The sequence below is a fragment of the Phacochoerus africanus genome, chromosome 2 (assembly GCF_016906955.1).
Source record: "Phacochoerus africanus isolate WHEZ1 chromosome 2, ROS_Pafr_v1, whole genome shotgun sequence".
NCBI classification, from domain to species: domain Eukaryota; kingdom Metazoa; phylum Chordata; class Mammalia; order Artiodactyla; family Suidae; genus Phacochoerus; species Phacochoerus africanus.
In genome coordinates this window covers 221,122,429-221,194,517 of record NC_062545.1, presented here as the reverse complement: position 1 = coordinate 221,194,517, position 72,089 = coordinate 221,122,429, and the positions used below count along the sequence as shown (strand labels likewise).

General features: G+C 39.1%; 1 protein-coding gene across 1 annotated transcript; it reads right to left on the bottom strand.

Annotated features, from left to right (window-relative positions):
• Positions 1-21,851: 21,851 nt before the first annotated feature.
• PUM3 (pumilio RNA binding family member 3) lies at positions 21,852-66,103 on the bottom strand. Its single transcript, XM_047767705.1, has 18 exons — positions 66,028-66,103; positions 59,468-59,559; positions 57,958-58,176; positions 54,806-54,941; positions 54,134-54,209; positions 51,138-51,231; positions 50,596-50,662; positions 49,332-49,506; positions 48,272-48,375; positions 47,162-47,240; positions 43,708-43,806; positions 42,531-42,584; positions 39,210-39,290; positions 31,923-32,065; positions 30,994-31,216; positions 28,987-29,074; positions 26,348-26,438; positions 21,852-23,529 (listed from the first exon to the last, which is right to left on the bottom strand). The coding sequence occupies exons 2-18, from the start codon at positions 59,550-59,552 to the stop codon at positions 23,397-23,399; spliced, it is 1,947 nt and encodes a 648-aa protein (XP_047623661.1). The 5' UTR covers positions 59,553-59,559; positions 66,028-66,103; the 3' UTR covers positions 21,852-23,396.
• Positions 66,104-72,089: the final 5,986 nt, after the last annotated feature.

Sequence of the window (72,089 nt, the reverse complement as noted above, 5' to 3'; positions counted from 1 at the left end):
GCTTCTTATCAAAAAGGCTACAGCAAACATTATCACAGATTTCAAAAACAAACTACAGTTACCAAAGGGGAAACGTGGGTGGGGGTGGGGATGAATTACAAGTTTGGGATTAACATATACACACATATATATGAAATAGATCACCAACAAGGACCTACTGTACAGCACAGGGGACGCTAGTCAATATTCTGTAATAACCCATATGGGAAAAGTATCTGGAAAAGAATGAATATAGCTGTAGGTATAACTGAATAACTTTGCTGTACATCTGAAGCTAACACAACTTTGTAAAGCAACTAAAAAATAAAAACAATTATTAAGAGAGACACAAATGTCAAGATTGAAGAAGCGATTAGAAAAGAACTCTAGTTTCTCAACATAAGGCAGGCCTCTAGACCCCTAAGAAATTGCAGCTCTGTTGGAGGCAAAATAGATGTTGGCAAAATTACAACAATAAAAATGAAAAAGGTTAAATTCTGACTCCAATCATTTCTACTTTCTCCCATGGCACATACCCAAAATAATCTCAGAGTGAAGAAAGATTGGACACAGACCTTGTTCAAGTTTTCCAAGTGGAGAGGACAGATTCCAGAAACAATTGTCAAGCAATAAATATCCTTGCCTGGTGTATTTAGCAGGTGGTTTTCCATTTAGAATGGAAGGAAGGGTCTTTAGGAGGTAGCATGTCAAGCAAATCGTGACAGGGTAACTTCATTTCCCACAGTGACTGGACTAACTGAGAAGAGAGATGCAAGGATGTAGAGGGCTTGCCACTAGCAAAATGTCTGATATTTTCTCATGATATAGGACAAAGTAGAAACATGGGCTGGATGTTAGTAAAAAGAGTTGACTTTGTAGCTTGTTGGGCTTGCCCAAAGAGTGTTGATTGATGTATCCATGACAACTTAGACAACGGAGGAGAGGTCTTTACTTGGCTTCTGAGTCTGATACTTGGCTTGCTTTTTTTGTTGCTTTTTTTCTGCTTTTTATCATTGTACCCACAGCACACGGAAGTTCCCAGGCTAGGGGTTGAATTGCAACTGCAACTGCAGGGCCTACACCACTGCAACACAGGATCCAAGCCATGTCTGTGACCTACACCATAACTCACAGCAATGGTGAGATCCTTAACCCACCGAGTGAGGCCAGGCCAGGAATTAAACCCTCGTCCTCGTGACAGTTCATTACCGCTAAGGAACAGCCTTGGCTTGGTTTTGATCAAAGTTTTTGTTAATAACTTGAGTAAAGACATAGGAACAGTAGTCTGCTGAAGCTGGCTTTGAGAGCAGATCATTAAATTTTTAGAAAACCTGTGAGAAGGTTGACATATTGGCTTTCAGTTGGTCATGGTGGGGTATTTAGATGGCAGAAATTAGCAAGCGCTATAAATCAGGGCCTTTCCTTTCCCCTCACAGCAAGAATTGGTTGTTAAACACTTACTACCACATCACTGAATAGAAAACTGGCCTGTTGGTTAAGACTCACTTGACTAAAGCTAAAGTTGACTTGAGCAAACAAACAAAAAACCCAGCAATTTCAAGTAATTGCAAAGTCCAGGTTAAAGGTTTAGGCAGAGTTGGATGCTGGCTCAAATGATGTCACAAAGACTCAGTATCACTCCCTCTACTGCTCTCCCTCTAGGTTAGCTTTATTCAGTAGGAACTCAAGGCTTTTATCATATCAGTATTACAATGCCAGTGGAAAGAGAGCCCCTCTTCCTCAGTAATTTAAACACAAGATCCAATCACTTTGATAAAGGGAATAGAATGCTTTGATTGTTCAGTTCTGGGTTATATTCCTATCTCTGGGTATAGAGACTGAGAATGAGGAAGTAAGCAGCCAAATCATAATGCAGTTATCAGGAGAATGGGTGATGGATGCTGTGCTTCCAAGGAAACATGTGACCACTAAGTGCATTTACTTGATCTCTGAAAAAGACCCAGGAATTATAATTCAGCTTAAAAAAGGATAATCTCAAGATGGCTGAAATCAATGGGTACAGAATGTCAAAATAGGAAATTTAAGTACTATTCTATAATTACTGAAGTACTTTTGGAGGATTATATTCAGTTCTTGGCACTGTACTTGGCAAGGGACATTAAATGTTCACAAGCCATGTATGTAGACAAATGCATGAAAAATGGCTGAAGAAACCAAAGAACATTTGTTTGCTTTGGAGAAAAGACGACTTACAGAGCATACGGGATCTCTGTCTTCAAGTATTAAAAGTCCTCTTCTAACAGGGGTTGTTGTCTGTGTGACTTTAGAGGGTAGAGTCGCAGGACCAGGGGACAGATTTGGTTCAGCATAACAAATTACTGTCTGACCCTGAAGGCTACCCAGCAACTGGGTGGGTTGACTCAAATCAGGGAGTTCTTTGGCACTAGAAATGCTCAAGCAGGATTTGGACGACCAAACTTCTGGAAAAGTGCACAAGAGTCTGCTTGGGACACTGCATAATGGAACAGCATTTTACATAGAGGTTAGGCTCAAAAGTCAGTAAAGCAAAAAGTCACCTGTAGCTAAAATTACCCTGAAAATTACCTATAAAAAATGGTTTATATAGGTCATGGGTTTGTGCATATGATATATATGTATAAATAATGTATTCAATCATGTGCTATATAAAGAGAGAACAATCTTTTAAACACTGGCATCACAAAACCATGTGAGAAGCTTGTGGGGACCAAATAAAGCAACCACTGATTCATGTCTCCTATTTCACATTCACTTTGGGGCAACTACTGATTGTGTGTGACAGTGGGTGCATTGTTAACTGCACCTCGCTCCACCCCCACCCCCACTATAAGAACATTTAGTTGAATCACTCTATTGTGTAACAAAAATTTTGACTGGCTTTTGTCTCTGGTTCCTGGGGAAAAGACTCTAAATACTTAGAATTTCCCAAGTAATAGGAACATCTTTTTATTCATGAGCCTCTTGGATCACATCTGAGTTTATGCTAAGAGATGAAATGAGTCAGGGTGGGGGATGGTTACCAGAAAGACTTGAAACTGGCCCAACCTCCAGAGAAGCAAGGGGGACTGGAGATTAAATGCAACACCAAAGCCAATGAATCCGTCAATCATGCCCACATAATGAAACTTCCTGATTAGGGAACACAGTGATGTACTGAGAGGGTGATATGTTCTACCAGGAGAGAGCATGGAAGACCCGAATTTGACCCCTCCCACACCTCGCCCTGCATCTCTTCATTTGGCTAGTCCTGATCTGTATCTTTATAATAAAACTCTAGTCACGGCATGGAAATTTCTTGAGTTGCGAGTCTCCTAGTGAATTATGAAATCTGAGGGGATACGAAAACCTCTGAATTTGTAGCCAGTGGTCAGAAGTGTGAGTGGCCTGGGGCTCCCAAAGTGTGGTTGGCATCTGAAGAAAAGGCAGTCTTGATAAGGACTATGCCCTTAAGTCTATGGATGTGACACTAACTCTGGGTGATTGGTGTCAAAAGCCTACACAGTGAGCCAGGAGATGTGAGAGCTACTGTAACTTAAGCATGGGGTGTGAATGTACAGTGCTTCAAACAATAAATCTTTCCTAAGTCCAAAAATCCTACTTTTTAAATGACAGGCTTAACAAAATTCTTCCTTTTTTTTTTTTTTTTTTTTTTTGCTTTTTAGGGCCAAACCCTTGGCATATAGAGATTCCTAGGCTAAGGGGTCTAATCGGAGCTACAGCTGCTGGCTTACACCACAGCAATACCAGAATCAAGCTGCGTCTGTGACCTATATCGCAGCTCAAGGCAACGCCAGATCCTTAACCCACTGAGTAAGGCCAGGGATCAAACCAGCAATCTCATGGTTCCTAGTTGGATTCGTTTCCCTTGTGCCACAACAGGAACTCCCAAAATTCATACTTTTATCTTGGCCCATAAAAAAGCCATTAGATAATAGTCTTGTACTAATTCACTTTATGAAATTTATTTTTAAAAGATACGAGAAAGACCGAACCAAGAAAAAATAGAAAATACAAATAGACCAATCACAAGTACTGAAATTGAAATTGTGATGAAAAAAACTCCAAAAAACAAAACTCCAGAATCTGATGGCTTTAAAGGTGAATTCTACCAAACAAAGAAGAGTTAACACTTATTATTTTGAAACTATTCTAAAAAATAGCAGAGGAAGAAACATTCCCAAGCTCATTCCATGAGGCTACCATCACCCTGACACCAAAACCAGACAAAGATAGCACGAAAAAAAGAAAACTATAGACAAATATAACTGATGAATATAGATGCAAAAATACTCAACAAAATACTAGGAAACTGAATCCAACAAATATATAAAAAGGATCATACACCATGAGCAAGTGGGATTTATCCCAGCAATGCAAGGCTTTTTCAGTTTCTACAAATCAATCAGTGTGATACACATCAACAAACAGAAGAATAAAAAAGTATATGATCTATTTCAATAAATGCAGAAAAAGCTTTCAACAAAATTAAACACCCATTTTTGATTAAAACAAAAAAAAAACAAAAAAAAAGAAAGTGGGCATAGAGGGAATCCACCTCAATATTATAAAGGCCGTATGTGACAAACCCGCAGCTAATATCATTATCAATGGTGAAAAACTTCTAAGATCAGGAACAAGACAAGAATATCTACCCTCACCAAATTTATTCAACATAGTTTTAGAAATCCTAGCCATGGCAATCAGAGAAGAAAAAGACATGAAAAGAATCAAAATTTGAAAAGAAGTAGTAAGGAAGTTCCTATTGTGGCACAGTGGAATCCACTATGTATCCATGAGGATGTGGGTTTGATCTTTGGCCTCGCTCAATGGGTTAAGGATCCAGCCTGGGAACCTTCATATGCTACCGGTGTAGCCCTAAAAAAAAAGAAAAAAAGAAAAAAAGGCAGAAAAGAAGAAAAACTGTCACTGTTTGCAGAAGACATGATACTATACATGAGAAATCCTAAATGCTACCAGAAAACTGTTAGAGCTCACCAACGCATTTGGTAAAGTTGCAGGATACAAAACTAATACACAGAAATCTACTGCATTTCTATATACTAACAATGAAAGAGAAATTAAGGAAACAATCCCCCTTACTATTACATCAAAAAGAATAAAATATCTAGGAATAAATTTACTGAAAGAGACCTAGGACCCATACTCTGAAAACTTAAAGATTCCCATGAAAGAATCAAAGATGACACAGAGGGAAAGATATGCCATACTCTTGGGTTGGAAAAATCAATATCATCAAAATGATTATAGTATTCAAGGCAATCTACAGATTCAATGCAATCCCTATCAAGTTATCAATGACACTGTTCACAGAACTAGGACAAATATTTTAAAGTTTTTATGGAAACACAAAGTCCCTGAATAGCCAAAGCAATCTTGAAAAGGAAAAATGGAACTGGAGGAGTCAGCCTCCCTAAATTCAGACTATACTACAAAGCTATAGTCATCAAAACAGAACGGCACTGGCACACACACGCACACACACACACAAAAACAGCAATGTAAATCAGAAAAACAGAATAGACAGCCCAGAAATAAACCCATGGTCAACTAATCTATGACAAAGGAGGAAAGAACATACAATAGAGGAAAGACAGTGCTGGGAAAACTGGATAGCTACATGTAAAAGAATGAAATTAGAACATTCTCTAATACCATACACATAAATAACTCAAAATGGGTTAAGGACCTAAACCTAAGGCCAGATACCACAAAACATCTAGAGGAAAACATAGATAGAATACTCTTTAACATAAATCGTAGCAATGTCTTCTCAAGTCCACCTCCTAGAGTAATGGAAATAAAAACAAAAATAAACAAGTGGGACTTCATTAAACTTAAAAGCTTTTGCACATGAAAGGAACCCATACAAAAAAAGAAAACTCACAGAATGGGAGAAAATCTTTGAAAACAAAGCAACCAACAAGAGATTAATCTCCAAATTATACAGATATTTCATGCAGCTTTACATAAAAAAAATACAACTTAATCAAAAAGTGGGCATAAGATCTAAATAGACCTTTCTCCAAAGAAGACAGACACATGGCCAAAAAACACATGAAAAGACACTCAACATCACAAATTATTAGAGAAATGCAAATTGAAATTACCAAGCGGCACCACCTTATCAGACTGATGACCAGTCAGATGGCTATCCTCAAAAAGTCAACAAACTACAAATGCTAGAGAGGGTCTAGAGAAAGGAGAATACTCCTACACTGTTGGTGGGAATGTAAATTGGTGCAACTGCTATGGAAAACAGTATGGAAGTTCCTTAATAAACTAAATATAGCACTACCATATTGTCCAACAACCCCATTAAGGGGCATATAACTGTAAAAGACAAAAACTATAATTCCAAAAGATACATGCACCTCTATGTTCATAGCAGCACTATGTACAATAGCCAATACACAGAAGCAAGCTAAATGTCCATCAGAGGAATAGACAAAGACAAAAATGGTACATACATACAATGGAAAAATCACTCAGTCATAAAAAAGAATAAAATGCCATTTGTAGCAACATGGATATACCTAGAGATTATCATACTGGGTGAAGTTAGAGAAAGTCAAATACCATGTATCACTTATAGATGGAATCTAATTTTAAAAAAATGATAACAAAAAACTTATTTATAAAAAAACAAACTCACAGATTTCAAAACTAATCTTAGAGTTACCATAGGGGAAACTATGGTGATGGGGAGGAATTAGGAGGCTGAGAATAACATATACACACCACCGTATAAACTAGATAACAAGAACCTACTGTAGAGCACAAGAGTTTGTAATAACCTATGCGGGAAAAAGTGGATATATGAATAACTGATTCACTCTGAACACAAACTAATACAAAATTGTAAGTCAACCATATGCCAATAAAATTTTAAACAGCAAGAAAAACTGGATTAAAAAAAAAGGTACAAGAAAACTGAAACCAGAGAGCCTTTGGCTCATGCAATTTCATGTTACTGATTCATGTTAGCATAGAGCATCTCAGGTCTAGTGATGGAATAGCTTGTCCACAGTGAGGTGGGGCCAGTTAGGACAGGAAAACAGAGACCCTCTTTCTAAATCAGAATAGGACCCAGGAGACACCAGCATTGTGATAATAAGATCAGCAGTCTCAGGCCTAAAGCCTGGCAAGATTTTTCTTTCAGAGAAATATGAATCCAAAATCCCCACTGCCAATTTCACAGAAATTTGGGGGGTGGGGTGGGCAGAGGAATCCCCTCTCAAGCCCTTTTAGGTTGGGAAGGCCTCCGAGTTCCTTCCCCAGCCCCTTTGGTCAGAGGCCAACAGTGGCAGTATTCATCTCAAAGACAACATTCTTTCAAATCCCTTAGGATGCCTCCAGAGGTGCTGCCCTGTGCCCAGGCAGTGAAGTGAATGGAGTGAATTCCCAGAGATCAGGGTTGCGATCAAGGAGGAAAGGTACAGGGAAACCCCCTCAGCTGAGCAGGAGGATTTTCTCAGTGGAGGGGCCTTCTCAGGAGATAGGGAATGAACTCCTTGGTACCAGCAAGTCTATAGCCACCTCCTGCGGACAAGTGGACAAGAAGATGTGCGCATCTGCTAAGGGACAAGGACATCAAACGACATTTCCACCCAGCCATTCTGACAGCTTCCAATTCTAACCAACTCTATTCAATGTAAAACCAGGGAAAATAATCCCATGGAAGGAGAATCATCGGTTGTGTTCTTACCACAGATATTTCTCAACAATAAGTCCCACCAGCATACCTCCTGCATGACATTATTTAGGGCAGTTAAGGGAGATTTTGGAATTACTGCAATGCTGTTTAAATTCATTATTTAATGCTAATTAAAATGATCTGTTTTGCTGTCACCAAGGAAAACCTTGTTAGGGAAACTGATGAGCCGCAGAGAGCTCTCTATCACTGTGCGGGGAGCAGAAGTCTGCTTACAGCACCATACATCCTGTCATCAACAACTCAAGGCGAGGGAGAATTAACCTGGCTGTGTGTGTGTGCCTGGCCTCAGGCAGGTTTTGAGGGCCAGCTGGGCACCTGAGGAGCACTCAGCTGGGTAGCAAGAGATCTTCTACCTCTGACCTGCCATTCCATCTTGGGGAAGTCCCCTAATCTCTCCAAGTTGGTTGACATCATCAGCCTTTTCAATGTAGGATGCCCATTAGAATCACTCAGGGGACTTTCAATAATTCAGTACCCAAGCTCCACCCCCAGACCAATTAAATTAGAATCCCTGGAGATGGGGCCCCAAGGTATTTTAAAGCTCCTCAGGTTATTCCAAGTGCAGGTGAGGTTAATGACCACTTCCTTAGATGGTCTGTAAGGACCCTTCCCTCCAGCCCTGTGCCCCTCCCCTTTTCCAGACTGAGTGATGGGAAATCCTTGGCTCAGTTCATCTCTCTCTTGCAGACACTGGCTATAATGAATCTAATTCAACTGAATGCTACATCAGTATCAGCTAGGCGGTGACTGCTGTTAATCATGGCCACGGCTTAGTTATTGTTGTATATGCCTAGCATATACTAGGTACTCAGTACTCATTTGACAGATGAATAAGATGCAGTGGCCAAAAAATTCCATTTGCAATTCACCCCATCTGTCTGCTTCACTTTGAGTGGCATTTTAATCATGTTGCTGCTGCTTTATCACTTAGCAGAGCAAGAAGAGTTAAATAATGCATTAGACTCATCTTTGATGACAGAATAGCCAAAAATGGTGGCTTAAAAAAAATAAAAGTTTTCAGCAGAAATTGGCACGTTGTTGGAGTTCTCGTTGTGGCTCAGGGGAAACGAATCCGACTACCATCCATGAGGACGCAGGTTTGCTCCCTAGCCTCGATCAGTGGGTTAAGGATCTGGAGTTGCCATGAGCTGTGGTGTAGGTCTCAGAGGTGACTTGGATCCTGCATTGCTGTGGATCTGGCGTAGGCCAGCAGCTACGAGAGCTCTGATTTGACCCCTAGACTGGGAACCTCCATGTGCCATGGGCAGGGGCCTAAAAATCAAATGAAAGAAATTGACACATTGTAAACCAACTACACTTCAATAAAAAAAAAATTTTTTTAAGAAAAAACTTTATTTCCCTAAACACACAAAAAACTTGGCTTTCAAAAAATGGTCCTGGAAACAGCATGATTCATATCACTTGGGAACTTATAAAAATGCAGAGTCTTGGGCTCCAAGCCATTATCTACTGAATCAGAGACTTTTAGGAGTAGGGCCTAGAAATCTGTTTTGTTTGTTTGTTTTGTTTTCCCTTTTTTGGGGCCATACTTGGGACATATGGAAGTGCCCAGGCCAGGGATTGAATCTGAGCCACAGCTGTGACCTATGTCATAGCTGCTGGAATGCTGGATCTTAAACCACTGAGCCAGGCTGAGGAATCAAACCTACACCACTGCAGAGACAATGCCAGATGCTTAACAGGCTGCACCACAGTGGAAACTCCTAGAAATCTGTTTTAATAAGCTATCTGGGTATTTGAGAACCCTGCCTTTATAGAAGAATTTGAAAGCAGGCAGTGCAAGGCTAGTAAAGCAAATCCATGAAGTTGTCAGGGACCCAGGCTCCCTTCAACTCACATGCCTTTATTCCTAGGGTAAAAACCTTGTCCATGTGATTCGACATGGCTGCTAGAGTTCCAGCTATCACATGTAAGTTCAAAGGAGTAAGATAAAGCAAAAGGCACTCACTCTCCTTTAACATGACTTACTGAATGAGTATGACATTTACTCTTATACCTCATTGACTAAAATATTTTCTGTGAAGAAGTAAGGAAATATTTGAGTTGGGCACAGGCCACCTAGCCAAAAAATGGGGTTCTGTTTCTGAGGTGTTGAGATAGGAAACCAGTTGTTTCTGTCTCAACTAATCACTTGATGATAATAAGGAACATTAAAACTTATGAGTATTTTATGTCCAAGCACTGTAAAATAGTTGACAGTATTCTATGAGGAATTGTTATAGAGCATGTGTTCTTAGCCTCAAAGCTATATGACTCTGATCAACGTGTTTGTGGAGGAAACGAAAGAAAAGGAATAATAACTGATCTTTTATATCCATTTGTCACTAGCAGGAATAATGTAACACTGGTTTTGCCATCACTTACTAAGGTTGAGCTTGCAAAGCAACCCCCACCCCATTCCAAAAGGCTGGTTTGTTCTAAGGTTACGTTTTCAGTTCACTAGGACAGGTCTGCAGTGATGTTTGTACACTAAGGAGCTTGAGTCTAATGCAAGGGAGGATTCAGGATTTGTGGAGTCTAAAGCTTATACAATTTAGGATATCCTCTTAAGAAAAAAAAATTGAATTATGAATACAAAATTAGGCTTTGAAATGCCCAGCAAGCAAGGGGCCCTGATGCTTAAGCCTCGTAGGCTTCATGGGAAATCTGCTTCCAGCCTAGGGCTTCCCTCTTGGCCCTGCTTGCTGATTGCATGTGGCATGAAGGATACAGTATAGGTAAGCACAGTCAGGCAATCGTGGACTGGTTTATCTAGAAGGACATGGAGAGGATGCTGATCAGTGGTTTTCTAGCTTTGTTTTTAACAGCAGAACCCTGTTGCAGAAAGAAACCTAACTCCCAAGTCTGAACACATTAAACAGGTATAAGTGGGGCTGCTCTGGGGGAAGCCCAGGTGGTTGGTCAAGAGCCCCATCTGCTCTGCCCTGACTTCCCACATTGCTGCTCCCTAGGCATCTCAGGGCAATTGGGACTTTGAAGGTCCCACCTAAAAACCACCTGATCTACTGGTGGTTGAGGGGTTAGAACCCATATCTGTCCAAAGATCTCTTCATTCTACCATAATAATCCTTTGATTCCTAGGCCAGCCCTATGAAGCCTTTGTGGAGCTGTCTCTCACCTTGTCCCATTTGCAGGAGTTGTTGTACTACAGAATCAAAACACAAGGCATTACCTGCCTCTAAGGTGAGTCGGAGAATCCCTGTCCCACTGCAACCCTGGTTGGGGAAGGCTGGGTGTGCCTTCCACTTAAGTCACTGAAGGCTATTTCCTCAACTGCTGGTCCTCTTTCTCCCCTCATTTACCCTGCACCTCTGGGCAAGTCCCTGGCATACCCAGGGGAAGGCCAGAGGCAGAGGATGGAACCAGTGGGTAGCACATGTGCCACTGAAAGACTGCAAAACCCTGGGGTCATGAGAACATGAAGTACATTTATAAACTGCACATAGATAGAAGCTATCTTAATAGTATAAAAAAAAAAAGAACAGATTTTTAAAGGCTCTTACATATAGCACAATAGAATTTCGTCACCAACTCTGATTTTTATAGCTGACTGAAGAAAAATCCTCTCCATTTGCTGGAATTGCATGTCCTTCTGACTGTGCTTCCAGTCTTGGCAGAACTTTGCCATAATAAACTTCTCTAGAAAGACATTTTAACTCAAAGTAGTTCATTTAAGTATTGCTGTACCTTTTGCCCATCTAAGTCTTGTGATAAACTTTATATCATGTTGCCCTTTCCCAGCTTTTTTTATTCAAACAATTCTCAAGAAAACTTACATATGGGAAGTATTACCTTGATCTGATCCTGATCAGTACTCAGGGAAATTCTTCCATCAGACCCCTACTTTCCTCAGTTATGGAACCTCCCTTAAAATCCTAACTGGTGAGTTTAGATCTTTCAGTAACTGAAACTGTAAATCTCCAAGGCGTTCTTTAAAATAAATGTAACTTAAAATGCAATCTAAATATAACAGAATAGCTTTCCACAGAACAGTCGCATCATGACTGCAGTTGACAACAACATGGTGGAAATAGTTTGCCAGCATCGGCTGGGTGGCACCTTTGAGAAAATGAGGGAATTGATTTTTGAGGGTTTGTTGAACCAAAAGGTGGTAAATAAGAACTACATCTAACGTGCAATATGGAAACAAAATGCTACTTTATAATGTCAAAATGTCTTCAGAACATTAAAAACATGATTCTCATGCAAATATATAACATGTTTAAGAGTGACAGAATTCATTAGCGAGAAAACAAGCTGAGCAGTGATATTGATGGGATTCAGGACATATTATAGCACCTTGTATGTTTACATTGAAGGAATTCAACAAGAGACAGGTTCAGGACTCTCTGATCTTCCTTCCCCTAATGCAGATCTGGAGACCCTCACTTGAGGGTCTAAACCTCCCTATATCTGAGAGAAAAGCAGCATCCTTATTTGTGAAGATGGAGGGACACTGAGAGGATCTTGAACCAACAGGCCGTGCTCCTTCTTAGTTTATACACTTAGCTCTTACCCTTTTTGTCCCTATCACATTCCCCATGACTTCACACTCTTCATCAAACCTAGCACTGAAATGCGTAGGTTTAACTCATCCTACGGGTTCTCATATCCTTATAAAGGTCCCCATGTCATGCAGAATTTAAATACATTTGTGTGCTTTTCTCTCATTAATCAGTCATATATATGTATTTTTTTCTCATTCAGTTGTTCAATGAAAGAAAAACTACTAGCCAGACTGCAAGGTTAGAGCAACACTGGTTCATGTTATACCAGACGATACTCTCATCTTTGGAGTTATCTCTCCTTTAGAAAGAAATTGTTTGCAACTTATTTGATATCTACACATTATGATCCACTTTTTCAGCGTCTGGACCTTAATTAATAGAATAGTATGTCAAGCAAAGCTACATCCCCTAGAAAAGTCAACCAGCCTTGTGTTTTTGCAGACAATGCTCTAGTACGTCTTTGAATGGGGCAAATCTTTTTGCTTATCTTTTAGGCATCGGATAACTATATTACTAGTAGTAGAGTTTTTGGGGGTGTGTGTTTGTTTTTGTTTTTTATCTTTACACTGCAATTCTGTAACCTGGGAACCAACAAAGCAAGTAATATCCAATCTATCTGAGGAATCACAAACACCTATAAAGTTTAACCTGGCACCTTCACATATACAACGTCACTTCATTCTGACGTCACCCCTTTATTTTTACAAACAAAAAAACAAGTTTCTAAAGACTGTGACTTACCTACATTCCTGGTCAGATCCTGGGCCAAGCCTCAAAGCCTGATCTTCTGAAAACAAACTCCAAGTGCTCTTCTCTGTGGTCCTGCTTGCTCTCAAAGACCCCTCACAGTTGCAGCAAATCTTCTTGCTTAAAAGTCTTTATTAATTATGGGGAACATGAGGTAAGTAGCTTATGTGATAGATGAAGTAACTTAGGATGGAGATCACATGCCTAACAAGTGGAGGAACCCACAGGGGCCACATTTGTCAAATAAATCCAAACCGTTTCCTCTACAAAACAATCACCTGGGTGCTAATTCTCACTTGCAAGACTACTACCCAAACTGAAACTCTGCACTTCTCTGGGGTACCTAGGCTTATTGGCTCAGGTGAGTGACCTAAAAGTACCCCTTCCAAAGGAAACAAACTCCTTTTCCAACCTGTCTAGCTCTCAGCATTTTACCTAAACAAGTTGACAGACTTTGAAGGAAGGTGTTAATCACAAGCTAGAGCTAAAGGCGCTGTTCCTAGCAGGGTTATCTGCATTTGAAAGGGAGCCAATTTGGGCTCAAGTGCTTTCACCCCAGCTTCTTAACCTGTGGGCTGAAGAGACTGCAGGGGGCTGCAAAGCCTATCTAGCCCTAAGTACCAGCTACAAAGGGGAGAGATGGCTTTTCAAAGGTACATAGCTGTTTTAAATTGTAAAATATTTACGTAAAAGTGGTAATGAAATCACGGAAGATTCTATGTGATTTCTTAGCCACTTCATACTCAAAAGTACTAGTGTACAAGCATTTGGGGGCAAGGGTTACTGAAATGTTTGATGCCAAATAACTCAAAGATGGGAACTTTATCTGACTTCCAACTCATGGCTTTGTGACGACAGCAACCTTTCCAGCAATCTCTTGTGCTTCTCTCTGCCCACGTGGGAGCCCAACCCTAGGACTGGGCCCAGCCTCTGTGTTCAGGCTCAGTTCTAGGTATTTTTCTTATATAAACTCATTTAATCCTCATAGTGACCAAGGAAAGTGTGCATCTTTTTATAAATGAAGAAACTGGAGTTCCTGTTGTAGCACAGCGGAAATGAATCCAACTACTATCCATGAGGATCCTGGTTGGATCCCTGGCTTCGCTCAGTGGGTCAGGGATCTGGCATTGCTGTGAGCTGTGGTGTAAGCTGAAGACGCAGCTCGGATCCCGAGTTACTGTGGTTGTGCTGTAGGCCAGTAGCTGTAGCTGGGATTCGACCCCTAGCCTGATATGCTGCAGGTACAGCCCTAAAAAGCAAAATAAAATTAAAAAAATGAAGAAACTCAAGTAGAGACGTTATGAAACTTGCCCAAGGATGCCCTGTTAACAGCCAGGCCTCAAATCACAATGTGGTTCTGGACCAGCACTCCGAGCCACTATCCTATACTGCATCTAATTTTACCTGATTTTATTTTCCAAAGAGGTGTAAGTGGAGTGTAAGTATATAGTGGAACACACCTGGGAATCCAGCAGCAGAGAAATTCTGAGAGAAAAAGCTACTACAGAAAAGCAAAGCAGGCTTACATAAAGAGATGGAATACTACAGTTTACCAACTGTAACAAGCCTTGACCCTAAGACCCACCATTATTTTATGTATCACTGAGAAAAAGTGATTAACATGACTAGGCTAAGATGTGATGCCATTGGCTATAAGGTGTATCCTTTCAGATTTGTTAAAATGGGGGGAGATGGGGGGGTGCATTTTTAGAATTGATGAAAGGTAATACTAGCCTATTGCCTGGTGCTGCCTGCTGGATAAGGAGCTTGGGACTCACAGGAAGGGAGACAACCTCTCATGACTTCTCACAGAAGTCCCAGAACTCTAAGTGGTATGGTTTTGCTCCCATGCCAGACTCTGATTTTATTTATTTATTTATTTTTGCTTTTCAGGGCCCCATCCCATGGCATATGGAGGTTCCCAGGATAGGGGCCTAATTGGAGCTACAGCTGCCGGCCTTCCCCACAGCCACAGCAACTTGGGATCCAAGCCGCCTCTACCACCTACACCACAGCTCACATTAACGCTGGATCCTTAACCCACTGAGGCCAGGGATTGAACATGCATCCTCATGGATATTAGATTCATTTTCACTGAGCCACGACAGGAACTCCCTTGATAGTACTTATTAATGAGTATTTCACCATTAACAAATAATCATGGCCAATGAATGGTGTGATTTGGGTCACACACCTGGTCTTGTGCACCCAGCGAAAAAAGGTCAGGATAGGTTAGCCCTACACGAACAGGACGACTGTGAAATGTGGGAGGGGAACCCCCAAAGAGGTGCCAGCCAGACCAGAACATATGTCCAAGAGGTTGTATTATAAGCAGATACAATGGTTTCCACACAGATCTGTATTTAGAACCAGACTTCAGTATTAGGCAATACAGATGGGGCAGAATAGTTTATGTGACAGGAAAAATAAAACCCAAGTCTTGTCCATTTCCTCAAAAGCACTTTCTGGTTGTTACACAGGTCTTTAGAAATCACATTTATTCTATCTCTGCCTATTGTTGAATGTAATAGCAGCAAGTCAAAGTCTTTACTGACAGGTATATCAAAAAAACCGTGAGTTTATTTCTATCTAAAAGGAAAGGCTGTTTTCAAGCATCTGGAAGTCATTTAAAAATCTAAATTATTCATATGCTTAATTAGAGTCATCAAGAGCACAAAGTCAGATGATTCTCATAACCTTACCAGATTCCTATCACCTTCCACTTAAGTACTTGTCACACATCAGGCACAATGAAGAACTATCATTTTCTCCTAAGATAGAATTAATTCCCCTAAGCACAAGAGAGCATGGACTAAAATTTCTCATTATCACATTTTTACAGCTCTCTTGGTCTGCTTACATTCAGCAATAGGCATGAACCCATGTTCAAACACTAGAAAGAATTTTGATGAAAGATTCCAAACACCACTCCTTTACAGGGATGGGAGTGGAAACACTGATGCTATCTTCCAAGGCACTATTTTGAGTACAAACATGCACAGAGCAATCAGTGTCTGTTTGCACACTTCGGAATGCAGAGCAGAGCAGGCCTTTAGTTACTGTTCATAAAAGACATCCAATCCAAAGAACATACTACATCACCTGGTTAAGACTGTCTGTTAAACCCTTAAGAATTCAACTAGGAAAGAGGTTAGGGAATCTGGGAGCACTGTGGTAGTGATGGTTTTAAATTTAGGATGGGAAGGATGGTGTATTAGTTTTCTAGGGTTGCCTAATAAACATCACACACTGGGAGGCTTAAACAACAGAAATTTATCTCTGCAGTTTCTGGAAGCTAGGAGTCCAAGGTGAAGGTGTCAGCAGAGTTTGTTCCACTTGGGGTCCTCTTTTCCCGGCTTGTAGATGGCTATCTTCTCTCACTGGTCTTCTCATGATTTTCTCTTTACATGTGTCCTGATCGCTTTTCACAAGAACAGCAGTCACAGAGTACAGTCTACTCATGTGACCTCATTTTACCTTAGTCACCTCTTTAAAGACCCTAACTCCCAGAAGAGAATGGATGTGTACATGTATAACTGAATTGCTGTGTTGTACAGCAGAAATTACCACAATGTTGTAGATCAACTATACTTCAATAAAACTTTAATAAATTAAAAAAAAGGAGACTATCTCCAAATATATAGTCACATGCTGAGGTGTAGGGGGGTGGGGCTTGGGGTGGAGGCGAGGCTTTCCACCGACAAACTTGAACAGAATACAATTAATTCAGCCCATAACAGATGGAGATGATTATGAACTTACTTTCCTTGGGATAAACAATTTCAGAGGTGAGAAAATGAGTTCAAGTTGCAGATTTTTATGTTTATTTAAGTTCATCAGTTTTAGTATAGAAATAGATTAGTGGCTCAGTATTAACTGTTGCTTTTTTTGAGAACTTGTCCTCTCTTAACCATGAGTCTAAAAATACACACAAACTCTTGTCTTTGCAAGACATACTCTTAAAAGTGACTAATCTGCTATAATTAAGATGTAACCTTTTCAAAATTTCATTGCAAATAGCAACAGAAGTGTCATCTCATATTTTAAAGAGGCAGCCTTTTGTGTTCAGGCATGCAGGAAGCCTTATACCATTTAGGTAAACACACATGACCCCAAGCTTAAAGGGGAACAGATTCTCCCTCCTTCTAGGCAACATCTGATTCCTGGGAAAAGCATGGGGTTGGTGCAACCTGAAAACTACAACAGCTAAATTTTCAAATTAAAGACATTCTCAAATTCAGTTAGGTTTTTCATGGAAAATATATCCTCCATTCAGCCAGGTAGGTTGTTCTCAATTTGGTAAAAATCTATGAATTTCTGCTAAGAATGAAAATGGTATAGGAGTTCCCCCTATGGTACAGTGGGTTAGGAATACGATTGCAGTAGTTCAGGTAGCTGCAGAGGCAAGGGTTCAATCCCCTGCCCAGCACAGTGGATTAAGGATCTGGCATTGCTGAAGCCATGGCATAGGTCACAGCTGCAGCTTGGATTCAATCCCTGGCCCAGGAACTTCCACATGCCATGGGTGCAGCCATTAAAAAAATATATACATACAGTCAAAACAACAAAGGAAACAGACGAGAAGCCATCAGTGAGTGAACAACAGCAACAAATATCTGGAAGACAAAGTCATAGAGAAAGCTGAATACCACATACATGCACAGGAGTAAGTTCATTATCACTATGATTTACAGGAAATCTCAGCAATTAGAGATGCTAAGTACTGGGGAAAGCTGGAGTGAGGGCTGGGATGGAAAACAGGGAAACTGGCTAAAACTGGTCAACAACCACTTCACACACTGGTAGAAGGCTGAGAGTTTATTTTACAGACTCACGATGGTTCCATTTCTTCAGACTAGGGTCCCCAGGTACAAGACAGAATGAGGGAGAGGCACTGAACTCAGAGCTAGTGGATTAATTAAAAGCTGCACACCAACTACTGAGCAACCAGAATACTGGCTGCCAGGTGGACTTTCCTCTGGAGGCACTGAATGGCTGAGACAAAAGGCCTATAGATCCTGACATCTGGAGGACTCCAGTTAAAAAGCAGCATCCACACCTGTTTCATACTAGAATTCTATACCCAGAATGAGGAAATCAAAAAGGAAATTAAAAAAATACCTCGAGACAAATGATAATGAAGATACAACCACTCAAAATCTATGGGATGCCACAAAAGCAGTTCTCAGAGGGGAATTCATAGCAGTACAGGCCTTCCTCGACAAAGAAGAAAAATCTCAAATCGACAACTTAACCTACCACCTAAATGAATTAGAAAAAGAACAACAAACAAAACCTAAAGTCAGCAGAAGGAAGGAAATCAGAAATCATAAAGATCAAAGAGGAAATCAATAAAATAGAGATTCAAAAAACAACAGAAGAAATCAATAAAACCAAGAGCTGATTCTTTGAAAAGGTAAACAAAATTAACAAACCTCTGGCTAGTCTCACCAAGAGGAGGAAAGAAAAACCCCAAATAAACAAAATAAGAAATGAAAAAGAAGTCATACCAGATACTACAGAAATTCAAAAAGCCACGAGAGAATACTATGAACAACTATATGCTAACAAATGTAACAACCTAGAAGAAATGGACAACCTTCTAGGGACTTACAGTCTGCCAGAACTGAATCAAGAAGAAAGAGATCAACTGAACAGGCCAATCACTAGAAATTAAATTGAATATGTCATAAAAACACTCCCTACTAATAAAAGTCCGGGACCAGATGGCTTCAAAGGTGAAATTCTACCAAACACGCAAAGAGGAACTTATACCCACCCTTTTTAAACTTTTTCAAAAGGTTGAAGAAGGAGGAACACTCCCAAAAACATTCTATGACGCCATCATCACCCTAATTCCAAAACCAAAGATACCACCAAAAAGAAAACTATAGGCCAATATCTTTGATGAATATAGACACAAAAATTCACAGCACAACTTTAGCTAACCGAATCCAACAGCATATAAAAAGGATTATACACCACGACTAGGTAGGATTCATCCCAAGTGCACAAGAATGGTTCAACATACGTAAATCAATCAACATCACATACCACATTCAAAAAAGAAAAGTCAAAAAGCTCTGATCATCTCAATAGATGCAGAAAAAGCATTTGACAAAATCCAACATTGCGTCATGATAAAAACTCTTACCAAAGTGGGTATAGAGGGAACATACCTTCACATAATTACAGCCATTTATGACAACCCACAGCAAATATAATACTCAATGCAGAAAAGCTGAAAGCCTTCCCACTAAAATCTGGAACAAGACAAGGATGCCCACTCTCACCACTGTTATTCAAGATAGTACTGGAAGTCCTAGCCACAGCAATCAAAAAGAGATAAAATGCATCCGAATAGTAAGAGGTAAAATTGTCACTGTATGCAAATGACATGATACTATAATACAGAAAACCATAAGGACTCAAGCCAAAAACTACTTGAACTGATCAACAAATTCAACTAAGTAGCAGCATATAAGATTAACATTCAGAAATCAGTCGCATTTCTGTATACTAACAATGAAATACTAGAAAAGGAATAGAAAAATATGATACCTTTTAAAATTACACCCCCAAAAATAAAATACTTGGGAATACAACAGAAATAAAAGCAAAAATAAACCAATGGGACCTCACCAAACTGACAAGCTTCTGCAGCAAAGGAAACCAAAAAGAAAACAAAAGACAACTTACAGAATGAGAAAAAATAGTTTCAAATGATACAACTGACAAGGGCTTAATCTCTGGAATATACAAGCAATTTATACAACTCAACAGCAAAAATGCCAAGAACCCAATGGAAAAATGGGCAAAAGACCTGAATAGACATTTCTCCAAGGAAGATATACAGATGGCCAACAAGCACATGAAAAAATGCTCAACATCACTGATTATTAGAGAAATGCACATCAAAACTACCACAAGACACCACCTCACACCAGTCAGAATGGCCATCATTAATAAGCCCATAAATAACAAATGCTGGAGAGGATGTGGAGAAAAGGGAACCCTTCTGCGCTGTTGCTGGGAATGAAACTGGTACAACCACTATGGAGAACAGCATGGAGGTACCTTAGAAAACTATACATAAAACTACCACAGGACCCAGCAATCCCACTCGTGGGCATATATCTGGACAAAACTTTCCTTGAAAAAGGCACATGCACCCGTATGTTCATTGCAGCACTATTCACAATACCCAAGACATGGAAACAACCCAAATGTCCATTGACAGATGATTGGATTAGGAAGATGTGGTCTATATACACAATGGAATACTACTCAGTCATTAAAAAGAACACAATAATGCCATTTGCAGCAACATGGATGGAACTAGAGACTCTCATATTGAGTGAAGTAAGTCGGAAAGAGAAAGACAAATACCATATGATATCACTTATATCAGGAATCTAATATACGGCACAAAGGAACCTTTACACAGAAAAGAAAATCATGGACTTGGAGAATAGACTTGTGGTTGCCAAGGAGGAGGGGGAGGGAGTGAAGTGGATTGGGAGCTTGGGGATAATAGATGCAGACTATTGCCTCTGGAATGGATTAGCAATGAGATCCTGCTGTGTAGCACTGGGAACTATGTCTAGTCACTTATGACAGAGCCTGATAATGTGAGAAAAACGAATGTATACATGTATGTGTAACTGGGTCACCATACTGTACAGTAGAAAATTGACAGAACACTGTAAACCAGCTATAATGGGAAAAAATAAAAATCATTATATTAAAAAAAAAAAAAAGACATTCAGGAGTTCCAGCTGTGGCTCAGTGGTAATGAACCTAATAACCACAAGAATGCAGGTTCGCTCTCTGGCCTCACTCAGTGGGTCAAGAATCTGGTGTTGCCATGAGCTGTGGTGTAGGTTGCAGAGATAGCTCAGATCCCGAGTTGCTGTGGCTGAGGTGTAGGCCAGCAGCTAGCTGCAGCTCTGATTTAAACCCTAGCTTGGGAACTTCCTTGTGCCACATGTGCAGCCCTAAAAAGCAAAAAAATAAATAAATAAAATAAAATAAAAAAGAAGACATTCAGACTTTAAAATTTTACCTCATATGCTTTCTTACTCAGGAAGCTACCGGAGATTGTGCCCTACTCAAAACAGGATGCTAAGCAACAAAATGAAATGCATGGGATCCTAGAAATGGGCTTTTCATAAGAGTATAATGAATAGCCCGGGATGATGAAGGTGGTTGTGCCACAGTTATTAGGACATCCAGAAAGCCAGCTGGCTCCAGGAGGAGGGCCTGCCATTTGACATGACGCATTGGAAAGTGTGGAAATTGGTATTCAGGGATAAGTTAGCCACAATTTGGGCTGCAAGTTTCTAAAGATTCAGTAACAGGAAGTTCAGGAGCAGGGCAGCTCCTAGAGTTGATTAAGAGCTCAACACCAAAGTTCCAGGTTCTTTCAACCTTTTGCTCAGCCATGCTCAGTGTGCTTTCTGCACATTCTAAAGTCAGCCATCAGGAAAGGGACTCTGTTCCATGAATGTCTGTGACCCAAGGAACCTTTCCCAGGAATACACTTTTCTTTTGAGGTTCATTGGCCAGGCTCCTTTCTAAAAGGGCCCCTAGGATTAGTTCATACAGTGCTCTTTTGTAGAAGACACACAAGGGAAATGTCTGTATGGCTTGCTGGAGTATTGAATGAGGCTGTTAAAATCTAAGCACATCTATGACCCACTGGAGTCACACTGGATGGGAGATACGGGAGCCATGGGGAAGGGTTGGACACAATAACATGAGAGTGTCATCAGGCTGAGAAAAAGAGAAATATGGTGCCTGCTAAGCAATTCTGATGGACAGTTTGAGAAAAATTAATAATGGGAGTGTAGAAGAATAAATAAATTTGGCAATTTATTAATTCTGGGAAAAATGAAATAGTATAGGAAATTTAAGACAGTTCACTACTTCCTTCAGTATTTAACAATTTACATCAGCATAATCATATCAATTGAACACCAATCTATCAAAAAGTATTCAATATTAGGAAGAAAAGAAGTAAGGGAATAGTGGTGGTGAAACGTCTCAGTCCGTATTTTCCCATTATAGGAATTTAAAAGAAAATGCCTAAAACTGATGGATTTAAAAACAACCCCCCCACCACCAAACTCTCAAATAGCAGGTTTTTGTCCTCTTCTCTTTCGAAATGAATCCTTTATATGGAAAACAAACTCACAATATATTAGTCAAACAAAAGCAAGCTCTGATGTTGTCTCCTGCCTATTATCTCCTCACCCCCCTCCCATCCCCACCAACTGTCCCTCCAACCTTAGACCTGGCTGGGGGCGGAGAGGTGGTGGCAGGGAAAGAATCTACACCAAAAGAGAATTACAGGTGTGTGCTCTTTTGTTCCTCCAGCGGTCAATGCACCCAGCAGGAGGGGGCAGGAGGTGATGTACTGGTAACTCCTGCGATGGGAGCAGTCCTGCAACCTTGCAGTCTGGTCAGGAAAGGCACAGCCATTCTCCTCAGGTGTGACTGCAGTGACAGACCCAATGGCTTTCCTGTTATAGCAGGCTACTGAGAGAAAGCGCCAAGGCTTCAGAAGCAGTCAGGTGTTCACAGGCAGGGCTACATAAGCCTGACTCTGACTCCTTCCAAGGTCTACCAATAGTCATCAACAAATTTACACTTAAATTCAAACTTCTATAGTATTAACAAATTTGCATCTCCTTCCTTCTAACTCAAAGCCTGTAGGCCTCAGCTACTTTAGGGACAGTCCAGAGAGAGAATCTCATTACAAGGAGCTGTTTACTTGGAAGACGCAGGTCCAAAGACAACATTCTCAGGTGACCTTGGCCTTAACACTGCTACCCACTGTGATCCCCTAATTCATCTAGCACATTTCCCCCCATGAATCTTAACTTACTGGACTGGCTTGTTTCAAACAAAATCTAACACAGAACCTGATCCATAAGGCAGCTGGGGAACACAGCCCTGTTCCTGTTCCCATCAAGCCCTAAGACTTCCTGAAGCTCAGTTCAAAACCAGTAACCCCCACCTCACTGCTCCCACCAAAGACCCCTGTGGCTCTTCTTTACCACATGCTGCCTTCCTCTGAAGCCCTCACAGACTACTGTTCCATGAAGATGGTGTCTCCCCGAATCAATGCATGCAACTACTTTATATACATTTGGTTGGTCCCACTGTATGTGACTGTTAAACCTTTCACGTTGTGATCTGCTTATTCAATATGAAAAAAAGGAGAAGGCTGAGATTTTTTTCTTAAAAAGGGTATTTTTAGAAACCATTTCATAAATAGATTCTTATACAAAGAAGAAACACATATACAGAGCACCCAAATTCCTAGTAAGATGGCCCTTCTTTCCTGTGCTGGGAAAACAGAAGAGGAAAAATGATTCCAACTTGTTCTTAACTGTTTCCACTTAGGCAGTCAGTTTTTCAAGTAGCATTTCTATTCCTTTGCTGGTGTTTTTGTTTTTTTCCAATGTAGGAATCAGGCTTTTCAGTCCAGCTTTGACTTCATTAGCAACTTCTTGATCAGAACTCTGGAGAAGGCTGTAGAGAGAAGACAAAAAATAAAGAAAAACTGAAATTTCATAATTTCAATTTCCCTAGATCATCTCCAGATACTACCCTCACACACAGCATAAAAAAATTCACAGACTTGTGAGACAAGTTTTGTAACTATACATTTTTTTTTTCATCAGATAATTGATGGAGGCTAGTAACTTATATTCTAAAACCATGTAATTGGCCCTTTCACTTTGTATTAGGATGAACACCCTGCCTTAAAATTGTTTACTACATTTATTCTTCCTTTCCTTCTCCACCTAGGTAAGCTCAAGAAGACGGAGCCTGTGTTTTATATATTTCATAGGCCCACATGTACAGAGTGTTTCCTGAAATGCTGAGTGGCTAAATTAACAGGCGTGACAAGGTGTACAGGGAAGAAAGGAGGGGGCGTGAAACATTAGCAGTTAATGGCCTCCTTAGTGAGCTCTACTGCTAAAATAATGAGTGAAGGTGTGAGGAGCTCTACGTTGGAGCTTAACTGCCCAAATCTGAAACATGCCTCTCACCCAATAACTCTACAACCTACAGCATGCGATTCAAATTCTCAAAGACTCAGTTTCCTGGCCTGTAGAATGGGATTAACAAAAGAATCTACCTTTTATCTCACAGGGTTGGTTTTTTTGAGGCTCACATGATCCAAAGCACCTAGCCAGAGCCGGATGCTAGTTAAGCACTTGACCAAGGTGAGTCATTAAAGAAAAAAAAAAAAAAAATCAGCTCTGCTCTCTGACTTTTTGCTGGACTACCCTATCACACCCTGCAGGCTGGCAACAAGCTGGCCGCTTTCTCTAAATAGGAGCCAGGTCACAGGCATGCCATTGCCAAACAGTGGCCAAATTTCCTGTTCTCCCTCGACTTCTTAGTGACCACATTTAATTGCTGACCAATGAAACACATCCTAGAAAGAAATCACTTGGCAATTTTGAAAGACCTGGTCCCAATAATTTCCATCATGTCCCCAAGGAGAAGTCAGCAGCCTCCTGGTCGTGGGAGACAAGCAACAAGTACTGCTTGCCACCTGCAAAGCTGAAAAGTACCTTTTCAATAGACTATATGACTCGCTTGGTATTTTTATTTTATATACCTTGGCTAAATACATGGTCATAAAATGCATTAACAGTAATACAAGTTAATATTTATTGAACATGCGCATTAGAATGCTAAGCATTATATGGGTATCATCTTAGTTTTCACAACCTTAGATTATTATTAATTTGATTTTACATCCAAGAAAATTAAGGTCCAGAAAAAGCTGAGTAATTTGCCCAGGGCCATACAGTGAGCTAGGACTGGAATTCAGGCAGTCTGTATAGAGCCCATGTTTTTAAACACTAGAGTATTGTGCTTCCCTGAGTTATTTTTCAGACTGCATACAAGGCAGATTTTTTTTCACCCAAAATGCTTTTCACTTACTATAAAAAAGATATAGAAAAACACACACATACACTGCATTAGTTTAAAGAAAAATGTAAACAAGCAGAGAATTTTGCCAAACAAATGTCATGTGCTTATGACAATATTCTAAAACCAAATAAAAATGATTATTCATCAATTAATAGTTTACCGATAGTTCTACTTCCCTTTAAACTTCAGATATTTCATATTCTAATTTTAAGGAGTGTTCCATAATAAACCTATAGTATCCTTCTCATGTTTGAAATTCACCTAAGGGAAGCTCTGATTGATAAGCAATCTTTAAAAATTAATTTTACAGCATTGCTGGAATTTTTAGTAAATTGAATCTAATGAAAAAAAAAAAAAACGTGTCAGTAGGTGTTAACACTCCACATGCCTGGTAAAGAAATTCACATCAAAAAAATTTCAGCTAATAGACTCTGGCTTTTCAACATCAACTGGAAAATTAGCTAATGTTAATGAGAAATGAACTAATGATCTATATCACCCATATACTTGGAGATACTGATATATTCAAAGAAATGAATGCCTATTTGGGATGTGTGTATTTATGAGAACATGTGTACCAAGTCAAAATATATATATTGAAGAAATACCTGTAACATTTATAAACAATACAAATTAAATTGCATATATCTGTATGTGAAATACTGTGGGAAATTCAAGCTGAGACTGGTAACTCTTTCCAAATCTCGCTAACACAGCAGGGGGAGAAAATCAACAGTGACTGCTTCAAAACAACACACAAACCATTTTAAAATGAATATCCTACATAGAAGGCTTTTACCTGGGACTAGAATACATGGAAATTTCAATGACCTGTAAATTATAAACTCAACTATGCTCAGAGAACAATACTGAAGTTAATTAAGCACGTCTCAATTTACAAATTGAGATAGTTTTCTACCATTTTAATAAGAAATAAAGATTAGCAAGCAGACTTTAGTAGCAAATACTTCTCACATCCTTTTAGAATAGTTGAAAACAATGGAAGAATTATAATGTAAAGTCAGTCATGATTTAAAAAACAACTGTCAGTTTTCATGGGAACAAAACTGATCATTCATTAAAAAGACCACAATTACACTTTGGTCAAAAACATAAACATGGTGAAACAATTAAATGATGCATGATGAATGCCATAATTTTATAATCCTTGACATCTGAAAGAGGGCAAATAAAAAGAAACTGGAAGGACTGATGGAAAGCCTAACATTTCCTCTATGATATTTAGTATATTTGCCTGGACCAAAAGTGACTGAGGAATCCTGGACTACTGGAAATAGACATGAGAACTGATAAATAAACGTAAAGGAAGCATGTTTTGACGGAACTGGCTTGAAGTTGAGGACCCTAAGCAGAGGAAGGCACACCCTATACATACCTAGAAAGAATAATGGCTCCCCGATTGACACTGGCCCAGGACTTCAGGTTCTTCATACCAACATGCTCTACAAGTGTTTTTGCAAAACAACCTGTAAAATAAACTGAAACTTCATGAACAGCATAAACCAAGATTTTAAACCCCCAATCTTCCTCTCTACTACCCTTAAACCTGGAAACATGTTTTGATAAGAAAACTAATCAAAAGAGTTCTCACCCAGTGTCTCTCAGCACAGCCATCTCTTTCAACTCTGACCCAAATCTTCAGCTACGTCCAGCAGTAATTACTCAAGAGAAACAATGAATTCTTATAAAATGCTCACTTGGCCTTGTTTGCAATTCTTTGTTCTATTTAATGATTTAACCCTGACCTGAAAGTTATTTAGGAAGTAAATGTTTGACAGCAGCACCTCGTGTTTGGTTAAAGTCAAGTTTTCCCTCATGGAAACTGCTCACTCTGAAAGTGCCATAAACACAATGGTCAAATGACTCTTCTGGCTTACATCTGACAATTTCTAAACACTAAACATTTGTTCACCCATCAAAAATACCATTCATCTTTTGTTACTACAGCACATCTGATCCCCAAGGAGTATGTTATCTTATTCACTGTGCCAACTCAGTCTAACTAATTTTTGGACAAAGGAGAAATTCTCAAGACTAGGTAGGATTTGGTGCAGATGGAGGTAGGGCCAACCTATCTTAAAGGCAACCATCTTGGGTATGTAGCACGTACAATTTATGTAAAGATACCTGCATGTGAAGGGCCTTTAAAAGCCAAGAGGCCTGGGAGTTCCTGTCATGGTGCAGCGGAAACCCGACTAGGAACCATGAGGTCTCAGGTGCGATCCCTAGCCTCGATCAGTGGGTTAAGGATCTGTTGTTGCTGTGAGCTGTGGTGTAGGTCACAGATGTGGATCGGGTTTGATGTTGCTGTGGCTGGCAGCTGTAGCTGATTGGACCCCTAGCCTGGGAACCTTCATATGCAGTAGGTGCAGCCCTAAAGAGAGGGAAAAAAAAAAAAAAAAAGCCAAGAGGCCTATGGCTTTTTTACTCTTCATGGCATGTGCCAAAGAGGGACAGAAATCCCTCTGGAAACAGCTGGTGAGGCCAACAATGTTTTCCAAAGCTGACCACGGTAACTGTCTCTCATGAGTTCTTGCATACTCTTCTAGAATACTGCCACTGCTCCACAGCAAGGTGGAACTAATATCTTCTTTCAAACTGTGGGCCTTGTGACTGACTTAACTGAGAGAGTATGGTACAAGTGACTTTAAATAACCTCTGAGGCTAAATCATGCACCTCCTTTGTTCTCTTAAAGCTCAGGCCCCATATTTTGAGGAACCTCAACAGCTAGGGAGAGGAACTGAGGCTGCTGACCGTAGCCACTGCCAGCCATTGTGAAAGTGGATCCTCCAACCCCAAGCTGAGGAGCCCCAGATGACTCAGAATAAAGCTCCACCAAACCCTGAGCAAATGACTGTTGTTTGTAAGCTCTAAGTTTTGAGGTGGCCTGCTAAGCAGCAATAGATAGCCAAGACAGCTAGCCATTCACTTGATACTATATGAAAATGACAAATACATCAGGTCTAAACAGATGTGTTTTCAGGTTGCCAGCACAACTTAAGTGAAGGAGAAAAGTCACTAGAAAATTCTTCAGATTTTAAAGGTAAGCCAGACAACTTTTCTGACACACAGCTCAACTATGCACTGACTTTTTAATAATGAAAAAGATGATTCAATACATCATTTTTTCTTCAAAATTTATTTTAAGAAGCTTACTCTTAAATGTAGTGTGAGAAACAGGCCCAAGCCTCTATTGTTAAAGGTAGAGTGAGAAGTGACAGCTCTACTGCTACACTGACTGCCTCACTAGCCTTTAGAGCTGCAACTTGTCTCAAGACATAAATTCATGATCTGTCACTTTTTTCAGACACAGTAATAGAAAGCCCAAACTGTTTCAACTCAGTGGGAGGGAAATCTCCTTAGTGGCTAAAAATCCAGATGGAGTTTCAATTTAGAAAGAGAAGGTCTGGTCAAAGACAGGACTAAGAGGGGAATGATAGGCAACTTCTCACTGAGATAAAAGAGGCTGTCCTCTTCCTGAGAGCTGAGTTTCTTTTTACAAAGCAGCTGTAAGGATATATATATATATATATAAACCCAGAAAGTGCCAAGGACTGGCTTGCTCTTTGGAACCATGTATTTCAACGCCAGATAGGCACCAGCTCAAAATTTTCAGGTGAGGATGATTTTCTTTTGCTTATCCTTTCCTCAAAACTAGATAGAAATATCAGGCTTTTCCATTGGGATGACGATGCAAACTCATCTTCCTATTCTGCTCTCACCATTTTCAAGGGATAGAATGGCATTTTAAAGCACTGATCAAGCCTCAAGTAGCAGAGGAGGGAGGATGGAAGAGGGAAAGGGAAAAAAAAATTAAAGGATTCTAGAAGATAAATTTCCAGGGGAAAAAGCATTACTGGCAAGCACTAAATCATGTCTTATTCACAGACAGCATTTCTAAATATTCAACAAACCTTCATTTGAACTTAAATGACAGGCATAAAGTTCAGGGATGCCAGACATTACTGAAATTCCACACACAATACCAGAAAAGGTCAGGTTGCACAGCCTACCTTCTCTTCCACTTTCTTTCATCTTTTTATCTTGCTCTATTAACCACTTCAGAACTAGATGTCCTGCAGGATGTTCTGCAATGTGAAGCTGTGAGGGGTCAAGAACACGTTAATTTAAAAAGCTCTTTTCAGAAAGAGATTCACAGATAATAGAGAACAGGCCCCTGGTTGCCAAGGGGGTGGGTTTGGGGAAGGAAGGATTGGGAGTTTGTGGCTAGCAGATGCAAACTATTACAAGTGGGATAAATAAACAAGGTCCTACTGCCTAGCACAGGGAACTAGATTCACTATCCTATGATAAACCATAAGAACATGAAAAAGAACATCTATGTACAACTGAGTCACTTTGCTATAGAGCAGAAATTAATGGAATGTTGTAAATCAACAATACTTCAATAAAATTTTTAAAAAATTAAAAAAATAAAAAGCTGTTTTCATCCATTCTGTATCACTGTATACAGATAAGGACTCAGGCAAATACAGAGGTCCACAAGGCTTAAGACATCTTTATTTAGACTGACCACTACACATGGAGGGACGAGAGATCTACTCCAACCCCAGACTCGAAGTAAAGATGGTTATTCAGAACTCCACCACTGAGGCAGTTCGGACTCGGCCTCAAGAATACTCGTTTGAATAGCTTTACCACCATGCTCATCTGACGATCTTGCTAAACAACCATCTTCCAGATCGTCATATACATTTCTGAGGAACAAAGAAACCTATGAGACAGAACACCACAGCAGAAATATTAAACCTACTGCTGATGATGTTGAAATACAGGGGACTACACAAGGAGAGCTACCCGAAGAGCAGGCCAAGAAAGCACCTTTTTGGCTTAATCTGACTCCTTTTCAAGGGCTACACCAATTGTACTAGGTCTCTCCTTGTCCAGCGTGGGACACAGTGGGCTCCTCCTCTCATTAAGCACACATCGTCCCAATTTGTTAATACAGTCTGCTCTATGAGAGCAGGAGCTGGGGCGCCTCTCAGATCCACGGCTCATCTCTTGACCCATCTCCCATGTCAGAAAACAGCAGGCTCCCCACACGTGTCTGTCCAACAGAAGCTTACAACCCAGTGTGGGCGGAGGGCCTGGCATGAGCTGGCTTCCATCTTTCTCTTCCCTCCGCTCACCCACTTCCAACTCCCTTCCAATCCTCTGTTCACAAACACGCCCACCTCCTTCCTTCCTCCAGGCTACCGCATAAGCTCTTCTCTGCGTAGATTCTTTTTTCTTCACTCAGCTCTCAATCCTGGGGGTCTCAGCTTAAACTTTCACTGCCTCAGGAAATCTCCCAAGGACAGCCTAGGATACATACATCCCATAGAACCTATAGTTTTCCTTCACAGCACTTATCTCTATGCTGAATTAAACACTTAGGGACATATTTATTTCAATAGTGTGTTCCCCTAATTGGTGTGCTTTCTTTTGGGGGGGAGGGGGAGCAGCGTGGCCTCTAGCACATATCAGGTGCATGAATCAATAAAACTAAGATTCAAGGCAGAATAACAAAGGCCCAAATAAGGCAGGCAAGAGCTATGTGAGAAAGCACAGAGAGGGAATCAAGGAAAACTTCTTGGAGCAGGACTCCCAGGACCTGGGAGGACAAATAAGGCTTTCCACAGGAAGAGCACAGGAAAATGGAAACACTGACTGCCAGCACCTGAAATTGAGGAAAGAAGTACATACAAAGGAGAGAAGTGCAGAAGTCCGCTGCAAATTCAAAACAGAATTAAGAACACAGAATACGCAAAAAGGCAGCCTGGGTTACTCATGGACTCAAGAGGCTTTTGTTTTTACTCTGCAGGTAATGCGGAGTCTTCAAAAGTCTGAGAAAGACAGTGAGAGTAAGGGCACTGTGTTTTGAATTCACGATTTCCAAAGCTACTGTTGGTATGTGGCCAGTTAACTATAATTAAAGTTCTCTTTAGGGCAATGTTCTCAGTGATTGGAATCTTTGCAGCCACTGAAGTTTTCTCGCCTGTCTAATGACAGCATATTACCTCTCCATCCTTGCCACCGGGATGTAGTTCTGCTGCTGCCAAGCTGGCGATGGCATTCATGGCGGGCTGCACATCCCCTGTGGCGGCGCCCAGGATGTCAGACACCAGCACACATGCGGACTTATCAAGCATCACCTCTTGGGCATGTCCTTGCAGGTAGCTTAACAAAGCTGGAGAAATGGATTCTAAGAGCTCTCGTCGGCGGATCTCTGTATCTTTCTTACTGTGGGAACATGTTGAATGAAGAATTAAAGTAAGACAAATGGCAAAGGAAATATAGGGGCTTTATTATCACAGAAAATTCTTAGGGCTTATAACAGTTTGTGTCACACTCTATTGTATTTATCTAATAGTTTCTGTTGTGTATATAGATAAACAATTTGAGGGCAGAGTATCTGTCTTTCAGCTTTGTGTCCCCAGGATCTAAACAGTGCCTGGCACAGAACCTGCACTTAATAAGTGAAGCTTGCCTTATGCAACACACACAAAAAAACAAAACAAATCAAACAAACAACGAAAAACCCCAAACAAAACACAACACCACCACCAAAATAGAAACATCTTAAAGGCAACATATGTATAGACCACTTTATGGATTCTACTCTCTAGAGTACTTGCTTAAGTGGTACCAGTTGCTTTAAACATAAAGCAAAACCAAGACGAACCACATACATTGAGCACCTACTATGTGCCAGGCCTCAGAGGTGTTCTTCTGGCATGATGCTTTTATTTCATTTTTAAGATAAAAATTTTAAGACTCTGCCAAAACTAGAGGCTTAAAAATGGAATGTACCTTTTGAGTTTCAGAGAGGGAGGGAGCATGAGAGGAGTACATGTGTGAGTGGATTTCTGGAAGCATGTGCCACTCAAAATGAATAAACAATCAGAGCAGAGGAATAAAGGGCTCAAGCCATTCTACTGACCCATACCTGTGTGCATTACCATCTCCTTTCTGCAGAACTTCAATGATCTCTCGGACAGTGTGTGCAGGATCTCTGGGGCTTAGTAAATACAACAGGACCTTCCTTCCATATTTGTCATTTACTATGTTAGGCAAGGAATTAATAATTTCCTGTAAAATTAGAGAAATGAAAAGTGAACCTTATACGCTTAAAATAAACTATACTTGGAATCTGAACAGTAAAGGATACATAACTATTTTCCCCAAAGTACTTAATCAAAAAACGTGAAGCTAGTTCTGAAATCGGTCTCATTAAAGCATGAAGAGATTTGCACTTGAAACACAGAACTGCCTCTCTACTGGGACTAGCATTACTGAACGATCCATTTATATTTAACCGACCAAGCTCAAGGACTTAAAAAAATATTTAGAGGAGTTATCTTCATTCACTGTAGCCAATATTTCTTAGACCACTATTACTAGGGACATTGCTTGCTGGGGCCAGTGAGCAGATACAGTTAATTTGCAGCTGCACTTAAATGTAGCATCAGCATTGATGAAGACCACTCTTATTAGAATTTCCCCACTGAGATGTATGCAAAGGGAGATAAAGAAACTCTGTTAAATACAACAAGTGGATAAAGGCTTTTAAAGTTAGGTTACTTATTCATGGCAAACGAGGGCTGTTTAAGTATTGCACTGGAAACAAAATAGAGGGGGAAGGGAAATAAATGCAGAAAGACTCCATGGAGCATTTACAAATAATTGCATTCTATGACGTTTCCAATCAACTTACCAAGAACAGTAACCTCCTTTTCTAGTTGTCTGCATTTAAGGAACAAAGGCAATGTCATCCCCACCCCCTAAGCTCCTGTTTCGATTTGGTGATGTTTGCAAAAACAGAAAAGTCACTGTTTAAAAGTTCCTTTATTCTTAATAGAAAATATACAACAGAAAAAGCATTCATTTTTCCCTGTCTACTATTCCCATTTTTATAACAAACCTAATAAATATCCAAAGCCATGTGTATTTAAACACAGAGATTTTTCTACAACTGGCTGGGGCCTGAGAAAGAATTCAGTCCAACCACCCAGGTTTACAGATGAGGAACCCAGAAATGGGAGAGGCGATCTGCAGGAAGACATGAGGGTGTCAGTGACAGGGTTCTGACTCCTGGACTCTAACTCCAGTCTCCTTCAAAGAAAACATACAGCCCCTCTTTTAATGAAAGAAATTCTCAGCAAGATGATATACTCAGATTTGCTATTCTCTTAAGTGCTTCCTGATACAACAAGATTAGTAATTTTAACACACACACACACACACACACACACACACACAAAAGCTAAAAAAAACAGGTGCAATAGATCTAACCACCTCAAAATGAATGAGTTTCAACCACCCAGAGAAAAATGAACAAAAAATTTCCATAATATAGCGGAAGACAGAAAAAAAATTGTACCAAACTTATTACAGGGATAGGAGCTCTTCGCCATTTCAAGGTAAACGTGCCCCAAAGCAGATTCAGTATGTGCTTTTTTTTATAAAGAAGCATTTAGCATCACAAATATGGGCTACCTTTAGTGTGGCTTTTTCTATTTGTTTAACTGATGCATACCTTAATTTGTTGAAAGAAGAGTGAGAATGATATATAGCTTAGGCCAATTTCTATAATCATTAAAAAACCTCCACAACTTTGCTGTCCTCAAAATACTCTCCGGGTTTTAAAACACTTGCTTTTCTGTGGGGTTTAAAAAAAAAAAAAAAAAAGCAGAGCTGGAGGAACAGTATACAGTGAACAATAAATGGCTGCTATTTATTTTTAATTAACTTCCCCCCCCCCCAGTACAAGGAAGAAATGGGGTGGCGTGAAGCCAGCAATGTATTCCTCAGTATACCTGACTTCCTCTGTGAGTTCTACACTTAAGGACTAGTGCGATGCATCTGGCTTGGGCAGAAATAGTTTCACCTTAACACCAGATACACACGAAATCCAAAATCCATAAAAAAGTACTACTCAAGGACTAGTTCTCAAATTCATTGAGCTTTTACTGCCTTTCAGTTTGTAACTAAGGGATTTAGAATCTAAATTTATCTTGGTCTAATGTTCTTAAAAAGAGTACAATGTTTATAAACTAATGATGGTATGAAACTAAGAACTGTCTACTTAAAAATGTGCTATCATTTAATTCTGCCTCAACTCACCCAGCTTCCTGTTCTATCAAAAAAATTCATCTTAGAAATAATAAAAGGAAACTATGAGTAATTCCATAGTGTAGAGTACTAATTCATTTCTCTTTAACCTGGTTTACACACAAAGAGGAAATGTCTAGATGACTACCTGGAGAACATGAGTGTCGTAACAAGTAGAGACAGAAAAGAGGCAGGTACAGCGCAGCTGATTTTGTGCTGCATTTGGTCTTTGGGTTTAAGCTGGGTAGCCTTTGGCAAGTCCTTTAATAGCTCCACATACTCATCCCTTTATGTGTAAAAGGAAATGATACACCTGCCTGACCTATGAGCCACTACCAGGAGAAAATCAGAAAATTCACATTGCAAGGAGTCCTTGTTGTGACTCAGTGGGTTAAGAACCTAATATGGTGTCCAGGAGGATGCACGTTCGATCCCTGGCTTCGCCCAGTGGGTTAAGGATTCAGCACTGCTGCAAGCTATGCTGTAGGTAGATAGCAGCTGTGGCTCAGACCCAGCATTGCTGTGGCTATGGCGTAGGCCAGCAATTGTAGTCTGTTTTGAACCCTAGGCCTGTAGCTGAGGAACTGCCATACGTAGCAGGTATGGGTGTTTTTTGTTTTTTTTTAAAAAAAAAAAAGAAAGAAAAGAAAAAACACACATTGCAAAGTGATATAAAGTAATGATTTTCATACGAAAAACACTTCTCAATATACAGCATCTTTAGGTATGGAGAGTAAATGAAGCTGATGGAGTCAAGAGTTGGACATCCTTGAAAGAGGGAGAACCCCAACAATGAAGGTTCAAATGGAAACATTTTCAATTTACTTTCCTTCTTATAAGAATTAGAGAAAATCACAACAAGGGCCATTTGCTGTAATTTCTTCCTCTTAGGCTTTACTGTAAAGCAGGTATGTAAACAGAGGAAGAAAAGTGCAGGAAGAACAGAAGACCTTCCTTGTGAAGACATGTGTGGACATTCTGACCTTGTGTTGAACCCTTGTCAGATTCTTTGGCATTCTTATTTTTACTAAAAGGAAAGGTAAGAATCAGAGGTGCACACCGGAAGTGGGGTGAGAGACCAAATGCATTTTCAGGGGAAGAAAATCAACAGAACACAACATACATCACTGAGAAACACGCCCATCCATGGAGCACAGACCTTTATGCAGGGTGTGTGGGATCAGAAAGAAATGCGGGCTGGCCTTAACTTTAGAGCTCAAATCGAGTTAAAGAGGGAAGAGAAACTTAACAAAAAGTTCAAAATAAAAGTGAGAGATTTAGTGGATAAAAAAAGTGTAAAAAGGTAAAACCACTGGCAGCGACCGCAGCTCTTCTTAGTGCTTTGTTTTAAATATATTGGTGATTTTATCCAAAAGTCCAACATTTTGGCTGCACTCAAAAAACTGGGAGGTGGTTATTATTAAACATACAGAGTTCTGGTTTTGCAGGATGAAAAAGTTCTGAAGACTGGCAGACTGGCTGCACAACAATGTGAATATATTTAGTGCTAACTACTAAACTGCATCCTTAGAAATGGTTAAGACAGTAAATTTTGTTTTTTAGAGCCGCACCTGAGGCACATGGAAGTTCCCAGGTTAAATTGGAGCTGTAGCCACCCACATACAACACAGCTACAGCAATGCAAGATCTGAGCAGCGTCTGTGACCTACACCACAGCTCACAGCAATGCCAGACCCTTAACCTACTGAGCAAGACCAGGGATGGAACCCAAGTCCTCATGGATCCTAGTCAGATTCGTTTCCACTGCACTACAATGGGAAGTCCCTAAGATAGTAAATTTTATCACAATTAAAAAGAAAAAACAACAACTGCAAGATCTATCACCACAGGGCTCATCTTCCCAGAGGCTAGAGCCAAGGGTGGCTCCCACCCTGGACCAGACACATGCTCTCCCCAAAGCCCACCCCCCGCACCTCTCTGCCTCACTCATCTACCTACCTGGTCTGTTAATGTTTCTGAATTTGTAAGCCCTGGGCCAGATCATAATTAACCACTAGATGAACAGACAGAAAAGATAAAAACTACAGGAGTTAAGATGGGGAGAATAGGTCTGAATGGGAGACCAGAGAACACTCTGGAGACTGAACTGAACCTTGGTGTCACAAGAAAAAAGGAGGAGTGTCTGTTAGGCTATGATTTCAACCTGACATTTCAGGAAATCCAGTTACTCTGAATAGAATGAAACACTAAGGTTTCTTGGCTATTTTTAAAAGCACTGCATAATGCAACAGGTTTTGTAGTGGCTGGGCGGGAAGCACAGACACATGACTCTATACAAACATATGTTCAGGGTATTTGGCAACCCCTAATTCTGCTAAGTAAATGCCTTAGAGAAATGAGGAGACATATAGGAATGCTTACAGAATTACTTGCAAACGCAAAAAATAGTAAGAATCTTTAAAGTTTTAAACACTGTCAACAACCTAGGTGTCCATCAACAGAAAGATGGAAAAACCAACTATGGTACAGTCTCATAGTCTAAAAAAACGATGTGGCATAGAAAAAATGAATGATTTAGAATAGTGGTGGGCAAACCACGGTTTGAGCGTCAAATCTAACCTGCAGCATGTTTCTACACATACTATGAGCTAAGATTATTTGTTTGTTTTACATTTTAAAGTGTTGTTAAAAAAACAAAAGAAAAAACAAGAATATGTGATAGAGGCCATATATGGCCTGCAAATCCTAAAATAATTACTATCTGGCCCTTTATTAAAAAAAGTTTGCCAATCCCTGATGATAAATCTCAAAAATGTAATGCCAAAAAAAAAGCAACTTGCAGGGGAAAACACACAAGACATCGCTTATAGAGAATTTGTAAAGATGCAAAATAATAGCATAAACATCTACAAATAGCAAAAGGATAAGGGCATGTGTGCAAATAATAAGTACCAATAGGGGTAGGGGGTAAAGGACAAAAAAAAAAAAAAAAAGCATAGAAGGGGATTGAACTTTACCTGTATTTGTCAAGTTTTACTTCTTTTGTCAGATCAGGTGGGAGGCTGCATATTCACTGTTATTATTCTTTAGACCTTTCTGTAGAGTACTTTACCAATATCACATTTTAGGATACACATCAACATTTATTCTCTCTTAAAGAGCAATTAGCCAGTGTACTTATTCCTTTTTAGGGGATCAGTGCTGTCAAAGAAGCTGCATCCTACCAACAATCCCAGGTTTGGATTTTATAAGTGTGTTTACTTTGGAAAGTAAACAGGGAAACCGTGTGTATCAATTTTGAAAGGTGAGGGCTCAGCTGACCAGGCTGTAATTTCAACCTGACATTTTAGAAGTCTGATAACTCTGTACAGGATGCTTAGCAATACTAAGCTTTCTGGGGTTATTTTTAAAAAGCACTACATACTACAACAGGTTTTGTGGTGGATGGGTGGGGAAAAATGCAAGAGCAAGTAGCATTCCAGAATTTTATCACTAGCTGCATAGTTTAATGATACACAGAAACTGTTGAGCATTTGTCAGAGGCAAGACATCAGCAAATGAGGCCATTCTCAGGGAAAGCTGCCCTAAGTATGAGAAAGTCACTGGGAATGTGGGTTAAATAGTTGTGGGAATCAAACTGATAAGCACAAGGAATTAAAACTGTTTCAACAGTGACTTTAAGTGGGATAAATCTTTGGAACAAATTAATCTAGCAAACAATTGGGACAAATCCTGAAGGAAGTTTGGGTTTCTCTTAAAATCCATTTGGAACAGTTATGCAAATTTTGGTTGTCAAGAAAATATTAAACAAAAGCAAGCTTTCAATAGCCCAGTCTGTTTCCATTTTCATGAAACAACTTTATTCATTAGCCAGTCTATGGCCTCACATCTCTGTCACTGGAATGAAAAACAATCATTATTGATTGGAGTCAAAAGGGTAATAAAGTCACAAGGACCATGTCAAAACAGTCAGTCTGTGATATGAAAAGTCCTGCCAACTTGTTTCTTCCCACAATCCTATCCCAAAGAAAGTCACCACAATCTTAAAATAGTCAAGGGGAAAGCTAGAAAATGACAGCAAGGGCATGAGAAATTCACACACACTGGGACCTACAGCTGGAACCTAAGAAAAACACATCTCCTACCCTCTACTAGCTGGGACATTTTCTCTACACTCTATGATTCTCCCTGCAGATGTGTGGAAGTAATTTTTGACACCAAGACTTCCACAAGGGTCCTGTCCATGTGCTTCACCTTTCAGATGAATAAACTCTGTCTATACAGATTACGTAGTTTTTAAAATATTTCCAGGTTTGGTCACTGCTACCAATGTTGCAATTTCTTACCTCTACCCCTGAAATCTCTATCACATACCCAACACCACTTGCACACATAAAGAAAGGAAAAATTAAAGATCACAGAATTGGAAGTAGGAAAAAGGGGTAGTCACTGAAGAATGAAGTAAATTATTTTTCAATGCAGTTTTAAACTTTGGAGTACTTTTTCTAAGAGAACAGCTTCATTTTTCTGAAGGCAAATTTAGGGTTAAGTAAACTGCATTCAATTATTACCACTTTATGGTCTTTATACCAGGCTAAAAATCTGAAATGCAAAAAGGAAGCTAGTATTTTAATTTGACTACAAATTTTTAATCTAACTCTATACAAGCTTTCATGAAAGCCCTAATAAGTATCACAATTGAATTTCAGTTTTTCTTTTCTAGTTCAATTCGAAACAGGTGTGTTGATAAGGTGGCAGAGGTATATTCTCCAAAGTGGGAGAGAAAAAGGTCAGGGATATCTTTTGCCTGGATGGTATGCGTTAAGTAATTGAAGAATTACTATGTAAATACTTCCAATCAAATCTAAACACTGCATTGCTAATTTTTCATTTACTATGTCACATGTCTAATAAGTACTCTTATCCTAATTCTAACCAGTCTTTTACAAATTTAAAGCAATATTAATTATTAATATCAAGTCAGAAGATTATGGTTTATACAGGAATAAAGCAACTTCCCAAAAAAGGCCTAATTAAGGCAACTAAAAAATAACAAATACTGGCAAAAAGCACACTTCAGAATCTTTACACATCTATGTGTGAAATCAAACTTACAGACACACAAATGATATATTAATTCAAGACAACCTGAATTACTTACTGATATGATTATCTGCTTCACAAGCTTAGTATCATCAATACAGTCAAATGCCGCCAGTAAAACCAAGTGGGAGTATTGGCCCTGTAGAAATCAGAAGCCAGTACAAGTTAAAAAAAAAACACACAAATTCTCCTTCTTCTTCCACCCAGGGAGTTACTTTATAAAAGTTACCAACCTGACAACTTATCCAGCATAACACAGATGAGATGGCAAAAAGCCATTTAAAAAAATGTCCTCTCATATCAGGACCTAGTTAATTATATTGTAGGTTGAGTAAGGAAAAGACGCTTCTTCAAAATTAAAGAAAATTAAAGTGACAAGTGAAAAAAAAAGAATATAAAGTAACATGTAAAACTAAATAGAGTATTCTAATCATGAAAAAGAGAATATATAAACTTAGGTGTAATTATATATACAAAATACACACAATACACATACACAGAAAATCCTGGAAGGAAAAATACTGTAATATAAGTCATCTTTGGGTTGAAGGACTACAAACGATTTTTCATCTTCTTCTGTATATTGTCCAATTTAAGCTAATCCTATATAATTAAAATAAAATACTAAAAAAAAAAGAGTATCCTTACATACTGAATATGAAAATAAGATGAAAAAAATTACTTTAAAAAAATATAGCAGGACGAGATCATACAAACATACATTAGGACTTTCACAATGGTTATTCTTGAAATAAAATAATTATTTCTGTGATATTCCAAAGATTTTAAAGAATTCCCACTTTATATTAAAAAATTTTTTTTTTCAGAGCTTGTGTCATATTCCTTTTGCATCCCAAAAGATATAAATCTTTTTTTTTATTTTGAAAGGGATCTGAGTTTTGATAACAGCCAACACTCATTCAGAGCCAGATTTAATGAATATGGTAGTAGTAACAGTTTAACTAGAAACAAACTGGAGAAAAATAACAAAGGTCTAACATCTTTACTATATATAAGACCAACACTCAGCTAAAAATGAGCTAAGCACATGAATAGTCAGTTTACAGATAAAGAGAAGTACTAATGGCTTTAAGCATATGAAATAATGCTCATTAATTAAGGTCAATAATTAAAACAATGAAATACTATTTCCCACCTACCCTATACAGAAAAGTGAAAGCTTTTGATAACATACTAATTTGGCAAAGGTTTAGGGGAAACAGACATACTTTTATGTCGCTGGTGAGAATGTAAAGTGTAAAGTATTCAAACTCTTTAAGAATAACTGACAACAATACAAATTTAAAATGCATGTACCTTCTGATCCAGCAATTCTAGTTTTAGGAAGGTTACCCACAGACATACTTCCACATATAAACAAACGATATGCCCTCAAATAGTATTTTAAATAAACTAAAAACTACCCAAGTGTCCAGTAGTAGCAACTGGTTGAATGAAATATGGAAATCATATAATTAAATATCATAGCCATTAACAAAAGTGAGGTAGACAAATGTATATACTGAAATAAGACGACCCCCTGAGAATGAAATAAAGTATTGAACACAGTGCAGATAACTATATAACCACTGGTTTCTGGGGTTTTTTTTTCCTTTTTTTAGGGCAGCACCTAAAAAAAAAGCATATAGAAGTTCCCAGGCTAGGGGCCAAATTGGAGCCACAGCTGCCGGCCTATGCCATAGCCACAGCAATGTGAGATCCAAGCTGCATCTGCGACCTACACCACAGCTCACGGCAATGTCGGACCCTTAACCCACTGAGTGAGGCTAGGGATCGAACCAAGTCCTCCTCATGCATCCTAGTCGGGTTCGTTAACCACTGAACCTAGGAGGGAACTCCTGCTTTCTGGTTTTTTAAGTTCCACACACAGAAGCATGTTTAAGCACAAAATATCTCTGGCTGAAGACAGAAGCTGGAACAGAACTTAAATGAGAAATAGACAATTCTACAATTAGAGCAGAAGGTTTTAATATACTTCCTCACCAACTGCTAGAATTAGATAATAATAAATAATAGTAAAAATATGATCTGAAAACACTATCAACCACTTGATCTAATTGACACTGATAGAGTACTACACTCTATAACTCCACACCACACATTCTTTCCAAGAATTTTGAGAGACAACATGCTGGGCCATAAAGTAAGTCATTATAAACTTTAAAAGACTGAAATAATAGAGTATGTCAAGAAATCCCTAATATTTGGAAATTAAGCATGTCTGAATAGCCTATAGACTAAAAGCCACGGTTGTACTAGTTAATCCAGCCCCTTTAGAAGCAACTCCTTGAGATAAAAAATAGAAGGCACTGAATTGTGTCATGATGCCTTCCTGGGATTAGGTTCTCAAAAACAAAAATTATTGTTGATAGAGCCAAATTGTAAAATTAAAACAATCTAATTTTATTACAGAAGAGTGTCTTATACCTTTTAGAACTTTCTTTTAACATTCTATTTTTACTCACTTCTAACAAAATATTCAAATTAAAATGTTTACAAAAGATTTACTTAATGATGAATTATGAATTACATATTTTTATCACACCTTAAAAACAACTCACTAGAGAATCTCTTATTTGCCTTTTGTTAAAAGGCAGCTAATTGCCTTCTACGTGGTTTTATACTCTCTTCCTAGTCTTAAACCCTAGAGAAGACAACAGGTATACAAACACACAGCACCAATTTTCCTGAGTTTAAATTAACATTTATCATAACAAATATTCACTAGATGCCAGTGGTTCTTATTGGATTTTCCACAGGAAGAAGTTATTGATATCACTAATTTTAGCTCACTTTAAATTGAATTAAATGAGAATTTATAAAAATAATATACAAAATAAGTCAAAAATTGAAAACTAATGCTTACTACCACATATATTTTAGAAGTTAAATACATGGAAATACCACTGTTTAAGGCAATTATTCCCTCAGAAAAAATACTTTTTGTATCCTCTAATTTCATCATGAAAGCTGTTAACAGCATCTCCAAAAAGATTCCAAGATTCCAAAGAACTAAAGTTAGAATTTTCTTGGACATTACAAATTCAATTGAAGAAAAAAAGGAAAAATTTCACTTTCTCTTATGTTTCTGGTGGTAATGAAAATTGGTAACAAGTTTTAGAAGGCAATTTACCTAGAGACTAAACATCAGGTCTTCAAAAAAATATCAAATAAAAATGGGGAATTGCCAAAGTACAATGTTAAATGAAAAAAAGAAGAAATCCCATTTTGTATAAATTTAATAACAAAAATAAATGCATATGCATAAAAATAAATTCTGAATTTTTCTAATTTCTATAATAGGCAAATTAATTTTATTATTAAAAATAATTAAAATATATAGTTTTATTATACTTACATTAGCCACCTTTTCAACATAAGTCTTCATTGTTTTCACAATCACTTTCCTGTCCTTAAAAAAAAAAAAAATCATTTCAATGCACATATATTTAGTTATAGATTAAGGTATTTGATTTCTTTTTTCTTTTTTTAGGGCTGCACCTGCGCCATTTGGAAGTTCCCAGACTAGGCAATGAATCAGAGCTGTAGCTGCAGGGCTACACCACAGCCACAGCAAAGTGGGATCTGAGCCACATCTGCAACCTATGCCACAGCCTGCACTGCACTCAGTGTGCCGGATCCCTAACACACTGAGTAAGGCCAGGAATCGAGCCTGCATCTTCACGGAGACCATGTCAGGTCCTTAACCCACTGAGCCACAAGAATTCCACATACTTTTCATCAATGAAAATAGTTATTCAGACAAAACAAAACAAACGCAATATCCTATAAGAAGTCTTCTCAGAACTATTATATTCTTACACTTATTTGCGACAATACATTGAGACATAGATACAGAACCACAAAATTATCTGCAGCAAGGCAACCCCAGTGAAACCACCTCCTTTTACAGTGAGTACTGAGATCCCTCTTCCAATGTCTAAACCATCCTCAAATGCATAAAAGTCTAGTATACAGATGGTATTCACATTATTTGCTGAAGAGAAATTAAATTTTCATTAATTTAAAAAATGGACAAAGTACAACTGTCTTTTAGAGGCAGAATTATACCAATCAAAGAAATGATCATTTCTATTAAACTTCTGTAATTAATACAGATCTTTACCTTTTGCCTCAAAGTACTTAAGACAACACACACACCCAAGGAAATGGGTGGTTGTTCATTATCTTCTCCTTCCTCTCTCTCCCCCCGCAATAAGATCATTAAACGAGAAATCAAAGAGCTTGTCATGTACAAAAACTTCTATAAACTTAAGCCTGACATAAATACTGTGTTTACTTGCTTGACAGACGCCTTCCCATACAATGACAACTCAAGGTTTACACACTTTAAGAAAACTCTAGGAGAAAAGAAACACAAGGTAAAAAGAGGAGTAAATGTCTGTGAGGCCTTGACGTGCACAAAGACGATGCTGTAAAGATGATAATGTTGTGCAAAGAGGATGTTGTACACAAACGCGCAAAACCCAAAGAGACTGAAAGTTCAGGCAAGTCAAGACCTGACTGGCACTCACCTTGGATGTGCCATGCCACAGGCAGTGCATGGCCACTCTGGCACCATCGTGTGTGTGTGCCAGGTATATCACTGCTTCTCGGATAGCTTCAATCATTTCCTGTGGAATAAACATGCACGAGCTTTGGTTACTGTTTCTTCCTGCTTCTGCAAAATCTGTCTACTAGGGAGCAGTTATGCACAGAGAATGAAAGGCAGAACTTATTGGTAGAAAATAACTTAATTTTTAGTTGTGTAAACAGGCACACAGACATCTGACTTCTAGAAACATTCTTTTTTTTTTTGCTTTTTAGGGCTGCACTGCGGCATATGGAGGTTCCCAGGCTAGGGGTCAAATTGGAGCTACAGCTGCTGGCCTATGCCACAGCCACAGCAATGTGGGATCCAAGCCATGTCTGTGACCTACACCATAGCTCATGACAATGCCCATTCTTAATCTACTGAGCGAGGCCAGGGATCAAACCCACATCCTCATGGATCCTAAATTGGATGAGCCACAAAGGGAACTCTCTCTAGAAACATTCTTTTCCACCAAGAGCAACAAGTACTGCTGGCAGGCAACTTCTATTAAGATACTCGAGTTTTACCAACGTCTATTCAAAAAAGTATTTACACTGGAACTAACCTAAATGAACGTCAACAGGTAAATGGATTAAGAACTTGTGGTACATATATACAATGGGATATTAGACAAAAAAAAAAAAGAGAACTAAGTAATGCCATTTGCAGCAAAATGGATATAACTAGAGATTATCAAATTAAGTGAAGTAAATTAGACAGAGAGAGACATATACCACGTGGTATCACTTATATATGGAAACTAAATATGGCACAAATGTACCTACCAATGACACAGAGACAGACCCACAGACTTGTGGTTGCTAAAGAGGAGAGGGGAGAGAGAAGGAAGGACTGGGAGTTTGGGGTTAGTAGATGCAAACTATTATATTTAGAATGGATAAGCAATGAGATCCCTGTATAGCATAGGGAACTATATCCAATCTCTTAAGATAAACCATAATGGAAAGGAATATATAAAAAAGAATGTATGTATGTATAACTAAGTCACTTTGCTATACAGCAGAAATTAGCATAACATTGTAAGTCAACAATACTTCAATAAAATAAAAAATGTTTATTAATAACAAACAGTTAATAACAAAACAAAGTAGGTACAGTTGTTGAATGCAATTTGAACTGGGTGGGTCTACTTACACTTGGGATTTTTTCAGTAAATATGTACTATAGCACCACACGATTTGTAGTTGAGTAAATCTGCAGTCAGAACTGCTAATAGGGAGGGCTGATAATACACAGATTTTTGACTAGAGGGGATAGAGGCATTGTTCAAGGGTCAACTGGAAATGTGTAGAATATTTTAAATGATTTTTCAAGAGGTGGCTGTGGTAAGAGAGAGTTTTTAATTAAAACAAAGATAAAAGTAAATAAAATGTTCTTCCCTAAAAGTCATATACAAAACAAGCAGGAAAACCAAAACATTAATTTTGGCTGAAAAAGTTTTTCTTTTTTAGTTTATCACTGGGTTACCTTTGGAAATCATATTAATAATTTGCCATAAAGACACTTAAATAACACTTTTCTAAGAAAAATTCATCTCTATTAACATTTAGATTAGGCCTTCACTTTTTAATGATTTTTTTTGGGGGGGAAAAACTCAATCATTAATTTATTATGAGATAATTTTAGCTTAATTTTAATCTTTATTTTCAACATATATGATTTCATAATTATATTTGGAAGTCTAGCATATAGGACACAAATGAGTTCTGCCTGCCAATACCAATAGGACCAGTTCAGTACATACCCAATTATGAAATTTATATTAAATAAATACACAGGCTCCCACCAGGAAGGAAAAAGGTGTGCCTATTTTTATCCATAAGAAACAAGCAATCTCACCCTTAACTGTCTTACAATCTTTTCCCGGGATGAATCTCAAGAACACAGCTTTCAGCTTACATACCTAAATTTACGAATCACTTCAAAGCTATCCAGTCAGAGAGTTACATATATGTTCTAATTATGCTTATCTCCAAAGTTTTTTTTTTTTTTTAAAGTTCTCTTTTGAAAATGCTCCCAAGGGCCAGAAAGATTTGTCTGATTACTTTATATTCACACTAAGTTCCCAATGATTTTTGCTATTACTAAAATAGATTCAACACTGAAAAGACAAAGACTTTACACTACAGAATATATTTAAGTGATCATTTTCTCTGTTCTGAAAATCAAGTCCTGCCTCAGTAAATCTAGACCTGTGAGATACCTTGCTCTGCAAGAACAGGAGGTAAATGTTCCAGAGAGAAGCAGCAGCTGCTGTGGTCACTGAACCACAAGCTTAGATAGGTGGGTACTCTTGGAAAACAATTTTGCATGTCAATTTTGAAAGGGTAAAAACTCCTATAAATGTTTAACCTGTCCTATTTGCTAAAAAGATGTGGGTCTCATGATTTGGTTATTGCTTATGATTAGAATGAGAACAAATGGACAAGGAGTTCACAGACTGATGAGGCAAGCACAATTCAGAGGACTAAATGCATTCTCATCTATATTCCCATCACTGACTTAAAGTGCAGTGCAATTTACCTTCACTCTGATATAAGGTCCAGTTTTTCATGGGCCATTTAGTTTTACCTAAGTGTCCTCCTCTAACCTTTTTTTTTTTTTTTTTTGGTCTTTTTACCATTTCTTCAGCTGCTCCCGCAGCATATGGAGGTTCCCAGGCTAGGGGTCTAATCAGAGCTGCTGCAGCCTACGCCAGAGCCACAGCAATGCAGGATCCAAGCCCGAGTCTGCAACCTACACCACAGCTCATGGCAACGCCGGATCCTTAACCCACTGAGCATAGGCCAGGATCGAACTGAAACCTCATGGTTCCTGGTCGGATTCATTAACCACCAAGCCACAACGGGAACTCCTTCTCCCCTAACCTTTAAATGCCAATATATATATATTTTTTTTTTGTATCAACACAGGTGAATTTCAAACTCCCTGAACACTGAATATTCTTCTATGTGTTAGTTCATTCTCTGATTAAGTTAAGCTAGAGAATGGATTACAATTAAAATACAGAAATTCAGACTTCCCGTGTGGTTTGCAGCATAACTACTTGGCATTGCTTCTACAGTGGCTGTGGCTCAACCCCTGGCTCAGTAACTTCCATATGCTGCAGGAAAATAAATAAATAAATAAATTAATTAATTAAAAAAATACAGAAAGTCAATGAAATTGATAAAACTATGGTCAATTCTATGGTCTTCCGGCAAAAATCTAGACAGAATTAGCAGACTTTTTAAAGGAAGTTTAGCACATTATCTATTCTAAATTAGAAAATAATTCTTTAAAATTTTCAAAAGCCAACATACATCAAAGTAGTATTTCACATTTTCAAACAGCTCTCCTATGATTCAGTTTAAAAACTCAAACCAAGAACTTACTGATCTCAGTTTTGGGGGTGCATGAGTAAAAAAGTCCAGGAATACTTTATGTACCAGTGAGTGCTTAATCACAGCTTCTCTGAAAACCAAAAGAACAGAAAATATGTCAGATATGGCACTACAATAATATGGAGATAGGCAATCTTAGTTGTCCAAAAATAATCAAAACAAGTGAAATAGTTTTAGAAAATGTAATCTGTCACAAGAAAGGTCATATCTTAAGCAATACTGAGACTTAAAAAAAAAAGCCCTTTAACTATAAAAATATTTAATGCCATCTACAACCAAGACCAGGGTACAAATTTCTAGTATCTAATCTGCAAATATGAAATTATTTAAAATACACTGTACTTTCCACAGAAATTGACGGAACGTTGTAAATCAACTGTAATAATTTTTTTTTTAAATACACTCTACTTTCTTAAATAAGGACAGCTATATTCTTTTACCCAACAATGGACACATTATTAGAAATACGCATGTAGACTATTTTTTAATGGCTATTTTCTTTCTATCAAGCCTCCTTTAAAATGCATCAGTTTCACAATATAATTTTAGCAGATTTTGACGTGAACAGATCAAAATCATATCAGCAACTGCAACACATCGAATTGGGGAAACACCGAACTGACCCAAGCCCCCTAGTGTGTCACTTGGTGAATTCAGGTCTATAAGTGGAGGCTGATGATCAGGCAAACTTCAAGTTACATGAGGTATTCAAGTAGATGACAAAAGCATGCTGTTTTTAATGGCAAAGCACTGTTCTGAGTGTTTTGGAAAACTATTAACCCACTTAGTCTTCACAAAACTCTAAGAAATATGTATTATTATTATCCCAATTTTATATATATGGAAACTGAGGCACGGAGAGGTTAAGCTGCCCAACGTCACTCAGTCAGTAACTTAGGGAGGCACCAGGATTCACACCCAGGATGCCTGGTCCCAGAGGCTACACCCTAACAACCCATATTGACTTTGGTTCAATTCACATTCCAATTTAAATAAGAGACTACACTGGGGAAACGACCCATCTTTTCAATGCAAAGCCTATATAAAACTGTCCTCCTTCAAATGCCATTTGTTAAGAAAAAACAAAAACAGCTTTCTTACTTTTGGGCCATTGGAGTTAAAATCTGTTTCATTTCATCCATGATAAGCTCTAGTTTTTCTGGCTGTACCTCTAATACTTTGTCCAGAGTTGGGCAATCTGCTGACTGCAACAGAAGAAAAATCAAACCTCTTTAAGTTTAATCAAGTTTCTCCAACTTCAGAACAAGGAAAATCAATTACAGTCATTTTACATAAACTTAAAATAACTCTGATTTTCCATATTTACACAGCAAAAGTTCTGTTGTAGATACACTCAGAGTAATTCTTGATTATCTAATTCTCATTCTATACACCCACCAACGTACAGAGCCAAGCCAAATAACCAACCAACTCAACCAACTAGTACATACTTGCTAGGCACCTAGCATGTGGCTAATCATAAGATCAAGTAGTCAGTTAACAAATTCTTGCCACCACGTGTTTGGTAATTAACTGTATATTCCTACAGTGACAATTACAAAAGAAACAGAGCACTAAGTTCAAACCAGGAGCTAAATCTGACTAGCAGAGGGAACCCAGGAATCAATCCATCTACCATGAGATAAATTTGTGTATTTGTGTCCTAAACTCTGAAACAGACCCTTTAACTGTCCTAGTCTCATTACTAGTCTTGTACTAAATCCGAGGTTGGGTCTCTCCACTCTGCTTCTTCTATGCATACAACGTGGAGAAGGATAATCCACAAACATGAGGCAACAAGGGAGAAGGCAGCAACAGGGAGCTCGATGCCCTTCAATCAGAGCTGGCTATTAAGAAGTTTTTTTTTTTTTTTTGGTCTCTCTGACTATAGAATAAGCATTACACAGAGGACTTGGGAAGGAGTAACAAAAGTATTTTAATTTATAGGGGATTTAAATATCATGCCCTGTGAGAAAAACGTAAGTATGATCAGTTGCTCATTATACCAGAGACAAAATAATCCAAGAGAATAAAGCGTATGAGAGAGTCTCTTAAAGGACCAGCCGAAGTAAAAATACATTCTGAAAACACGGCACTGGGAGGTTAAGGACTAGAACACAGAAAAAGTGAAAACTCTAGAGAAAACGTCTTGAAGTGTCACCTTGTAAAGCTGAAATGTGTTCCCATAGAGCTCTTCCGTCAGCATGTTCCTTTGCTCCAAGATGGCCTTGTCATTGTAGGCGTACTCCACGATGGCTGAGGCTTCTGCGTGTCGCAGCATCTTCCTTACATGGCCCTTAAAACTTCTCATTATCTCTGCAATCTGTGCTTTATTCCTAAAGCCAACATGACCAGGGGAAAAGACAAGGGACAGAAGGAGAAAGCTGAGTGGCAACAAAACGTAATACATTTCTGAAATGAACTCATCATTTTGGGTGTGTGTGTGTGGGGGGGTGCCTATCTACTACAGAGAAATGCTATGAGAAGGAATAATTGCCTTGTATTTCTACCTCAAGCTTTCTGAATGACTCAGGGTGCCAGCCTGCCTTGCTTTGAAATCTGGCTCTGCTTACAGCTGGAAGACCCTGGGAAAGTTATTTAACAACTCTGTGCCCCAGCCTCTTCAGTCATAAAATAAATAGGATGATGTGAGGATAAATGAGTTAAGAGGCACTGAGAGCTATAACCAGTACATAGTAAGTGCTCAATAAATGTCAGTTCCCATTACTAAACTGTTCAGCTTGAAAAAAAGGCTAGGGAGAACGAGAAAAGGAGACAGTAAGAGTCAAAGATGTAGGAAAATATGAATAAAACATATTCTGGATTCTCTTTTAAAACAGGACTTAATCCCAAGTATTTATATTCCATCCTAAAATAATCAAGCAGCTGATAGTTCTAGTAAGGAATACAGTTTTTGAAAATTTGTCAGCTGTAAATATATTAGCATATTTTGGCACATTATTATACTCAAAAAGGCAAGACAAGCATCAATTCCGCCTAATTTAAGAAATCCACCTATCCTGACATTTCCTAACCTGCTGATCCTGCCTCTGAGTCTACTCACCTGCCCCTCCCAACACTCCATCCTCTAAATAACTGGTGACTAATCACAAGTTCATTATAACCATTTCTCATCTTGCAGGGCTTCAAGATATACTTGCAAGAACGATGAAGACAGTACCACCATTTCATGTTAATTTCAAAAAAAAAAAATTGTTTTTAAGACCACCCTCCCTGGAAAGGTTATAAGCATCTGCTGAAGGCTACTATTATGATCACACACTTCTTTTTTAAATTAAAGTATAGTTGGTTTACATTGTTGTGCCTGATCACAGACTTTTAAGTAACATTTATATGCACACAATCGGTATCCACACCTTTAAAAAGAGTTAAGAAAAATGTATTTTATAAACAAAACAACTTACCCATACATGAGAAACTTCTTAACAATATTTCTGGAATATTTAGCTTTACTTAATTCAACCAAATCACCTGAAAAATAAAATGCCTTATGATGACTGGATCACCTCATTTTGGTCCTCCAGAAACAAGGAAAGAACAATATAAATGTGCAGTTCTGGGAACACAACTCCCTATTTGTCCCAAAGAACAAATAAAAACAGAGAAGGCTGGAGTTTCTGCTGTGGCTCAGCAAACCGGTGAAGAATCTAGTATTCATGAGGATGTAGCTCAATCCCTGACCTCACCCAGTGGGTTAAGGATCCGGCATGGCTGTGGCTGTGGTGTAGGCCAGCACTGCAGCTCAAATTTGACCCCTAGCCCAGGAACTTCCATATGCCACAGGTACACCCCTAAAAACAACAACAACAACAAAATAAACCAAAAGATCCTACACATTGCTTTCCCTCAAGAAAATTATTTTCCAGGACAGTGTTGGATATTTTGAGAGAGAACAAGCAACTTTTTATAAATGATCACACAATTGATCTCAATATAGAAAAAATACCTCTCAGTTCTTCAAAAGCCTGTTTTCTCTGCTCTTCAGTGCCGTACTGAATGTAACATTGGATCACACGAGTTGAATCATGTGCAAACGCAATCTGGAAAAAAAGAGTTGGGGGCCTTTAGACGAATTTTCCCTGAAGATATAAGCTGGTACCGTATTACGTTGTAGCGCTGCCTCTTTTAGAATTCCTTGTTAGAAAAAAAGTTGGGTCTTCATAGCTGATCAAACCTAGGTTACTTGGAAGCAATTTTTGTTTTAATTGTTCAGAATGGCATTCTTTGGTTTTACCCACTACCATACAGCACTGAGACAGGGATGGATTTAACAGGATCTTTTGGAAGATTCCGTCATTATAATTAAACCAAAGCCGTCTAATGATTACACACTACATTTCTTATTTCTCTGACTGACAGTTATTTTCCCTAAAGAGGACTTTTCCAATTCAAAAATTCTATTACTCTTTGACTGCTTTAAAAAAATACAAATGGGAGATCCCATGGTGCCTCAGCGGAAATGAATCTGACTAGTATCCATGAGGATGCAGTTAGATCCCTGGCCTCACTCAGTGGGTTAAAGGTCCGGTGTTACTGTAAGCTGTGGTGTAGGTCACAGTCACGGCTTAGATCTTGTGTTGCTATGGCATAGGCTGGCAGCTGCCCCTCTGATTCAACCCCTAGCCTGAGAACATACATATGCCATGGGAGTGGCCCTAAAAAGACAAAGAAAGAAACAAAAAATAAAAATGATCTAAGAATGTCTTGCTCTGGCAACCAAAGTCTTGCTACATGAATAATTATACTTAGACACACTGGCAACTATTCTATGACCTCATCACTCCATTTCTCACACATTCATTATAACCCCTGAACATAAATCCAATTATATTCCTGGAAAAGTTGTTATATTTCAAATCTAATCCTCCATCCCAACCCCTCTCACAACTACTAGATGGATTAGACCTCATTGAAGGACATGCTGATCAATCTTCTAAAGCGATAATCAGTCATGCACAATTAATCTTTATATGGCTTAGTACTAGCCTATCTTAATAGCGCTTATTATTTGGTATGTCTTTAAATTTTTAAATTCTAACAAATCAGAAGGTGAAGGTACACCTTCATCAAAGTCATACATTTCAGAAGAATTTCCTTAAGGAGAGATTTCCATAGATATTTTTGATAAAACTTAAAAAATCATCTTTTAAAAGTAAGACTGTTTTGTTATTATACTGATCACTTACTATGTAACCAATATATGTACTTTAAGTATATTTTCCTCATAGGGACCTCAAAGTAATCTTAAAAGTGGGTTGTTGTTTTTTTTTTGGTTTTTTTTTTGTCTTTTTGCTATTTCTTTGGGCTGCTTCTGCGGCATATAGAGGTTCCCAGGCTAGGGGTCGAATCGGAGCTGTAGCCACTGGCCTACGCCAGAGCCACAGCAACGCGGGATCCAAGCTGCGTCTGCGACCTACACCACAGCTCACGGCAACGCCGGATCGTTAACCCACTGAGCAAGGGCAGGGACCGAACCCATGGTTCCTAGTCGGGTTCGTTAACCACTGTGCCACGACAGGAACTCCCAAAGTGGGTTGTTGTTATTAGCAAAGTTAACTTTATGAGAAGTTAAGGAACTTGCTATTCTCCTGACATTAAGGATGAAATTTAACTTCTCTGAGCCCAGACGTGTCAACTATCTGACACAGATAATGACCTTGTTAAGTTAGAGGATACAAAGTATACACTGCCTAGCATATTTCCTAGCACACATTCAATAATCAATAAACAGACTGTTATTGTCCAAAGACAAACATATTTTAGACAGTGAGTGAGAATTTGAACATCAGACTAACCCCCAAGTCCACGGACATGCAGTAATAACTTAAGGGTAATTGGGAAAGAATCCTTAATGTAAATTATTTATAAATTGAGTATAAGAGATTACTGCTAGAGATGAGGAGGAGTTCTAACCTAAAAAGATCTTGCTGGCTTTATAAGAAAGCAGCAGCTGGGAACTTGCTATTTTAAGACAATCCTTCAAACTACAATCCATGTGTGTGTACATGGTCCGGCAAAGGCTGCCCCTCCAGGGTCTCCAGAGCCTGTTGGCTTACAAGTGAATATCACCAAGGATTCCTCACCCTCACTAAGTATCACTAAGTATTTATCCAAATAACAAGAATATAAAGCAGTCTATTACAGAGGAAAATTAAATAGCAACAATGAAAATCACTTTACAACTCCCATATCGATCATATTTTATAGATCTCATCATGCTTATAAAAGGAAGGAAGAAAAGAAAGTAATCCTGTGTTTGCATCACACATACAAAATGGCCGGCAATTTAAGACGTATAAAAGGATAGAGTTCACAGCAAGACATTCTAACAAATACAAATACTGTTGAACTAAAATAGTCCTCAAGATAACTTTACATGAACACATTTATTTTAAGTAAATTATTTTAAAATGAACAGCCATCTACTTGATAGAGATCAATTTGCAATTTCTCAGCAGTAAAGTCTCTCACTATTAAAATTTTTAGTCAGGAGTTCCCGTCCGTCGTGGCACAGCAGAAATGAATCTGACTAGGAACCATGAGGTTGCGGGTTCAACCCCCGGCCTCACTCAGTGGGTTAAGGATCTGGTGTTGCAGTGAGCTGTGGTGTAGGTTGCAGACACGACTCAGATCTGGTGTTGCTATGGCTGTGGTGTAGGCCGGCAGCTACAGCTCCAATTAAACTCCTAGTCTGGGAACCTCCATATGCCATGGGTGCGGCCCTAAAAAGACAATAAATAAATAAATAAATAAATAAATAAAATAGAATTTTTAGTCAGTATTATAGAAGGTATTTGAAATTTGAGGCCTAATACATTAAAAACAAAAATAGTCCCACCTACTGTGAATGGTCAACTACAGTGAGTCAATTTCAATTGTTAAAACTGCAACTATGAGTATTTAAGTAAGTAAAAGTACTTACTTACAGTAAGTACTACTTACAGTTTTAATTTTCCCTTGAATCAACTTCTGCAAATCACTCATTAACTTTACTCTTTTTTCTTTGTTGCAATCTTTTCTATAAAAGAGGCAGGAAATACAGCTTAAGTAAAGACATTATTTAAATACACAAAACCAAAAACCATACCAGAGTATATTCACCTAGTTCAGTATGATTTTTCTCTTTGAATGCAGCAAACCTCTGACATTAAAATTACTATTCCAGAGCAGCCCGAGAAAAGTAATTTTCTCCAAGGCAGAAACTCATCTCACAAGGTATAATTTTATGCATCAATCTAAATCTTAACAGCCAGGACTTCAAAAATAAAGAAAATAATAAAACAAGTCCAAGACACCAAATACTCAAGTATTTCAATACCTAGCCGGGAAGAAATTACCCTTCATTTTCTCAGAAATTTCTCAAGAAGGATGTCAAATCCATTTTAACTCTCATGCATTTTCATAAACAGACCTAACGCCATCCTAATGATCCCACACGCTTCTGCAGTGGGCAGACATCCAAACACTGATGCCTCAACTGGAGTGTTATGAGTACTCCCTAAATAACCCAAGTGCTATGTCATTTATTTTAGGACATCTCACTATTTATGAGGTATACTGCTACTCCCCCATCATCTGAAAGGGACTGATAAAGATGCCATTAGGTAACATTACCTTCTTAGGATCTCCCAGATCTGCTTTGCCCGAACAACAATGTCATAGTTGGCTTTATCACTGAGTTGCCTGCTCTGCTTCAGTTCTTTCTTCTTCTTTTTGAACTCATCCCATTTGGGTTTCTTGGCTGCTGAACCTAGTCATTACAGAAATTATTTTCAATTAAGTTTAACATTCTCAGTGCCATAAACAAGTATGTATTAGATGCATATGGCAATCACTAAGCAAAATCAATATTCACTATGGAAACTAGAGGGGGGAAAACATTCATTCCCTATCAACTTTTGAACTTTAGGTATAATTAGTTGTAAACGAAAACAAAAATTAGTCAAAGTAAAAATAGAAAAAAAATATTAAAAAATTCACTGTTTTCAGTGCTGTTATATATTAAGTAATTTAATTCTTAGAACAACCTGATGAGTTGAGTACTATTATTATCCCCTTTCATGTCAGAGTAACAAAGGCACCTAGCAGTTAAGCTCTTTAACTAAGGTCATACAACTCCAAAGTGGTAGAGCCAGGATTCAAACCCAGTTATGGTTTTAATTTAATTCTCTGCTGTCTCTTATTCATGACAATATACACAACCAAAATTTCTAAGTTCTCTACACCTATGGTCATGCTATAAAACTCATTTATCTTCCTACTGGTTATTTTTTTGTCTTCACAATCTAAGTAACTTATTAAACAAATAAAAAGGCCCATAAGGCCAAATAAAATGGATATTATTTACATGAGTACCCTGAAAAGAACCCTTAGGAGAATTCATTATTTCTAAATGGCTCTTTCTCTGATTATAAAATACACCCATCTGATGTTCCTGTAGTGCCTCAATGGCTAACGAATCCGACTAGGAACCATGAGGTTGCAGGTTCAATCCCTGGCCTTGCTCAGCGGGTTAAGGATCTGGTGTTGCCGTGAGCCGTGGTGTAGGTTGCAGACGCAGCTCGGATCCCGCATTGCTATGGCTCTGGTGTAGGCTGGCAGCTACAGCTCTGATGAGACTCCTAGCCTGGGAACCTCCATATGCCTCAGGAGTGGCCCTAGAAAAGGCAAAAAGCTCCCCCCCCAAAAAAAGAAAGAAAAGAAAAAAAGAAAATATACTCATTATAAAACCCTTGAAAAAATGTAAAAAGCAAAATCTCCCTATAATCTCAAAACCTAGGAGTTAACATTTTATTCCCTCTTGACTTCTCTTGTATTTATTTATTTATTTTTTTGGCTTTTTTTGTCTTTTCAGGGCCACACCCACAGTATATGGAGGTTCCCAGGCTAAGGGTCCAATTGGAGTTATAGCTGCTGGCCTACGCCACAGTCATGCAGGATCTGAGCCACGTCTGCGACCTACACCACAGCCCACGGCAACACCAGATCCTTAACCCACTGAGCGAGGCCAGGGATCAAACCCACCACCTTATGGTTCCTAGTCAGATTCATTTCCGCTGCACCATGATAGGAACTCCCCTTCTTGACTTCTCCCCACACGTTTTATATTCATTTCCTTTAAAAGTTGAAAATCATACTGTCTTTGTATAAACATTATGTTGAAAGCGTTCTTCCATGAAATCTAATATTCCCCAAGAATATAATTTTTAATTGCATACAATATACTACCATGTATTTAATTACTCCCCTTACTGCTCATTTATTTATTCTCAGACTGATAATAGAGGATTCCAGGCAACAGAGAGCATATTTACTATTAATATTCGGACACCATATACTATACAGCAGAGGATAATAACTGATCCAGAGCTCATTTAATTCCACAAATATTTAGGCACCCTTGAAGTAAATATAACTAACTTTGGGGATGTCTTCCAGTATCCAATCCTCCTCAGCTGCTGGTATAAAAATCTGAGCAAATATAAGATCAGAGTTCCATTTTGATTTGCTGGAAACTTATCAAAAGGAACCAAAGCTATGCTATGATAAGAATGTGTATGCATTTAAAATGCTGGGGTCAAGAACTCCAGAAGGGGAAGAAAGATTTAGGACCCATTAGAGAAGCTAGGAAAGAGAAGATGGAAGAGAAGGGGAAAGAGAAAAGATGGGGACAAGAGCATGAAAGAACCCTGCAGGCCTAGTGAGAAATAATGAAAATTTCCCTTCTTTCCTTTCTCTCTACATTCCTGTTTTAAAGCTGCTGTCCCTTTGGTGAGCAGACTTAGGCAGAGCAGAGTAGGGACCAGGGCTAAAGGACTGAACTGAAAAGGACCCATGGCCATGGTCACAGCTGGCAACAAAGGAGCAGTGTCAGGATATACCATTTTGGAGAAAAAGAATGAAAGATGCCAGAAAATTCCATGATGCTGCAGAGAAGGTGTATGTACGTCAGCACATGTACCCTGGAAACTGATAGTGTGAGATCAGCATAGTACAATGCATAGCAAGGGCAGGCTGTACAACAGATGGCAAAGCTCTGGGTTAGAGACAACCCAACCCCTAGAATATCAGGATGGAGAGATTAGTAGTTTGTTTCAGTAGACAAAGAGGAGTCTTGTGAGCACTTCTCATCGGTTAGCAACCTATCCTGAACAAAATCAAGTCAAATCCAGCACACATATACCAGACCTTCCCTGGAACTGTTTTACCAGCTCTGAGCCATCTGATGAATAGATGGTATTAGATTAGCCTAAGCTCTGTGAAGGGTCTATATGTTTCTTGTTCACCAGGATATCCTTAGCCAAGGTGGATATTTAGCTGGGACACACGGGTCATTTAGGGCCAGCATATATGTGCGTAAATTGGGTCCAGTACCCTTGCTGGTTATTCTTTCCACTGTCCCTGAGGTCAATGCACAGAAAACTCAAGTATCTGTTTGCTGAATGAATAAGTTCATTAAGTTTAGCCTACAGAAAGGAGTGTTTTATTGAGATTCCAATGTATAAAGCCATTACAACTTAGCCTAATTCCACCACTGGGTGAATTCAACAAGGGCCCAGAAGTAAGGAATTCTAAGTATCAGAGGACAATTTTCACCAGAGAAAATCAATCCCATCTACTCCCCCACCCCCTACCCCAAATGCTGTCTGTCAAGGAGCAAGAAGGTGTCTAGCAGACTTCCAGAGTCCCTATGCCCAGAGGTTCAGAAAAGAGCACAGGCCAGGCAAGGCTGCTGCAAAAACTATGCCAGAGGAACCAATGCTTACCATCATTTTTACTGTCTGGCTGGATTTTTCTCTTCCTGTTGAATTTATTTCCCTGCTGGAATTTGTTCTTTGGTATTTTATCCCCTTGCTGCTTGTTCTTGAACTGCTTCACACCTTTTTTCCCAGGTTTTGTGGCACTCTTCTCAAAGTTCTTAGATGTGATTTTAGGTTCACCTTCCTTAACAACTTTTTGGGGGAATGTCTTTGAAGAACCAGAACCTAGTGACAATAAATAATATTAGTTCAACCATTCTGAGTCTAGATCTTTTATCCACCTAGTTATATTTGTTACAGAAAATTACACACTCCTTGGTGAAACATGCTTTGTCTTACTCTAACATATGGAGCAGAGCAGGACTTAAAAAAAAAAAATCAAAAAACTTTAAAAGTTTCTCTGACTTTAAAATTATAATATAGGTTCATTATAGAAAACCTACAAAGTAGAAAAATACATAATAGTCCAATTCTAGAGACAAACACTGTTGCCAATTTGGTTTATTCCTGTTTTAAGCATAGAGTCAAGATGGGATATTACTTATGTGTCTGTGTGTGTGTGTGTACACATGCATTCAGTGGTCAGTACCACAATAAAAGTCTAGAAAGAAAACGAACATTTAGGAGTTCCATTGCGACTCAGAGGATTAAGGACCCAACATTGTGAGGATATGGATTCAATCCCTGGCCTTGCTCCGTGGGTTGAGGACTTGGCATTGCCACAAGATGTGGCACAGGTTGCAAATGCAACTTGGATCTGGTACTGCTGTGGTTGTGGCGTGGGCTGCAGCTGCAGCTCCAATTCAACCCCTGGCCTGGGAACTTCCAAGTCATAGGTGCGGCCATTTAAAAACAAACAAACAAACAAAAAATTTTAAATTTGGAAAGTTTATCATACAGACAAATTTAAAATGTTTGTTTTTCAAAATTTCTAGTGTTGAAAAATTTTTTCCTAAGCCTATAAAAAGGCTGTTTGATAAAACTCTTCTGTGGTTAACAAAGATCGCAAATACCCAAAGAAAGAGATGAAAACTCTGAGCTCTGCCCTAAGACTGCTGCAAGAGAAAAAACAAAGACTGCTTAGGAAACTAGTCATTTATACAATTCTTGATTTTCCTACTTTGCAATACTGACACCTGATGGAATAATAAAGACATCACACTTAGAAATCCTGAAGATAGAGTATTTGGCTTACCAGCAGATGTACTCATCAGCCTCAATTTATTAAATGTTAAAATAAAATGTTGTGGGGAATTAGTGTACTAAAATGAGGGAAAAGCATCACTAGCTGAGATAAAGGATCTTTCACAAGTATAACATCCACCAATCATCCTGGCAATTTCCTAAAGGTCTAAGTTTCACAGGGAACATGCAAAATCATATAGAGTAACTCCAGCTTTTTCCTATTTTAATCCTAACTCTAACCCAAGAAGATGTTGGAAGCTGCCACATGCCCCCTCATCCCACCAACCCCCTCCCTCCAAGGGCAATGGGAAATATGTTTTGGCTACCTTACCATTGTTTTTATGAAATCTGTTTTTTTCTTGTGACGTCTTTGTACCTTTTCCTGTGAATTTTTTTTTCCCTTTGACTTCCATCATAGCAACTCTGGAAAACAAAGACAAAATCCAAAAGGATGACTGAATTGCTCTCAAGAGCCATCAAGTGGTCATTGCTGTATTTGCTCCTTGAGGTCACCGATGCAGGACAAATTATCTGCATACGGCAAAAGCACACCAGAGTCCAAGAACTATGCAATCCCTGCTTCTAAGATTGTAAAACTGAAAATAGACCGGATACCAATACAAAAACTAAATACACACACACATATACCTTGGCTAATATGTGATGTTTGGGAGGCAACATTTCCGCAATGGCTAAAAATAGACTCTTATTTGCACTCAACATGATACAACTGTCAGTTTTTGCATTTCTTCCAACCTGGGAAGACTTTGTGCCAAGAAACTGACAGTATTACCATTTGATTTATTGATCTCTACCCTAAAAAGCCAGGAACAAACAATACACTACACTTATCACATACTCAAATTTAATGAAAGAAAATAAAAAGATTATTTAAAAGTTCCCCATATAACCCAAGGTAGATAAAACAAAAACTAACTTCAAATGTTTAATTTGTTATTCTTTTAAAGGAAAACAAGTAAATATCAAGGACCTCCAAAATACCATTGTTGAAATACTTAATACTTCATTTTAAAGGAATCTACCTGATTATCTCTGGGAAGACATCCCACTGGGCACAGGGCAAACAAAAGGTAACCCCTCAGCTGCCCAAGGCTCCTGAAAGCAGCAGAATGTATCAAGAGCAAGTTGCTATGTTTCGCTTGCCTATTTCTACACCTTCCAAAGTTGGATATTCAACTCATTTCAAAATTTCTCAAGTTTACCTTGTAGAGTAGATGCTGGGGATCCCCTAGACAATATTACTAGATAAGAGTTTTCCACTAAGGAATAACAAAATTTTCAAGTTATTGGAGTTCTTGTCGTGACCCAGTGGTTAATGAATCCAACTAGGAACCATGAGGTTGCAGGTTCAATCCCTGGCCTTGGTCAGTGGGTTAAGGATTCAGCGTTGCCATGAGCTGTGCTGTAGGTTGCAGACTCGGCTTGGATCCCACGTTGCTGTCTGTGGCTCTGGCGTAGGCCGGCGGCTACAGCTCCAATTTGACCCCTAGCCTGGGAACCTCCATACCCCATGGGAGCGGCCCAAGAAATGGCAAAAAGACAAAAAAAAAAAAATTTTCAAGTTATTATTAGTTCTAAGAGAAAAGAAGGGTCCTGGGGTGACATGTATTTGGGAAACATAAGAAAATATTTAATGAGGATTCTTTAAGAAAAGGCAGATTTCTTCAATTTGCTAATATAAGCTATTAATCACCACGCACAAACTAAAGTAGGCAGGATTTTTTCAACCAGGGTTGAACCACTTTTTCCTGGAATATCTCAAGGGGCCACAGCATCTCAAAGAACAGGCTGGGAAATGGATGGTCCCTGAATGGTTGTTTCCTGAGGTCATTAACAACTGCAGGGTCACTGTCACTTGGCTATAGCCTTCATAAACACATCCACATTCTTTGGCTCTTCTGTGCATGTAGTTTTCTCCAAATCCATTTAATGACATATTTTCTCTGTATTTTTGTTTTAACTTATTTATTTTTGCATATTTTTAAATTATAGTTGATTTACAATGTTGTGCTAATTTGTGCTGTATAGCAAAGTGACCCAGTCATACATATATACACATTCCCTTTCTTATATTATCTTTCATCTTGGTCTATACCAAGAGATCAAATATAGTCCCCTGTGCTATACATTAACTTTTTATTTTGATATAATTTTAGCTTTAGAGAAGAGTTGGGAAAGGTACACAGAAAGTTCCAGTATATCCCTCAGTTCCCCCCAACATTAACATCTTACCAAGATGCATTTACCAAAGCTAAGAAATAACGCTAGTATAATGCTATTAAAATTTTGGATTTTGCCAGTTTTTCCACTACCGTCTTTTTCCAAGATACACTGTGTTTAATCATCAAGTCTTCCTAGTTTCCATCAATCTGTGACAATTTCTCAGTCTTGTTTCTCACCACCAAAACACTTCCAAGTACTGGTCAGGCATTCTGTAGAAAATCCTGTATTTGTACGTGGTCTGACATCTTCCCATGGTTTGACTGATGTTGTGGATTTGGGGGATGAATACCACAGAGGTAAACTGCCCTTCTCATCAAGTCATATTAGGAGAAGCATGATATCTATATGAATACTGATATGAACCCGATCATTTGGTTAAGGGAGTTTTTGCCAGGTTTCAATACTGTAAAGTTACTAAATTTCCCTTTTCATACTCTATTTATTAGAAGCAAGTCACTAAATTCAGCTCAAACTGAAGGGGAGGGGAATTAAGCTCCACTTCCTAGAGCAAGGAATATTAAAGAATCTGTTTGAATCAATACATTAAAATCCCCACAGCAATTAATAAATTTCTTGGAGGTCATGCACATACCCTGTGTTGCCCACTGACTTCAGCATTCTCTGATGGCTCCTGCCTGCAGCAATTACTGTGGTGTTTTGTTTTTGTTTTTTTTTTTTGGTCTTTTGTTGTTGTTATTGTTGTTGTTTTTGTTGCTATTTCTTGGGCCGCTCCTGCGGCATATGGAGGTTCCCAGGCCAGGGGTTGAATCGGAGCTGTAGCCATCAGCCTACGCCAGAGCCACAGCAACGTGGGATCCGAGCCACATCTGCAACCTACACCACAGCTCACGGCAACGCCGGATCGTTAACCCACTGAGCAAGGCCAGGGACCGAACCCGCAACATCATGGTTCCTGGTCGGATTCGTTAACCACTGCGCCAAGAAGGGACACCCTACTGTGGTGTTTTAATGGTGATTTTCTATTCCCCTCCTTACTTCTACCATTATTACATTCGTCTGTAGGGAAAAGTTATTCCTTCTCCTCATTTATTTAATCATTTATTTACATCAGTATGGTCTCATAGACATTTTACTACTTGGGTTATGAACTAATGATATCTGTATTTTGTTGCTTAAATTGTTCCAGCTTGGGAATCTCCAAGGTTGCTTCTGTGTTCTTTCAACATGGTCTACCCTTTTCTTTTCTGTTTTAGCATGTCCTTAATTCCTAGCACTTGTTCCAAGTATACCTTTTATTTTCCCTGCATGAGCCCTAAAATGACCCATTTCTTCAAGGAACCTGAGTTCCTTTTATTGAGATCTGAGTGCTAAATGTGCTTGTCACTGGGGTGTCACTACTCCTTGGTCTTCTCCCCAGACAAGGCTCGGTAATATATGTATATATTAGCCCATGTGTACAGACACATGTATTTCTGTAACTATTAAGTTCATACCGGTATCTCCAACTCTAATCACATGCTAAAATCTTCTTCTCCTGCTTATGTGTAACCTTTTCTTTGACAGTCAGAAACTCACCTCACAGTATCTATAATTTATTTGTGTATTAGTTAACTCTACCACACATGTAATTTCAGAATTGCTAACATATGGTACCTAGGTACCTACATGAGAAACAAATACCTATGATATGGTGTTTATTTACAGTTATTTTTTGTCTTTTCCCTCACAGTATCCATTCAAAATGCTGCTTTCCAAAGTTACTTAAGTCAACTCTCTTCCCCCCACTTTTTCAGTGAGGTTATCTTATACATTATATCTAACTATCACTAGTTAGAATGATTTTGTTCCAGTCTGCACTCCATTTTCAGACATGTCAGTTGACTTTCTTTTCATCTATATATAGTCAAGTTCATTCTTTTTGGTGTACAGTGCTGATTCTGACAGAGTCATGTATCCTCCACTGCAGCACCACAGAACTGTCCCACAGCTCCTAAAAGTCCCCAGGGAAGGTCCCTTTGTGATCATCCTCTCCTAGCTCTCTTGGAAATGACTGATCTATTTTTCCACCCTCTAGTTTTGTGTCTTTTCAAAAATATCATATAAATGGAATCAGACAATGTATATAGCCTTTGGGGTATTGCTTCTTTCAACTGAGCAAAATGCATTTGCATGGGGATCCTGTACTATCACATTCCAGCATCTTGAAATCATCTCTTTTTCCCCTCCATCTATTACGTTATTCAGGCTCTTTATCTCTTGTTCAGATTGTTTTCCATTGTTAGATTGAATGTGCTATGATCTGCTCTGTGCTGCCTGATTAATCTTCCACTAACACATCTATTTCATGTTATTTCCCTGCTCTAATACCTTCAAAAGTTTCCACTGTCTACAGGAAGAATTTCAAACTCAGACTGGCATTCATAGGCATTTAAAACTTGATCCTAATTTACTCTCATCACAAATACCACACTGAAGCCAACTTTACTCCCTCAGTATTCTCTTTCAAATATTGGAGCCAAACTTTAAAGCCATTCTCTATCAAAATACATCCTACTCATCCTTCAAATCCAGCCTAAATTATAATTACTTATCATACTTATCATTCCTCCTTCAAACGCCTTCTTTCTCTTTCAAATGATTCTCTTTATTCCTATGACTTTTTTTTTTTTTTCTTTTTAGGTCCGCTCCTATGGAAGTTTCCAGGCTAGGGGTCGAATTGGAGCTATTGCTACAAGCCTGCACCACAGCCACAGCAACGTCAAATCCAAGCCACGTCTATGACCTACACCACAGATCGTAGCAATGCTGGATCCCCCACCCACTGAGCAAGGCCAGGGATTGAACCTGCATCTTCATGGATACTAGTCAGATTTGTTTCCGCTGCGCCACAACGGGAACTCCCTATGACACATTTTAATATACGTGCTGAAGAGAGCACTCCTATGACACATTTTGATGGCCTTCTTATAACTTGACACGTTGGACTTGAAATGTATGGAATATCTACAGACTATGTGCTAGAAAGCTAAGGGATTTTTTTAAAACTATATACCCAAAATAAATAAATAAAAATGTAATACAGCAGAGGAGACAGGCAAGCAGAAAACTAAAACACAACATAGTTAAGTATTATAACTGAAGTATATAAAAAGTGTTCAAAAAGCCACAGAGCTGAGAGAGCCCAATTCTGCCTTCTGAAGGAAAATAAAGGTTTCCCAGAGATAGAAGAATGTGTGATTGATCTTTACTCCTCTTGGGCAGGTTCAGCATTGCACTTTGAAAGTACTGACCATTCAAAACCCAACTTCTAAATGCTGGCATTCCTCAAGTCTTCTCTCTCTACACATCTCTCAAGGGGATTTCATCCAGTCCCACGGCTTTCTGTGCTGGACCCTCAAATTATTTCTCCCTTAGGAGTATCTTCTTGGACTCCAGACATGTGTTCTAACTGTCCACTTGAAACTTCCATTTATGTGTCTAATAAGCATCTTACACTTAACGTATACAAAATATAATTCTTTATATGTCTGCAGCACCTCAGTCACAGCTGTGGCTCAGATTCAACCCCTTGCCTGGGAACTTTCACATGCTGTGGGTGTAGCCAAAAAACAAAAACAAACAAACAAAAAAAAACACTCCGCCTGGAAACAAAAATGTCCTCATCTATTTTTCCCCATTTCAGCATTGGCACATCACCCACTCCAATGGTCAAGTAAGAAGAGGAAACCCAAGATTTACCTGTAATAGTTTGTCTCCCTTGTCTGCTACATTCAATCCTTCACTAAGTCCTCTTAAATCCCCTTTAGTAACTTTAACTGACCCTCTAACCCTCCAACTTCAATCTCCACTACCACCACCCTGATCCAAACCATCATCAATAATCTCTATATAATACATTCTATATGAAATACACCACATAATTATACAGACTATATAATAACTACACGCACTATATAATAATACAAATTACTACACATTATCTGAAGAGAACCGGGACCTGCTTCTCCCTTGCTTGTAAGTCTTCACTGTGTTGTACAAATGGGAATATTCTCCCATTGTAAAGAAAATCCATACTCCTAGCAAGCTCTGCCTCCAAAGCCCTACAGAACCTCCCACCCACCCATTTAACTTTGTCTTGTATCGCTGTACTTCTGGCTCACTATTCTGGCTTCGCTTCTACAGTTTCCACCTGAAGAACTTAGCCCAAGTTACTGTCTCTGCTGAAAGCGGTTTTCCCTGCGCTTCCAGATTCCAGGGTGGCCTCTTGTCATGCTCTGGATCTCGGCTTACTTCCCCCAAACACCCCCATCCTCCAGCTGAGCACTAAGTTCGTTTCCCTCCCAACGCTTACAACTTGCAACCGTACATTCAGAGTGTAAACTGGGCACCCAGTCAAATATATGACAGAAGAGCTGAAAGCTACTAGCACACGCTGGGATTTTAGAGGCTGAAGGTAGTTCAAGTTAACCCAGCATTCTCAAGACAGCGAGATAGGAAGAGGAGAAGTAAACCCGCTTTGGCAGTCAGGCTCCCATAAGACCTAAAACTCCCAGAGTAGAAAAAGCCATAGAAGATCAACCTGCGGGTGACAGATGTGAACACCTCTATCCGAGAGACCCTCCCACTCCAGCGCCGGCGAGGAAACAAAGCCCTCCCGGGATCTGCAGTGGAGCGCGCTACACTCACCACACACGTGCGGGACCGGCAAGCACGGGTCCTGGACCCACCGCGAGGACTTCCGCTTCCTAGCCCAGCCCCGCCCCTTAGTCTCCCTTTACCTTCTTCCGCAGCAGCGCTACGGTTAAGGGGTGGGAATTATCCAGAAAAACGTAAATTCGGCGTTGCTATTGGTCCGCTCTTACTTATACCTCATCGAGAGGCGCGAGGACTGAGCCACAAAGAGTTTTGGCCCTGGAAAGGACCCGTGGGGCGAAGACGGGATTACGGCTCCTGAAAGTGACGTCATTAACCCTGTCTTTCCCGGGAGGGGCTGGAGCTTTTCGCAAGGGCTCACCACGGGGCAGTGGAGAACTTGGCGCCACTAAACTGTAGGGGGAATTGAGGCTTAAACAGTTAAGAATTTTAGAATGGTTCATTCGCATCCTTTCTGGTATTCTAGAGGGGAGGATTAAAGGGATATCTCCGGAATCGGCTTGTATTGCGATCTCGGCTTTTTCTTCTGCTTGTTAGCTGTGTGGCTTACGACAAATGGCTGAATTTCTTTGAGCCTTGGTTACGTGATCAAATAGCGATGGCTGTCATGTATGGAAAAAGCCTAGTACAGTGAATGATTGATAAATGTTTACCATTTTAAACGTCTGCCCTTCCGTCCAGAATGCAGTTATCCCACTATCCACTTAAGGAGATGAGACTGTAGTTAGGCTGCTACCTCATTTTGCAGATGCAATGGGGTCAAACTTGGTCCGGTCAAACAACAGAATTTATTCTCTAATTGTTCTGGAGGCTAGAAGTTGGAAATCATGCTGTTAGGGAGTTTGTGCACCTTCTTCAGCCTCTAGGGAACAACTTTGTGCCTCTTTCCGCCTCTTGCGGTTCCAGACTTTCCTTGGCTTGGGCCGCTCCAGTCTCTGCCTCTGTCTTCACATGACTTTTTCTTCTATGTTTTCTCCTTTTCTATGTCTTTGGGTTTTTTTTCCTTTTTTTTTTTTTTTTTTTTTTTGTCTTTCTGTCTTTTCTAGGGCTGCACCCCCAGCATGTGGAGGTTCCCAGGCTAGAGGTCTAATCGGAGCTGTAGCCACCCGGCCTACACCGGAGCCACAGCCACCCCCACGCCAGATCCGAGCCGCGTCTGCGACCTACACCACAGTCTACCGCAATGCCGGATCCTTAACCCACTGAGCGAGGCCAGGGATCAAACCCACAACCTCATGGTTCCTAGTCGGATTCGTTATCCACTGAGCCATCCTTTTCTATGTGTTGTAAAGGCACTTGTCTGTTTATTGAATTTAGGATCCCTCAGGATAATCAAGGATGATCACATTTAGATGTCTTTACTTAATTACATATGCAAAAATCTTTTCCCCAAATAAGGTCATTTTCATAGATTCTGCAGGAAGGGACACCAACATATCCTAAGCTCACTTAAGTCTCATAAGAAGTTAAGTAGGTCTTTCCCCCTCATGTTATGGAGAAAGGGAAGACATTCATTAATTTTGATCCAGATTCAAATTCAACCTGGCTGCCTCTGGACTACTTTCTGTAATTGATTATTTCTCCAGTAAAAGCTCAAGAGGAGAGATTGTAGAATGAGAATTGCAGGAGGTCCATTAGCAGTGCTTATTAGGCAAATAATATGGTATGTGCTAGGCAATTTTTTTTAATATAATAAAATCTTCATAAATACACCTACCTGGAAGGGATGCATTTACATTTTCAACACCACAGGGAGTTCCTCTTGTGGCTCAGGGGGTTAAGAACCTGACTAATATCCATGAGGATGCAGTTTAGATCTCTGGCTTTGCTCAGTGATTAAGGATCTGGCATTGCTGTGAGCTGTGGTATAGGTCACAGACACGGCTCAGATCCTGAGTTGCTGTGGCTCTGATTCGACCCCTAGCCTGGGAACTTCCATATGCCATGGGTGTGGCCCTTAAAAAACAAAACAAAAACACCACAGAAAGCAGCACCCTATATCCTCTCACATACACCCAGGTATCTGTCTCAAACATATACATCAAATCTCTACTATTCGTCTACCTTCTTACCAGGGAGGAAAAAAATTTGTCACATACCAAAGTTCTGTACTATAATTAATAATTCTCTTTATCAAATATGCTGTCAAAAAGTTGACACAATGATTGGAGTGTTTTGTTTGGAGTGAGTTGGGAGTATCTTGTGGTTTTGCAGAACAAAAAAAGTTTATAATTTTACAGTTAACTAAGTTAAGTCCATTAATACTTCAAATATCTAATGATCTAAATGTTGAGCATTATATGTATTCCTAGAAGCATAAAATGCTCTTCCTAAATGATAGTGCATTCAATTTAATCATAACAACCTCTGGACTTGTACCAGTCCAAGAGGTTTATAGCAATGTAATTAAGAGCACTGACACTGGAATCAAATGAATCTGGCTTAAAATCCAAAGAATGTGTGATGGTGAAATGACAGTTAATTTGTATGGGCCTCAGTTTCTGCATATGTAAAATGGGAATGCCACACTTAGCTTTGGGGGTTGCTGTGAAACTCAAAAGTGATAGTATATTTAAACTTATTAGTTAATAGTAAATGTTGAATGATTGGAGGGGCAGATGGTATCCATTAGAAATGATTTTGGCTTTATGTAATGGAAAGTTCAGCTAATAGTGGCTTAATCAATAATTTTCTTCCCACAACAAAGATTCTGAAGGCAATGGTTGCTCTAGTTGAATGATCTAATAATGTCATCAAAGACCCAAGGTTTGGGAGTTCCCGTCGTCATGGCTCAGCAATAACAAACCTGACTAGTATCCAGGACAATGAGTGTTCGATCCCTGGCCTTTCTCAGTGCATTAAGGATCCCGAGTTGCTATGGCTGTGTCATAGGCCAGCAGCTACAGCTCCGTTTCGACTCCTAGCCTGGGAACTTTCATATGTTGTGGGTGCAACCCTAAAAAGACAAAAAAGACCCTGATTCTTTCACAGTCTCTCTGCTCCACCATCCTTGCTATGTTGTTTATTTTTTTCCTTTCCTTTTCATTTTTTAAAAAACCTAAGCTGCATTGCGGCAATGCCAGATCCTTTAACCCACAGTGCCTGGCCAGGGATGGAACCTGTGTCCTGGCGTTATAGAGACACCACCTGTCCTCTTGCACCACAGCAGGAACTCCATTGACTTCATTCTTACGCTTGTTTTTTTTTTTTCCCCCCCTCCGTCTGTACTTTTTGAACACTTCACCCATTTCCCCTACTCTTGATCCCTAAAACCCACCTACCACCCCTGGCTTCTGGCAACTACCAATTGGTTCTCTGTTTTTATGAGTTTAGGTTTTAGATTCCACATATAAGCGAGACCATGCAGTAATTGTCTTTCTCTGACTTCACTGTTGTTTTCTGATTGCAAGATGTACTTTTTAGTTTCCATATTTCTATCAGAGTTCAGGGTTAGGAGAATGGAGAAAGGATGACATCTACTTATTTTCTCCCAACAGGGCTCTATCCTTTTATCCCAGTGGGAAAAGACCCAGCAGGATTCCCCTTCTATTTCAGTGCCTAGAACAGGGTCACAGGGCCACCCCCAGAAATGGAAGACTATCAGACACAATATTAATCAGGCATTTGGACTGCATTCTTTGCCCAGTACTCTAGTGAAATTGAAGGTCACTTGGTAAATATGCTTTCATCTAGCAATAGAGATTTAATTTGTTATTAATCCCATTTAAAACTTAAAATAACCATAGTATCTAAAGTCCTGGATCTCAATCGTGGCCACACATCAGAGTTACTTGCAGAGTTAAAAAAACAAACAGTAATGCTAGTTTAATTAGTCTGAAGTGAGACTTGGGCGTTGAGAATTTGGAAAGTTCCCCCAGATCATGCTAAGATGCTACTAAAATTAAGAGTTGCCTGTTTAAGGAATGGAGTTCAATTTCACTTGATTTGATTTTCTAGTTAATTGAGCATGAAACCCTGTAACCTTCTGGCCCCTCTTTTGCAGTCATCAGAATCAGAGAATTAAATGTATAATGTACTTGTTTCTTTTTTTTTTTTTCTTTAAGTGATGTCTTGGACAACACTGTATCTCTCTTGCTGCTTGAGGTCTACTGTATTGATTTGACATCATTAGATATGGAAAATGGTTTAAATTTGAACTATACACTTTCAAATGTGTTCTGAAAATGTTCCCTTTTTTTATTATGATTTTGTACAACTTTTTCATAAAAATAAAGTGTTAGTTGTCAGCTCCCACACATCTCCCCTCCCTCCAAATCAGTTCTTTAGAGTTCTAACTAATAGATTTTTAACTAATTGGTGTTGTTTCTCTGTTTCCTAAATGCATAAGCAGCGATAAAGGGCATGTTATTGATATAAAGCATGAGTGAGATTTTGGCAAAGATTGAGTTTTATTTTCAGGACCTATTAGAATCAAAAATCCATGGAAACGGAGCAGTTACCAACACATTTTCCTTTAGTAAAAAAGAACCGTTTCTGAGAAGAGTGAATTGTTTTTCAATACCGTACATTTACTAAAAAGGTGCACAAATAATGTCTAAACATTAACTGTGCATTCAGAATGTTCTAGTTATTGTCTAGTAAGCACAAAAGTGAACTCGTCTTTGCTTTCTTTGGTGGTACCCTTAAGAGCTGCATAAAGTTTATATCACCAAAATGAAATCATATCTGATTATAGTATAAAACATCACCTTTAATGAAAGCTTATGTCAGCATGTGATGGCAAAATAAAAATAAAGCTTAGTTAATATCACTCAAAGCCCACGAATTATCATTTACACACAGAACACTTACAATGTGGAATACTGACATGCAATGTGCAATGGTAAAATAAAACTCAAGCAGCATGTACCAGCTATGGAGTTTAGTGAGAATGAGAACAATTAGCATGTTTTAAGGTAAAGTTTTTGTTTAAATTTTGTTTTCAGGCTTTATGAGAAGTATTTCTTTTGGAAATCAATTCCTGGTTTTGGCTTGTGATTTTCTTGATTTCTGAGCAATACAGATGATAACTAAGCTTTTTAATAAAATTAATAATTTTCTAATTATTCCTCCCATTTTGCTTTTTCTTTGTTGTCTTTTTAAGGGCCACACTCACAGCATATGAAAGTTCCCAGGCTAGGGGTTGAAATGGAGCTGCAGCTGCCAGTCTACTCCACAGCCACAGCAACATGAGATCTGAGCTGCGTCTGCTACCTACAGTGCAGCCCACGGCAATGCCAGATCCTTAACCCACTGAGCAAGGCCAGGAATCGAACCCAAGTCCTCATGGATACTATTTGGTTTCGTTACTGCTGAGCCACGATGGGAACTCCCTATTTTACTTTTAAAAACTATAGAAAGGTTAAGTCAGGACTGTCAATGATGTCTAGCTCTCCCTACCCACCCTACTTTCCTCCTTCTGTCCCCATTGTATAAAAGCAGCCCTCCCTCCTCCTGCTGATTGGAGTTCATTACCTCTACGAACATGGTGACTCACTTCTCAGTGGTCCTGGCCATGCCTGGGTAGCATCCATAGTTTAATGGAACTCTTGCTCTGTCCTCTGGCAAGAGTATATCCACTTTGGGACCAGGACCTCTAACTCAGCAGAGCCCAGAGCTTGGGAAACAGGAAACACAAAGACCTCCAGAGGGTCTTTGAGAATGATGGTAAAATAGGGCCATTTCTGCTTCTACTCCTTGGTCCCCAGGAGTATGTAGTCTTCTCATAGCACCATATAGAGATCCCTGATTTATATTTCTTCTGCATTCTGGAGAACAGAACCCCATTTTTGCAGATTATGGCCTATAGGCTGTTGTAGTTGCACCTTAGAAAGGCCAATGCAAGCCTCTACCATGTTGGCTGCCTCTGGGTGGTGCAGTATGTGATGGGATAGTATGGATCACATGACCTCCTTTGTTGTGAAGTGTGTCTCTTTTTCAGATGTTATATGTTACGTAGTGTTCTGTAACTGTGGATCAGGCACTTCTTAGCTTCTGCGTAGTGTGCTGGTGGAGACTTTTAGGCAGGAAAGGCAAGTACACACTTGGAATAGAACACTATCCCTATGAGAAGAAATAGCTGACCCTTCCAAGTT

Bases quoted from the DNA above. Each gene is read 5' to 3' on its own strand.
- PUM3 (XM_047767705.1), bottom strand. From the start codon at position 59,552: ATGATGGAAGTCAAAGGGAAAAAAAAATTCACAGGAAAAGGTACAAAG. The intron at 32,066-39,209 runs GTAAGTAATTCA...CTAATTTTACAG, and splicing joins TGAAGCAGATAATCATATCA to GAAATTATTAATTCCTTGCC. The intron at 31,217-31,922 runs GTATGGGTCAGT...ATGTTCCCACAG, and splicing joins GGAGATGGTAATGCACACAG to TAAGAAAGATACAGAGATCC.